This window comes from Pan troglodytes, chromosome X (genome assembly GCF_028858775.2).
Source record: "Pan troglodytes isolate AG18354 chromosome X, NHGRI_mPanTro3-v2.0_pri, whole genome shotgun sequence".
Taxonomy (NCBI): Eukaryota; Metazoa; Chordata; class Mammalia; order Primates; family Hominidae; genus Pan; species Pan troglodytes.
In genome coordinates, this window is record NC_072421.2 from 64308730 (window position 1) to 64380818 (window position 72089).

General features: G+C 38.8%; 1 protein-coding gene across 12 annotated transcripts; it reads right to left on the reverse strand.

The window, feature by feature from the left end:
• Positions 1-9296: 9296 nt before the first annotated feature.
• Positions 9297-52533, reverse strand: EDA2R (ectodysplasin A2 receptor). Of its 12 annotated transcripts, none has more exons than XM_016944110.4 (7): positions 52413-52533; positions 29589-29685; positions 18705-18883; positions 18078-18163; positions 16382-16455; positions 13424-13515; positions 9297-11748 (listed from the first exon to the last, which is right to left on the reverse strand). In XM_016944110.4, the coding sequence occupies exons 2-7, from the start codon at positions 29673-29675 to the stop codon at positions 11646-11648; spliced, it is 621 nt and encodes a 206-aa protein (XP_016799599.1). In that variant the 5' UTR covers positions 29676-29685; positions 52413-52533; the 3' UTR covers positions 9297-11645. The 12 variants fall into 12 exon arrangements, with proteins under 12 accessions (XP_016799599.1, XP_063660812.1, XP_054532256.1 ...); XM_063804742.1 differs by having other exon boundaries at positions 13424-13521; XM_054676281.2 differs by having other exon boundaries at positions 16291-16455.
• Between the last annotated feature and the right edge of the window lie 19556 nt (positions 52534-72089).

Consider the following 72089-nt stretch of genomic DNA (forward strand, 5'->3'; position numbering starts at 1 on the left):
GTTGCCATTGCTTTTGGCATTTTAGTCATTAAGTCTTTGCCAATGCCTATGTCCCGAATGGTATTGCTTAGATTTTCTTCTAGGGTTTTTATGGTTTTAGGTCTTACATTTAAGTCTTTAATCCATCTTGAGTTAATTTTTGTATAAGGTGTAAGGAAGGGGTCCACTTTCAGTTTTTTGCATTTGGCTAGCCAGTTTTTTCAACATCATTTATTAAATAGGGAATCCTTTCCCCATTGCTTGTTTTTGTCAGGTTTGTCAAAGATCAGATGGCTGTAGATGTGTGGCAGTATTTCTGAGGCCTCTGTTGTGTTCCATTGGTCTATATATGTGTTTTGGTAGCAGTATCATGCTGTTTTGGTTACTGTAGCCTTGTAGTATTGTTTGAAGTCAGGTAGTGTGATGCCTCCAGCTTTGTTATTTGTGCTTAGGATTGTCTTAGCTATACATGCCCTTTTTTGGTCCCATATGAAATTTAAAGTATTTTTTTCTATTTCTGTGAAGAGAGTCAATGGTAGCTTGATGGGGATAGCCTTGAATCTATAAATTATTTTGGTCAGTATGGCTATTTTCATGATATTGATTCTTCCTATCCATGAGCATGGAATGTTTTTCCACTTGTTTTTGTCCTCTCATATTTCCTTGAGCAGTGGCTTGTAGTTCTCCTTAAAGAGGTCCTTCGCATACCTTGTAAGTTGGATTCCTAGGTATTTTATTCTCTTTGTAGCAATTGTGAATGGGAGTTCACTCATGATTTGGCTTTCTGTTTGTCTAGAAATGCTGGTGATTTTTACACGTTGATTTTGTATCCTGAGACTTCGCTGAAGTTGCTTATCAGCTTAAGATTTTAGACTGAGATGATGGGGTTTTTAAAATATACAATCATGTCATCTGCAAGCAGAGACAATTTGACTTCCTTTCTTCCTATTTGAATGCCCTTTATTTCTTTCTGTTTCCTGATTTCCCTTGCCAGAACTTCCAAAACTATGTTGAATAGGAATGTTGAGAGAGGGCATCCTTCTCTTGTGCCAGTTTTCAAAGGGAATGCTTCCAGCTTTTGCCCATTCTGTATGATAGTGGCTGTGGTTTTTTATAAATATTTTTATTAGTTTGAAATACGTTCCATCAATACCTAGTTTACTGAGAGTCTTTAGCATGAAAGAGTGTTGAATTGTATCAAAGGCCTTTTTTTGCCTCTATTGAGATAATCATGTGGTTTTTGTCATTGGTTCTGTAACGTGATGGATTATGTTTATTGATTTGCGTATGCTGTACAAGCCTTGCATCCCAGGGATGAAGCCAACTTGATTGTGGTGCATAAGCTTCTTGATATGCTGCTGGATTTGGTTGGCCAGTATTTTATTGAGGATTTTTGCATTGATGTTCATCAGGGATATTGGCCTGAAATTTTCTTTGTTTTGTCTCTGCCTGGATTTGGTATCAGAATGATGCTGTCCTCATAAAATGAGTTAGGAAGGATTCCCCCTTTTTTTTTTCTATTGTTTGGAATCGTTTCAGAAGGATTGTTACAAGCTCCTCTTTGTACCTCTGGTAGAATTTGGCTGTGAATCCGTCTGGCCCTGGGCTTTATTTTGGTTGGTAGGCTATTAATTACTGCCTCAATTTCAGAGCTTGTTATTGGTCTATTTAGGGATTCGACTTCTTCCTGGTTTAGACTTCGGAGAGTGTATGTGTTTATGTGTTTATCCATTTATTCTAGATTTTCTAGTTTATTTGCACAGAGGTGTTTACAGTATTCTCTGATGGTAGTTTGTATTTCTGTGGGATAAGTGGTGATATCACCTTTATCATTTTTTATTGTGTCTATTTGATTCTTCTCTCTTTTCTTCTTTATTAATCTGGCTAGAGGTCTATCTATTTTGCTAATCTTTTAAAAAAAAAAAAACAGCTCCCGGATTCATTGATTTTTTGAAGAGTTTTTTCATGTTCCTGTCTCCTTCATTTCTGCTCTGATCTTAGCGTTTTACTTCCAACTGTGTGGTCAATTTTAAAATAAGTGCAGTCTGGTGCTGAGAAGAATGTATATTCTGTTGATTTGGGATGGAGAGTTCTGGAGAACTCTATTAGGTCCAGTTGGTCCAGAGCTGAGTTCAAGTCCTGAATATACTTGTTAATTTTCTGTCTTATCGATTTGTCTAATATTGACATGTGTTGTTAAGGTCTTCCACTATTATTGGTGAGTGTCTAAGTCTCTTTAAAGGTCTCTAAGGACTTGCTTTATAAATCTGGTTGCTGCTGTATTGGGTACATATATATTTAGGATAGTTAGCTCTTCTTGTTGCATTAATCCCTTTACCATTGTGCAATGCCTTTTTTTGTGTGTGTTTTCTGACCTGTAGAAGTGTTCCCTATTCACTGCATGCACGCCAACATCTAATTTTTGATTTTTTGATTGTGGACTTGCATGAATAAGTTGTTATCACATTGTGGTTTTGATTTGCATTTTCCTGATCATTAGTCATGTTTAGCTTTTTTATGCTTTTTGGACAATTATATATCTTCTTTTAAGAATTGTCTGCTCATGTCCTTAACACACTTTTTGATGGGATTGTTTGTTTGTTTCTGGATGATTTGTTTGAATTCCTTGTGGATTCTGGATATCAGTCCTTTGTTAGATGTATAGATTGTGAAGATTTTCTGCCACTCTGCTCACTGTTTCTTTTGCCATGCACAACTGTTTAATTTAATTAAATTCCAGCCATTTATCTTTGTTTTTTGTTGTTGTTGTTGTTTTTCTTTTTTTGGGGGAGGAGGGTTTTGGTCATAAAATCCTTGCCCAAGCCAATGTTTAGAGGGTTTTTTCCAGTGTTATCTTCTAAACTTTTTACAGTTTCAAGTATTCAACTTAAGTCCTTATTTCATCTTGAGTTGATTTTTATGTAACGTGAGAGGTGATGACCCAGTTTCATTCTCCTACATGTGGCTTGCCAATTATCCCAGCATATTTGTTGAAAAGGGTGTCCTTTCCCCAGATTATGTTTTTGTTTGCTTGTCAAAGTTCAGTTGGCTGTATTTGGGTTTATTTCTGAGTTCTCTATTCTGTTCCATTGGTCTATGTGCCTGTTTTTATACCAGTACCATGCTGTTTTTTTTGACTATAGCCTTATTGTATAGTTTAAAATCAGGGCATGTAATGCCTCCAGATTTGTTCTTTTTGCTTAGTCTTTCTTTGGCTATGCTATCTCTCTTTTGGTTCCATATGAATTTTAGAAATTTTTTTGAATTCTGTGAAGAACGATGGTTGTATTTTGATGAAAGTTACATTGAATTTGTAGCTTCCTTTTGGCAGTATGGTCATTTTCACAATATCGAGTATACCGATCCATGAGAATGGGATGTTTCTATTTGTTTGTGTCATCTATGATTTATTTCAGCAGTGTTGTGTAGTTTTCCTTGCAGAGGTATTTTGTCTCCATGGTTGTGTATATCCTAAGTATTTAAATTTTTTTTGCAGCTATTGTAAAAAGGGTTGAATTCTTGATTTGAGTCTCAGCCTGGTCGCTGTTGGTGTATAGAGAAGAGCTACTGATTTGTCTACCTTTGTTTTATATTGGGAAACTTTGCTGTATTCTTTTATCAGTTCTAGGAGCATTCTGGAGGAATCTTTAGAGTTTTAAAAGTAAAGAATCATATTTTCAGCAAACATTGACAGTGTTAGTTTCTTTTTACTGGCATGGATGCCCTTTATTTCTTTTGGTTTTCTGATTTTTCTGGCCAGGAGTTCCAGTGCTATGTTGAAGAGGAGTGGTGAGAGTAGGCATCCTTGTTTTGTTCCAGTTCTCAGAGGGAAGGCTTTCAACTTTTCCCCATTCAGTATTATGTTGGCTGTGGGTTTGTCATAGATGGCTATTATTACCTTGAGGTATGTTCCTTGTAAGCCAATTTTGATGAGACTTTTAATCATAAAGGGAAGCTGGACTTTATCAAATCCTTTTTCTGCATCTGTTGAGATGTCCATGTGATTTTTGTTTTTAATTCTGTTTATGTGGTGTATCACATTTATTGACTAGCGTACGTTAAACCATTCCTGCATCCTTGGTATGAAACCCACTTGATCATGGTTGATTATCTTTTTTATTTGTTGTTGGATTTAGTTAGCTAGTATTTTGTTAAGGATTTTAGCATCTATGTTTATCAGGGATATTGGTCTGTAATTTTCTTTTTTGATTATGTCCTTTCTTGGTTTTGGTATTAGGGAGATGCTAGTTTCATAGAATGATTTCATGAGGGTTCCCTCTTTCTCTATATTGTGGAATACTGTCAGTAGGATTGGTACCAATTTTTCTTTAAATGTCTGGTAGAATTCTACTGTGGATCTGTCTGGTCCTGGACTTCTTTTGTTGATAATTTTTAAATTGCCATTTCAATCTTACATCTAGTTAGCAGTCTGTTCAGGGTATCTAATTCTTCCTGATTTAAGCTAGGAGAGTTGTATCTTTCCAGGTATTTATCTATCTCTTCTAGGTTTTCTATTTATATATGCATAAAGGTGTTCATAGTAGCCTTGAATGATATTTTGTATTTCTGGGATGTCAGTTGTATTATCTCCCATTTTATATCTTATTGAGCTTATTTGGATTTTCTTTCTTCATTTCTTGGATATTCTTGCTAATGGTCTATCAATTTTATCTTCTCAAAAAAACCAGCTTTTTGTTTCAATTTTCTTGTGTATTGTGTTTTTTGTTTGTTTATTTAATTTTATTTAGTTCTGATCTTATCTTGGTTACTTTTTTCTTCTGTTGGGTTTGGATTTGGTTTGTTCTTGTTCTGTAGTTCTTTGAGGTCTGGCCTTAGGTTTTCTGTTTGTGCTCTCTCAGACTTTTTGATGTAAGCCTGTAGGACTATAAACTTTCTTCTTAGCACCACCTTTGGCATATCCCAGAGGTTTTGATAGGTTGTGTCACTACTGTAGTTAATTTAGAAGAATTTTCTAATTTCCATCTTAATTTTATTCTTGACCCAATGCTCACGCAGGAACAGGTTATTTAATTTCCACATATTTGCATGGTTTTGAAGGTTCATTTTGGAGTTGATTTCCGGATTTATTTTACTGTGGTCTTAGAGAATGCTTGATATAATTTCAATTTTCTTAAATTTATTGAGGCTCACTTTGTGGCCTATTATATGGTCTATCTTGGAGAAAGTTCCATGCGTTGTTTAATAGAATATGTATTCTGTGGTTGTTGGATGAAATGCTCTGTATATATTTGTTAATTCCATTTGTTCTAAGATGTAGTTTAAATCCATTGTTTCTTTGTTGACTTACTCTCTTGATGACCTGTCTAGTGCTGTCAGTGGAGTACTAAATTCCCCCACTCTTATTGTGTTGTTGTCTATCTCATTTCTTACGTCTATTAGTAATTGTTTTATAAATTTGTGATCTCCAGTGTTATTTGCATATATGTTTAGAATTGTGATATTTTCCTATTTGATGAGGGCTTTTATCATTTTATAATGTTCCTTTTTGTCTTTTTAACTGCTTTTGCTTTAAAGTTTGTTTCGTATGATATAAGAATAGCTACTCCTGCTTGCTTTTGGAAGTAGATAGTTGGTTAGTGAATTCTTATCCACTCTGAAATCCTGTACCTTTTAAGTAGAGCATTTAAGCTATTTACATTTAATGTTAGTACTGAGATATGAGGTACCATTCTATTCATCAGGCTATTTGTTGCCTCTATACTTTGGTTTTTTGTTTGTTTGTTTTGGTTTTTTAAATTGTATTTTTGTTTTATAGGTCCTGTTAAATTCATACTTTAAAAAAGTTATGTTTTGATGTGTTTCCAGGATTTGCTTCAATATTTACAGCTGTTTTTAGCAGTTCTTGTAGTGCTGGCTTGGTAGTGGCAAATTCTCTCAGCATTTGTTTGTCTGAAAAAGTCTGTATCTGTCCTTCATTTATGAATCTTATTTTCACAGGATACAAAATTATTGGCAGATAATTGTTTTGCTTTAGGAGGCTGAAGATAGGGCCTTAATCCTTTTTAGCTAGTAGGGTTTCTGCTGAGAAATATACTGTTAATCTGATAGCTTTTCCTTTACAGGTTACCTGGTGTTTTTGTCTCACAGCTCTTAAGATTCTTACCTTCTTCTTAACTTTAGATTACCTGATGACAGTGTGTCTAGTTGATGATCTTTTGGTGATGAATTTCCCAGGTGTTATTTGTGCTTCTTGTATTTGGATGTCTAGGTCTCTAGCAAGGCTGGGGAAGTTTTCCTCAATTATTCCTCCAAATAAGCTTTTCAAACTTTTAGATTTCTCTTCTTCCTCAGAAATGCCAATTATTCTTAGATTTAGTCATTTCACATAATCCCAGACTTCTTAGAGGCTTTGTTCATATTTTCTTATATATTTTTTGTCTTTGTTGGATTGGGTTAATTCAAAGACCTTGTCTTGGAGCTCTGAATTTCGTTTTTCTACTTGTTTGATTCTATTGCTGAGACTTTCTTAAGCATTTTGCATTTTTATAAGTGCAATAACTGATTTTATATAACTGATTTTATAATAACTGATTTTATAATAACTGATGATATTTTGACACTAGTATGTGATTTTGGAAACTCCTAGGGAGACTGTCTGATGTAGTTTTCCAAGCCGAACACTATGGCGGACTCAAGGGGATAAACATCCTCTTTTTTGAGGCCTGTCTTAAGGAGGCATCTGTGGTGTAGTGGACAGTGCTGGGCCTCAGAGTCACAGTCTTGTGCTGAAATTCAGCATATCACTTGCTGCTGTATATTCACAGAAAAATTATTAAACCTTTGTGAACTTTAGTTTCTTCTTTTGTTAAATAAAGATTGTAAAGGATACCTACCACCTAGGAATATCATGAGTATTAAATAAGACAAAGTATGGAAGTAAAAAAGCACACCAGCAATAATCATTAAATATTAGTTTTTCATCCACCTTCTATTTCACTGCACTACTCCTTAGAAAGGAGGTCTTAAGGAAGGTAATTTGCTCTCACTAGAAACCACAAGGAAGAAAGGCTTTGTAGAAGATAGCCATGTGACTGAACAGCTGCCCTCAGTGGGGATCCATTTTATCTGGACAGGCAGCAGGTGAACCCCTAACACTCATGTGTACACAATTTCTGAGGACTTAAAAGCCTAACTGCTGGGTACATAGAAACTTGCCAATCACACTGTGAGCATAAAATGCAGTAGCATCATACCAGCCCAGAAATATGCAAGTGATTTTAGTCTCTAATGAAAAGGTTATTAACAATCACCTAAGAATCTTGTCTGACAGTTTGATGACTTGTTTGCTGCTTTGATCCATCTATTCACAGAGATCTGGTTCCCCATGTCCTTCTGGGGTATACAGTGGGGGCTCACTGCCCTTTGACTGACACAGGCACACACTGAAATCAACTCCAAAACAAAGTGTTGCCTAAATGCTAATCCTTCCTATGCCTTTATCATCATCCATAAATCAGAGGATTCTGTTTCCCCCACTGTACCACCATTCATAATTTTATCAAGTGAGAATGCAAGGCCCAGTTAGGATTTAAAAAATGCCTTTTCTCAAATAGAGGCATGAAAAATACACAAGTCCTGGCCTCTTACCTCCTGGTAATTCCAGTCACTTCTCCCCCATTCTGTAGTGGTTCCCTCAATAAGCCCTTCTACAGCCTGTGATAGTTATTTCCCAATATATCTTTTCCTATGCACACCCCTAAGCCTTAGTGGTTTCCTCCGTCCTTTCTCCTTTGGTATGAGTGATACCTCCTAAATCGTCCTCCTCTAAGTTCTGCCTAGATGCTTTCTCTCCCTCTTTTCTCTAGGCTACATAGGGTCTAGAGAGACTAAAAAGAAGAGAACGGAAAAGGACTCAAGTTCTGTCTCTATCTTTTGCTCTGAACTGAGCAATTAAGTTGTGAGTGTGTGTGTGTGTGTGCGTGTGTGAGAGAGAGAGAGAGAGATTGGTTATGGAATCAGCCCTAGTAATGAACATTTTTAAGAAAGTAAATTAGTAAACCAATAGCAGTCTACTCAGAGATCAGAGATCAGTAATCATAGAATATTTTTAAAACAGCTTTATTGAGGAATATTCTACATATTATAAAATTCATTCATAATTTCATGTATACAAGTCAATGATTTTTATTAACTTTATTGAGTGGGGCAGACATCAGCATAACTAAATCTTAGAACATCTTTATCCTTTAAATAAGATCCATCATGCCTATTAACATTTAATTGTTTTTCTCATGCCCATTCCAAGGCAACCATTAATCTACATTCTGTCTTGATTAGCATACTTTTTATGGACATTTTATATAGATGGAATCATACAATATGTGGTCTCTTGTATCTGACTTATTTTACTTGACATGATTTAAGGTTCATCTACAATGTATTATGTGTCAGAAGTTCAATATTTTTTATTACTGAATAGTATTCTATTATATGTATATAACACAACTTTTTATCTATTCATCAGTTGATGGACATTTGGGTTGTTTCCACTTTTCAGATATTATAAATAATGTTTCTATATTTGTATACAAGTATTGTGTGTACATATGTTTTTAATTATATTGAGTATATATCTAGGAGTGATATTACTGGATCATACTCAAGCTTTAGCTTTTAGAGAAACTGCCAGACTGTTTTGAAAAGAGGCTATACCATTTTATAATTCTACCAGCAATATATGAGGCTTCTCATTTCTCCACATCCTTGCCAACATGTATTGTTGTCAAGATTATAGAATATTAAAGATGGAAGGAAACTTGATTTTCCTATCTCTTAAATTAAATTATAGTAAAGTATAGCATTCAAAATTAAATAGTTTCTCTTTAGGTGGTCTCTTTAACCTGGTAAGATTATCAACACAAATACAGACCTTGAAATGGCAAGGCAGTACTCTTAACAGGTCTAGCTAGAATATGCTTGTATTTTAAGACATTACGATCAAAATGAAAACACACACACACACTGAAATTCCTAAAGATTTTGCAGACCTCAGAAGATGTGCAGTGCACGGTTCCCTTAGGACCATGGAACCCTGTTTGATAAGTATTAGTTTAGAACACAACAGTTTCTAGTAGATCCTTATCTCAGAGGAGAATATAAATGGCATAAACAATTTTAGAAAAAGAAAGAGAGCTTGAACTATAACCCAGATCTCCTGTGTGACAAGTCAGTGAATCCCATCACTACTGATGCCATGTCCAATGATCAGAAACACATTTTCTTGCTGTGCTCACTGAGAAAAGACACATGAGCAAAATGATTCACCAGGTTCTCAGAAAGTAGAGGAATAAACAAGGTTTTTGGATATATTTCTGTTTATTGGCCAATATGAAATGTTTGCAGAGCATCATAAACAAACATAGCCCTGCCAGTACCTACACATGCATATGGCTCAAGAGTTAACAAAATCTCTATAAATAACCCATTTATGAGAAAAAAATAATTAAAATGTACCAATATTCAATGTAAAACACTGAAGACCTAGCTAGTAGGGTGGGGTTGGTAGAGAGGAGTGGGACAGGAGGGATTATGATCTCAATGTGACAGGGCTGTATGTTGTAGAGGGGTATGCTGTAGTGCTGAATCCTTTCCTAACCTGGATCTGAGAATCTTGGAGGAAAAAATTATTTTCCCAGACTCCCTCCTGTCAAAATCCAAGTCAAGGTATATGGAGAGAAAAACAGTAATCCAAAAAAAAAAAAATTCATTCTCAGGAAATACCTCCCCTTCCTTACAAACAAAAACTACATTTTTTTTTTTGCTAGTTCATTTAGAGACAACTTAACTGCTGTTTAGGCTCAATGTATGTTGAAAATGTTTTTATCAAGTGTACTTTGTTCTTCCACTGACCAATAACCCCTTTGTAGAAAGACACATAAAAGCACAGTGCTCAAAGAAATATGCCTCAGCATTGTAAAGTAAAACTGTAAAAAGAACTCTCCTGAAGCAAATACTCAACTATGATATTTGCCATGGCCAAACAGAAATTATAAGGACGAACATCCTTCACTTCACCTTTACCCGAAATACTTTAAAATGCAAAGCCAATTGCCACCTCCAATTGCTGAACCTCAAAAAGTTGGAATTAAGGTGATTCTGGGTATGGCTTGGGCTGTCCACATAGCATTCATGCCATGAGCAAGCACACTGAAGAAGTCTTACTCTTTCACTTTATCATATTTTTGTTATTATTATTATTATTACTGTGTTACCATCATTATCTTTCCTCTAGAGCAGCAGTGTCAAATGTGGGCTTGAACCACTGCCAGCCACATGGCAACCTTTGAACACCTGCAGCCTGCTGAAGCCAAATCATCCCCTGTCTGGATATTATTTCTTCTACCAGAAGGTCTAAACATGATCAGTGAAAGCCAGTGAGATAAGAATAACATGTTGCAGAAAAACAAAAACAAAAACAAAACAAAACAAAAACAGGAAATCTAAAGGCCAAGGCCTAAAACCTTGGTTACCACATATTTGCTAATACCTGTGTGGGGCCAGGCTGCTTGCTTGGTACAGGCTTGTATTTCAATTGCTTCTAATCCTCAGTCCAGTACAATGGGACCTTTTTGCTTTTTCCCAAGTCCTTTGAGTAATCTGATCAATTGGTTGCCCCAGGGGCCCTTAATCAGTGTTTGTAGACGGATGAACCCAAAAGATGTATTTAATAAAATTCTAAAAGCAAAAATCTTGCTGTAGACAGCACTCCTTTGCCAGAGCTAGAACCTGGTGATGAAGTGCACATTCTGCCTAATGTACTTAATAAACCACTTAATAGTTGTGGGACAGGAACTAGCTGTACAAGTTTCAGACAGATTCTTGGAGAATAAAGAATACAACCTCCAAGGAACTTGTTTTTCTCTGAGCATGAGATGTATAGGTGGGAGCTAAAGGCAAAAAGACAATTGAGAAAGAATCAAAGGGGAACGGTGGTGAGAGAGCTGGGATTGAATTGACATTTCAATAGAAAGAGGCATACTCAGATGTCCCTACATGGATTGAGGGCTGTCTTTGAGGGACTGCTGTGGGGTAGTTTGGGGAACTCAGGCCCCAGAAGGAAGATTACTTTGGCTCAGAAATGTTCTGTAAGGTTCCAAAATGGCGAACTTCAGCCCTTCTCCCTGCTGAGGGTGGTGAGAACCTCAAATACAGGGTGAGGCCCCAGGGATCTAGAGGGAAAGTGTTTGCCCTGCCTCATGCTGCAATGCAGCAGTCTGAGACATGAACTTGGGAATTATGGCACAAGGCCTCCCCCAAGATAGATATTAATGTGTGTGTGTGTGTTTGTGTGTCTATGTATATGTGTGTGTATGTGTGTGTGTGTTGAGGAGGGAGGCAGTGTGGAGGAGCTAAAAGGGGAGAAGGGTTTGATTTTGTCCCTAAAGTGCTAGGTAGATGTGCCAACACAATTTTGAGAGGCTTACCTGACCAAAAATGCAGACATGAAAACCCTACCCCATTCACTGTCCTCTCTCCTCTTCTCTATAATCAAGTTGAGCTAGGAACATGTCTGGTAGTCCCATGAATGTGGAATCTGGCTCCCCAGACTACAACAGGGAAGCAAGAAATGCTCCAGATCAGTCCTGGTGAAATGGAGAATCAATCCTCTGGTGGGATGGGATAGGATATGCCCCATCTGTAGGGTATTAGCTCTTGTGGACATCACATTTCAGGCCCCTGCTGCTGTTGTGGTATAGGAACAGAGTCCAGAGAGAACAACTGGGCAAGGCTGCCAGGAGCCCAAGAGACCTAAGGAGAGAGCAAACCAAGTTAGAAACATGTGGGGAAATCTCACTAGCACCCTTCTTTCTCTACCCCTCCAAATATCATAGGTTAAGCCAATGGTTGAGGATGTAATAGCAGAAAGACATTACCTAGATAGGGATATGACAATTCTACCCTATTCTACATTGGTGAAACCATTTATCCTGAAGATAGGTTTAGTTCTAAGCTCCACATACTTTAGAAGAACCTAAAGTGGTATTCTCCAGAGAGGTGGTGTTGTCTTCAAGTCTCTGCAGGGCTATCTTAAAGCAGAGGAAACTGATGAGGTCTGTCTGGCACGAGGAACAGAGCCAGGATGGATAGGCGGGTACTATAAGGAAAGCTCTTTCTTACATTGAGCTCAAACCCACCAGTCACAATTGTGTATACTGTAATATACATTGAGAAGTAGTCAGCCCTCTGCCACCTAAACTATGTGAGCAAGGACTACACAAACTCTTAGTGGGGATATTATAAAATGGACCCAAACCTTGGAAGAAGAACTGGACTAGATAACCTTGAAGGTACCTAAGTTGATTGATTTGACATCAGTTATAACTTTCAAATTTGATATCAGTTATGACTTTCAAATATACATTTGTTCACGTTTTCTTAGGTTGGATGCAGGGAGCAGGGAAGTCATTGGGAGAACTGAAAATGTATTAACTGAAGAAATACAGAAGTGGGCACTGCAAGATATTTGGTTAGTTGAAAACTGGGAATCTACCTACTCTCCTACCTCATGCTACATAAGCTTTGAGAAAGTAACATTGGCTATCAAATGGTTGCAATGGTGGAGTTGGACCAACTCTAAAATGTAGCCCCCAAACCTGGGTTCTTGCCCAGTTCTAGCCCACTAATTTGCCCTGTGACTTTGAGAAACTAACTTTCCCTCTCTGTGTCTCAGTTCCTGCCTCTGTAAAATGTAAAATGAAGTGACATACACACAAGGTTTGTATAGTTATTAGGGAATGAAGGTTGATTTGAAATGTAGGGTTTCCAGATGACAAGGCTTGTATATCTTTTTCTACTGTGCTATGCTGCTTGCACACATAAAGGGAGATACCTGAATATGACCATTAGATAGTGGGGCCCTGAGAGAGCTTACGAAAGACCAGAATGGAGAGACTGGTATCATGACAACCTTGCCAGTTCCCTGACAATTGTAGACCCAGAAGTGTGATATCTGTCTGGCTTAAAAGTTTAGCATCACCACTGTTGCCCCTCCACCCAAAGTGTTCCTAGCTTGCTGCTGTTCCTCCACTCCTAGTGAACAATACTATTCCAAAAGAGAATTCCTTGAGGTTAGTCCTCAATTTCTGTTTTGCTTTTTTTGTTTTTTTCTGATCCACCTTTCCAGCTCACCTCATTAAAGTTAAGGGCTGGGAACTTCAAAGGGCACATTGAGCTCCAGCCTGTCTCCAGTGCTTTCGACTGTGTTTCCCCCCAAGGTCTCAGCTCCAGTATAGGAGGCAGAGCTGGAAAACTTTTGCAGGTCCAGCTCTGTGCATTCGATGGGGCTGTGGACCCAGTGGGAGTGGCTCTCTGAGGCGCAGGAGGCCATGGTAAAGGACTCCTGTGTGGGGAAGCCACTAGTCGAGCTGCAGTCGTCCTCGAGGATAGGGTTAAGTGGCTGGGTCTGAAAGATGCTCTCACTCACTTGGGACTCAGCACTGGTCTCCTTGCTGGGTGGCACGGGGAAGAGAGATTCCTCCTTTGCTGTTTTATCAGCCTCAAACTGCAGCAAACCTCCTGCAACTCGAAGCAGAAAGCCACTGGGTTACCCAAAAGCAGGGGCTCTTCTCAGCTGGGCACTGGGTACTGAGTACAAGACAGGTAAAGGTCTGGGAGCTGATTCTTTCCTTCCTCTCCCTGGGGTCTAGAGCACCTAGCACCAGGCTGAGGTGACACAGTTGAGAAACATACTTACATTCGGGTATCGGATTGAGGCTACCTGGTACTGGATCAGGGAAAATAATCAATTTCTCTAGAGAAAAAGAAACCTTTGTGGGAAACAGGATTTTGATACCATCTCCCTTGCCATAATCTTCATGGCCTGGTCTTATGTCTATGTACATTAAGTTACATGGCAAACTAGACTCTGCAGATGGAATTAAAGTTATGGATTTCAAAATAAGGAGAGAATCCTGGATTACTCTATGGGTCCAATGTAATCCTGTGTCCCTAAAAGCAGAAGAGGAAGGCAGAGGAGACAGAGAGTATCAGAGAGATGTGCCATGAGAAGAACTCAACTCATCATTGCTAGTTTTGAAAATAGAAGGGGGCCATGAGCCAAAGAATGTAAGTGGTCCTAGAGGCTAGGAATGACCTTCAGCTTACAGCCAGCAAGGAAATGGGACCTAAGTCCTTTAACTGCATAGACCTGAATTCTGCCACTTTTGTGCATGATCAAGCAGATTCTCTCCCAGAGACTCCAGAAAGAAACACAGCCCTGCCAATATCTTAATTTTGGCATTGTGACACTCTAAGCAGAGACAAAATTGAGCCTGCTGAACTTCTGAGCTATGGAAACTGTGTGATAATAAGCTACTAAATGGGTGGCAATTTGTTATGGCCATGATAGAAAAGTAATACCCCCTTTATGCATGGATCTGGTTCAACATCAGATCACAAACTGAGAACCTATGGGATTTGTGTTTGTCCTCTTTGCTTTGGTTGTGATTTTGCTCTTTATTCAAATTCATTGACTATGGTTAACACAACTTCATTAAAAAAAATCCAGATTTCTGAATTCTCTTGAAAATGTAGAAGATCTTGCAACATTAAATATTTCCATATGGTTACAAACAGCTGGATCCAAGTAGTGGGATTCCCCTTTAGATAAGGGATGTGCTCTGTAGTTTGCCACAGTTGCACTTTTCTCTCTTGCAACCTTACACTGGATCTAATTCGCACATACATCTCACCCCAGTATGTGTGTAAGTCAGTGTCTCCTGAAAAACAGTTTTCCAAAGTAAGAAAATGTCTAGCCTTCCTACCCCTTATAAAAACAGTGAGGAAACTGCCTGCCCTCATATTCCAAGCAGGTTACCACATTATTATCTTCAGGATAGAAGGAGAGCAGAAAAGGGTTACCCATCTCTCTTCTTCTGAGGCAACTCTCTGATATTTTCTCATTTTCATCTTCTGGACCCTGGAGTCCAAATGCTTCATTGCTCATGTTTCATGTCCATGCACCCAGGGCCTAAGCAACAACTCTTATCTGGGACACTGGCCTCCAAAGTCAGAGACAGGAAGGTCTACCTTGAGTCACAGTGTCCCAGGAGCTAGCAAGAAGTAGACTTTGAGAAAAATCATAAAGGAACAACAGTGTTCCCCGTGTATCCTGCAGCCCATGAAATGCTATATTCATCTCCAATTAAGCCAGGGCACAACCAAACATACCTCTTGGGCTTTTCAAGATCATCTGCTAGGCCCCAGAGCCAAACTGACCCAAGGCAAATTTACATTAGCAGGATCTTCCCACACAAATACTGCAGCTTTGCACACAGTATCCAGTGGGCTGAAAAGGAGTCCTGAGCACTCTTTTATCTAGTAAGCTTTATCTTCCCCCTTATAAATCAACTTCATTTCTCTGATCTGAGTTCCTGTTTCAGTGTCCCTGCCTAACTCTCAGTTCCCTTAATGGCAGTACCAAGTACTGAACCTTGGTACTCTTGGCTGGAGTTCTAACTCTTTGCCTGGTCCTGATCAGCCACATTCCCACCTCCCCCATCTTTGTCCTCAGTGAGCTGGCTTTTCTGTCCCACATTCTTGTCTAGTAGCTGAAGTTGTGCTTAATAGAGATCACAATGTTACTGTGACTTTAAATATGATTTTCCATCTGGAATTTTGCATGGCTGTCTGATATGGACTGGGCTAGACCTCTTGGACATCAGTATTATCTGAGGGAGAAAGTCTAGGTTTGCCAACTACTCTGGACATAGGGCTTTCAGTTATCCCCATTTGTGAAGTTATTATACTGATAGCAGTGGCCTTAGACCTCAACCACTTTTATTACAGTCGTATCTCAGATATAGCCAAGCCTTCCTCAATTCATGGCATGCTCTAGAATTTATACCTACTAGTATAGATATAAAGAATTGGAAAAGAACCCAGAAATCAACAAATCCAATCCTATCTCTTATCTTAAAGATTAGGAAGAAAGAGGTCCGAAGAGGCTAGATGACTTGTCTAAGGTTACATGGTGATTTAGAGGTAGATATAGAACCTAGGTCTCCCGATTCCTTTCCTGAGGGGTTTCCCACCGTGCCACATTCCTTTAAAAACCCCTGAAACATAATGAACCAGGTCTTCTAAACTCTCAGGGTTGGCTTCAGTAATCTCTTAAGTCCCATACTTTCTATTGCAGCCCCAGATAGTTCCCCAGGCCAACAGAAGACTATTCATGGGGTTTTCAAGCATGGTAGAAAAGGCCCATTGTCTCTCAACCCCAGAACATCCCTCTCTTCTGCCAATAAGAGCCTTGTTCCTGATTCATGTGAAACATGAAACAGCCACCCTTACCACGCTGGCAATGTCTGTTGAAGAACTGCTTGCAGTAGAGGAAGAAGAGCCCCAGGAAGGCCAGGGTAAACACCACTAGCAGGCTGCTCACCAGTGCAACAAGTGTGGCCTCCTGAGGGGGCACTATGGGTGCATCTGCCTCCACTAAGCTCAACTGGAAGGCACCTGTGAGACAAAAAAATGGGGGAGGTCAGTTAGCGTGGGCAGTAAACAGTCACCCTGACCCTGGACCTGGACTTCCTCAGGCTGTCACCCTTCTCCCTAGGGCCTTCCCCAATTAGGGTGGCTATGCTGGTTTTACTTCTTTCTAGAGCAGGCAAAATTATAAAGAACAAGGCAAAATAATTTGTATATAGTGCTGGTATGTAGAAATTAGTACAATTAATCGAAGATGCACATATCCTGTGATCTTTCTGTGCCACATCTAATTATATAATCCAGATCAATGGAAACAAGCTAAAAAATTCATCAGTAGAGCACAAGATAAACAAATCATGATATAATCCTAAAATCTTACATTATTATACAGCACTTAAAGGCCTTTATGGATCAATATAAATAATCTAGAGGGGAAAAAGAAAGTTGGAGAAACAGAACATATAGCTTGATATCATTTCTATAAAACATTATACAATACATAACAATAGCATATATTGGTTATGAATATGCACATATATCACAAAAGAACGCAAGTATTAAAACATTAGTGGAGAGTATGGCAGAGGCATAGTGCTCACCAATTATCCACATACTCCCATGTATTTCCCTTATACCCTTGCAGTAAGGCCATCAGAGTACTTCTGGCCAATGAACTGTGAGTTGAAATAACATGTGTCACTTCCAGACTGAGGCAGTTAAGAACCAGTATGTCTCCTCCATCTCTTCCCCTGTGTCATTGACCTGGAAGACATATGGTCTAGAAGGCACAGTCAAATGATGTAGGAAGGCCTTTGCATAGTAAAAAAAAAATAAACTTTTATTGTAAAAAGTCACTGAGATTTTGCAGTTTGTTTGTTACTTTAGCATAGCCTACCAACAGAATACATACAATTTCAGGATAGTGGTTGTACCTGAGGAGGTAGGGAGGTAATAGGACTCTGAGAGAATCTAGAAGAGAATTCCATTATATCTGTGGAATCTTTATTCTTTTAAAACATCTGAAGCAAATATGCAAAATGCTATGATTTATTAACTTTGGATAGATGCTGGGTGATTGCATTTTAATTTTATGTTTTTCTGCACTTAAAAATATTTCTACATGTTTGAAAGCTTTCATGATTTAAAAAATATGTCAATAATTTTAAAATAGGAAGTAAGTAAATAGATGGTAGACAAAAAAGATAGACGATTAGATAAATGGATAGTGGTATAGGCATAGATTGGACCCTAGTTCTTCATTCAGCCTCTTACAAGTCCTCAGCCCTAGGGGCTCCTATATACTTCATATAATAATAATATCTCATAGGTTTACAAATATTATAATTTGTGAAGTTCTTCCTAACATCCTTTTTCTCATTAGACCTAGATACCCATCACACAAGGTATGAAGAAAAATGATTATCATGACTCACCCTTTTTTCAGAAGTAGGAAATGAGGTTCAATGAGATTGAATGATTTGCATAGAGTTGCAAAGATAATATGTTGTAAAACCAGAATTCTAATCTGATTCCCTTGCCACTCTACTCTACATGAAAAGGTATGAGGGGATATGGGTAGTCTTTACTACCCTATCTTGCTGCCACCCAATGGGATGAGGAGAAAGGGAAGAAGAGAACTGGGTACACACATTGAACCTCCGAGGTGGGGGTCTGCTTCGTGCACGGGATGCACTCTTGGTCCTGCAGGCCTCCAATGCGTGTCTTCCGGTAGAACCTGTGTTCAGAGCAATTAGGAATGGCAGGGTGATCAAACAAGCAATGCACTTGGACCAGTTCTTCCTGGGAAAGCAGCTCCTAAGAATCTTGCCAACCTGAAAGTAAGTGCCCACCCCTCATTCTGAGTTATCTGCCTCTGTGTCTTTTTCTGACTCAGAGACCCAGACACTCTACTTCTTCCCCCATTCATGACACCATGTAGCCAAAAGGAGACCTAATTCCACAAGAGAGGGGTGCACTGCTTTGATACCAAGTACATCATAACTTCTTTTAAGTCTACAGTGAGATTTACCTTGAACTTTGGTCTTCAGCTGAGAGTGATAATGGAAAAGCGGTCAAGTACTCATCTGTGACTGACAATGTGCTAAGCACTTTATAGAGGTATCTTGGGAAGACACCACTTCTCTCTTCTGGGAGCTTAAACTGAATATTATGTTTATAAGAAGAATGTTTCGACTAAGTTCTGAGAGGTGAGGATGGGAGAAACCTCCAACAGCTAGAAAAGCCCAGACAAGCTTGGTCTCATAAAGCAAGCTCACCTGGGCAAACAGTCCCCACAGACAGCATTAGAGGTAGCTGTGCAGTTGACCTTCTGAACACGATTGATGACAGCACAGGTGATGCAACTCTGACATCTGTGGTGGCCCCAGCTGCTTTTGTACCTGCGAGGAGGGCAGGCTGTGCAGTAGGCATCTCCACCCTCTCCATAACCACAATCCTGTAGACAGATGGGAGTTGTTAATATTGCTTTATAGGAGCTTGGAGATGGGATCACCTGTGGGACAAGTGGACATGTACAGGGTAGTATTTTGCAACTTGCAACCCCATTACTAAGTCATAAAACCAATTCACTAGCTTCCAGCCAGCACTGAAAGATAAAATAGAATGAAATAGAATAATAGTATCAAATATAAGAGTACATAGAATGAAGTAAAGCTAAGTATTTGTATCAGTCAGCATAGGCTATGCTGCAGTATGGCAAAAGTCAAACCCTAAATCTCAGTGTCTTAAAAGAATAAAAGTTTATTTCTCACTCATCACATTTGCCTACCAGGGGGTTCCTGAGGACTCTGCTGTACATCATCCTCAATGGGGTACCTGAGGTTACAGAAGCTTTATTTTTCTGCTTTTATGATTGAAACATTGTGAACTGCATACAAGCTCTTAAAGTTTTCCCCAAGAAATGACCCATATTGCTTTACTCACATGTCCTTGGCCATACACATCACATGATCATTAATAACTACAACGGGTACAAGAAAATGCAATTCTACAATGTGACAGAATGTGGGGAGCTGAAATATTTGACAAATAGTCATAAGCACTACCCACATAAGTACTGTTTTATAAAAGTTTTACAGATAAAATGCATGAAAGTATATATTGGGTTGTGATAAAAAGTTATTTCTTACTCTAGGTCATGGTAAAAAATGTTTGAATGCCAATGGTATAGATGAGAGGCAAACACTCTAGCTGGCTCTTGTCTCAGCTCTGGTACTAACTTTGGCCATATTCCTTCCCCCTGACCCCCAGTTTCTGGGCATCAGAAGTCCCAACACTGAGGAAATTGAAATAAATGCTCTCTAGAGATTCTTAGATCTGACAGCCTAACTTCAACAGGAACAAGGCTCCTGCCTGATACCAGTCACAGCTCTTTCTCAAAGAAACAATTCTAGTTGTGAAAGCATATTAATTGTATGCTAGTTGTAGCAGAAGCTGGCTGGTTGTTCACTTAACCTACTCTTTATTTCTCCTGGGAACACCATTAGCCAAAATTCCTTAACCCCACTGCAATGAAGTGGGGGCATGTGCATCATTTCTAGCCAATGAAATATGGATACTAATATTGTTTGCCATTCCCAGGCTTGACTCAAAAACATGTCCTGTGTGATACTTAAATTTTCTTCATACATTCATTTTCCAGTGCATGCTGACACCCCTGGAAACCTTGGAATAAATATATTAAGAATGATAGAGGAAGCCAGATAAAATGGAGGAGTAGGCAGCTTCAAGCTCTTATGCCCCCACAGAAACATAGAAAAACAAGCAGGAACTGTCATAATCAGTGTTGTCAGAACTCTGGAAAACATTCAAAGGCTTACATCAACCATGTAAATGTTAAATCAAGAAAAAGGTCACTTGAAAATAATAGGAAAGTTTTCTGCTATTTTTACTTGTACTTGCTACATCCCTCACCCCAGAGCAGTGGCAGTCCTAAAGTAGTGGAAGTCTTAAAGTAGCCTCAGCCTGTATTCCTAGTGTGAGACCTCTGTACCTGATTCCAGAGTGAGCTAAGCAAAACTTATTGACAAATTACTGTGTATGTCTGTCCTAACCTATTTGAGGGCTATTTGAAGGACTGATACAAGGTATTTATGTATGTTCCACTCGATTGAGAATGCAGATTGGAAAAGTGATGGGCACTGTTTCAAAATGCTGCAAGGCAAACTAACAAACCACAATACCTAGGGCAATGATTATGGATTAAGACATAAAACAGACTGTCTGAATCTGGGAGCAAAAGCTGGGGGAGGTTCCTTTAGAAATAAGTACATTCAAAAGTATCCACATGGAGGAATTTAGAAAGGTGTGTGCATACAAGACACATGCTCAGAAAATACTAGTGGAGACCTAAAGCTTACATGTCAGGCTGATCCCTAAGCTAAGTGCACATCTGGCTAACTGTTTAAGTAGTTCCCAAGCACAAAGCCAATCTAAAAATGTGAGAGTAATGTGTGACTATTTTTTTCTTTTGGTTGTTGTTGTCATTTTTTAACTTTTAGCATTCAATGAAATTGCTGTCCAAACATTAGCTGAACATGAGCTAAATTAACATAGGTTTCAATGGCGATACATGACAAAAAATAGTCTCTACAAAAATAGTTTGGAAAAACACCTAAACAAATGGAGTGCTAGCCTAGGCAACATGGCAAAGCCTTGTTGCCAAAAATACAAAAATTAGTTGGGAATGGTGGCATGCACCTGTGGTCCCAGCTACTCAGGTGGCTGAGATGGGAGGATCGCTAGAGCCCGGGAAGTGGAGGCTGAAGTCAGCAATAACCATGACACTACACTCCAGTTGGGGTGACAGAGCAATACCCAGTCCCAAACAAAATAATAATAATAACAATAATGATAATAATAACAACAACAGATGGACTACTATAGCCTTCAACAACACAAATCTAGAAAACTAACAAACAAAACCAAAACCAAAAGTAAAACAGGAAGAGGGGAAATCTGACTACCAGAGTTACTTCATTACAATACAAAACTGCCCAGTTTTTAACAACAAAAAAATAAATCACACAGTGTAAAAAGAAAGAGGCAAGTGTGTCCCATTCAAAGGAACAAGAAAAAGAAAGAATTGAGACTATTCTTGAGGAAGCCCAGACATTGCACTTAGTAGACAAAGACTAAAAGAACTGTCTTAAATTTGCTCAAAGACACACATGGACAAAGAACTAAAAGAAATCAGGAAACAAATGTATAAACAAAGTGAGAATATTGGTTAAGAAAAATTGTAAAACGGAACCAAACATGAATACTGGAGCTAAAAAGTAAGATAAATGAAATGAAAACTTCACTAGAGAATTTGAGTAGGTAAAAGAAAGAATGAGCAAACCTGAATGTAGGACAATTTAAATTATCAAGTCTGAGGAGAAGAAAGTAAACAGAACATAAGGAACTTGTGGAACATCATGCAGGTGACCAATATATGCATTATGGGATTCACAGAAAAAATAGGGAGATGGGGGACGAGAATGAATGTTTCAAGAAATAATGGCTTAAAACTTCTCAAATTTGATGAAAGACATAAATTAACCCATCCAAGATGCTCAAGAAACTCCAAGCAGAGTAAACATAAAGAGACCTATGCTGAGATACACTATCAACAAAATGTTTATAGCTGAAAACAAAGAGAAAATATTGAAAATCAAGAGTGAAATTACTTGTCAAGTAAAGGTATTCTCGATAAGATTCAAAGCATATTTCTCATCACAAAGTGCAGAGACTTAAAGTCAGTGAGATGACATATAAGTGCCTAAACAAATAAACTCTTAACCAAGAACTCTATATACAGAAAAAAGTTCTTCAAAAATAAAGGAATAATTAAAACATCCCTAGACAAACAACAGCTGATTGATATCACTAGACCTGACTACAAGAAGAGAGTCCTTCAGGCTGAAATGAACAGACAATGGAGAGTAACCCAAAGCCATGCAAAGAGTAAATATCTCTGGTAAAGGTGATTGCATGAAAAAATAAGATTCCACTTACATGAAATATCTAAAATAGCAAAATTTGTAGAGACAGAGAGTAGAGGCTATCAGGCATTTTGGGGAGGGGGAAATTGGGAGTTATTGCTTAAGGCATACGGAGACTGTATTTGGGGTAATAAAAAGTCTTAGAAATAAAGGGGTGACGGTTGCATAACATTGTGAATGTGATTAATGCTGCTGAATTATACACTTACAATGTCTAATACAGCAAATTTGAGATTACATATTTTACCACAATCTTAAAAATCATAATGCAGTATACCAAAAACCATGAATTGTAAACCTAAATGGGTGAATTGACTGGTATGTGAACTGTATTTTAATAAGGCTGCTTAAAAAACACAGAGCTCCCATAAGCCTGGCTTCCTGAATGGCTGAGAAGAATCTTCCTACTCCCCAACATGGATTGGAGTCACATTCAGGAATAAACCCTTAACCTCTTATGTCACCAAACTTTAGTATTTGTTACAGCAGTTAATATTACCTGAACTAACATTTAAGTTATACTTTCCCAGGAGTTGGAAAAAGTGAGCATCAGGCAGGCTCGAAATACTCCTTCCATTCTGCCCCTGTGTTTGCCCACTCAGGCTTTACTCAATGCCTTGCAGCCTCACTCACAATGATCCCATCTACCAATGGGATCTGACATGGGCAGTAGTCATTTTACTCATGCTCTAAGTTTCTTGAAAAGTTAAAGGGTTTCTTGGAATCTCTGCTACCTTATGTGCACCACTGGAATGGTGATAGCTTCCATATCTGCTTAAAACAGTGAGCTGGGGGTCAAATTATTAGGAAATATAATGTAGTGATGAAAATCCCTGATCCAAGGTAATGAAGACCTATCTTTAACTCCCACTTTTACTACTGACCAGTGATGTGACCTTGGGCAAGTCATTGGGCCTGAATTTTCTTGTCAATCCAATTGGAAATAATGCTATCCAACTTATAGATTTGTTAAGATTACATGAGCTGACCAAATGAACAAAAGGAATATCCCAAAGCAATGGAGAATAGCTGGCTTTTTAAATAGGTTATGTTGGATAACCGAATGACAATGTGAAAAATGATAAAATTTGATACATTCCTCACACTATACACCAAAATAGATCAGAAATTTATAGATAAAAATTAAAACCAAAAAGTACCAAAACAAAATATAAATAAATTCCTCTTTAATCTGGGAGTGGAGAAATTTTCTCTAACTGCAACACAAAATCCAGAAGCAGTAAAGGAAAGATAGATATAATTACATAAAAATTTTAAAAAGTTTCAGGGTAAAAGATTCATAAGCAAAATTAGAAGACAAATAATGAACTAGTAAAAAGATGTACACCATATCACAGAATAAAGATTTATATTCCTAAAACACAGAACTAGTATAAATTAATGACAACCACCTTATGAGAAACTAAACGTATATTCACAGAAAAAGAAACACAAACAGCTCTTATTTAGATAAAGGATGTCTCTTAACCAGATACACAAACACACATACACACACACACACACACACACACAGATACATATATAGCTCTGTGTGTGGGTTGTGTGTAGTGCTTGTCACCATGCCTAGAACATAGTAATCTTTCAATGAACAGATGAACATTAGGTATTGTTCTTCTGGAAAGCAAGTTTTTATTCTATCTATAGCACTGGAATCAGAAGATATGTGCCTGACTCCTCACTTACTCACTTGCTAGAGAAGGGAATGACAAAAGCAAGCTAGCATTTATTGAAAGTTAACCAATAAGTTGAGTGATTGATTGATTGATTAATTGGTTAGCACTCCCTTTTATTTTATTGGTTAACTCAGAAAACATTTTTGAAGCAACTACAATGCATGAGGATGCTATTCTGAATATTGTGACTAAATAATTGAATCAATCAGACAAAAATCCACACACTCATGAATTTATATACTTGTTTATTCATCATAAAACCTTATAAGGGTGCATTATAATCCATGTTTCACAAATAAGCAAAATTGAGGCACAAATTGTTGGCCTGAGAAGCCTCTTCCCCATGGGCCTGTGATTCCCCACACACAACTAGAGACAATAGGCTGCAGGGGGCACTTGAGATTCCACCATAAGTAACCAGCTCAAATGCTTCTTTGTCCTGTGGGTCTGAGATTATTTTCCCCCACATAGGAACAGGTGGCTGGGGTATACTGGCAAGTGGTATCCTACTAATAACAAGTGGTCGAGCATGGGAAATGTTCTTTGACTCTACAACTCAGACACTTCTTTATGCCGACCTAAATGGACCAAGTGACCTGGCCCAGGAAATCGTCTATACCTGAGGCAGCACAAGATAAACCCCGCAGACCAAAAATCACACTACAAAGGTTCTGGAAATTAAATAGCCTTTAGAACTGCAGCTCACAAACGTAGGCCAACACCTGTATGCTAAACATAAACAGATGACTGCCTGCTAAAGTAAAAGTTTAAATAGGACCCTGAGTCTCCTGACATAATTGACAAAATGTCCAGAACACAACGAAAAACCACCCATGATAATAAGAATAAGGAAAATCACAACATGAATGAGAAAAGTCAATTAACTGACAGCAACTCTTAGATAAAGCAGATGTTGGAATGATTGAACAAGGATTCTAAAGCACCCATAATAAAAATGTTTTAAAAAACAATTTAAAATTCTCTTAAAAATAGAAAATCTCATCAAAGAAACAGAAGTTTTTTTTAAATAAACAGATGGTAATTATTAAAAATAAAATGACAGAAATTTTAAAAATTCACTGGATGGGCTTAGTAGTAGAGAAGAGACAGATGATAGAATCAGTGAACTTGAGGACAGAACAACAGAATTTATGCAATATGAACAACAGGGAGAAAATGACAAAATAAAATGAACAAAGCCTCAAGAACCTATGAGACTATAACAAAATATAGAAAAATCATATTGTCAGAATCTTATGAAAAGAAAATTTTTTAAATGTTTATCTAAAAATATTTTCAAACAAATTGGGAGAAAACTTCACAAATTTGGTAAAAGACCTACAAGTTAAAGAGGATGAACAGATCCCAAACAGAAAAAAATCCAAAGTAATGCACACCAATACACATCATAATAAAACTTCTGAAAACTAAAAAAAATATATTGAAAATAGCCAAGAATAAATGGCATTACCTATAGAAAAACACCAATTCAAATGATACGACAGTGGGTTTCTGTCAGAAGCCATGGAGGCCAAGAAGGAAGTATTACATTTTTCAAGTACTGAAATAAAAAAACTGTCAACTGCAAATTTATATTCAGTGAAAGTATCCCCAGAAATGAAGGGACATAAAAACATTCTCAGGCAAAGGAAAACTAACAGAATGAGTTGCTAGTAGGTCTACCCTTAAATAATTCTAAAGAGAGTTCATAAAACACAAATGAAATGATTTAAGAAAGAGTGGAAGTGATAAAAGAAGAAATCTTGGAGCATCAGGAAGGAAGGAACACTGGGAAAGAAAAAAATATGGTTGTATAAAATGTACTATCTTTCTCTTCATACATTTTATAAATCATAGTAGATGACTAAAACAAATTTAACAAAAAATATATCTGATATTCGTGACAATGATATTTAAAAGTGGGGAAAGTAAAGGAATCTAAATGGAACAGATATTTCAATACTTCACTTGAAATGGCAAAATGTTGATACCAGCTGACACTGAAAAAGTAACGTGTTAGTTTTTCATGTAATACTCAGAACCACCTCTAAAAAAATGATACAAAGAGACACACTCAAAAACACTACAAATAAATCATGATGGAATCCTAAATAAAATGTTCATGGAACCCACAGGAAGGCAAGAAAAGACAAATAGAGGGACAAAAAAAAAAACAGAGAAAACAAACACAAAAAGAATAAAATGTTAGGTTTAAATCCTAAAATATCAAAGATTATTTAAACATAAATGTTCTAAGTAAGCCAATTAAAAGACAGGGATTGGCATAGTGAAATAAAACCAAAGACTATCAAATTGTACTCAATAAAAATTAAATAAATGAATCATTTTTAATAAATTAAGGAGCAAATTATGATTAAAAATTTATTGAGAATTCTCCTTCATAATTAGGAGGCAAAGGAAGTTCTTTCAAATCATTAAGGTGCAAAAATTCTTTTGCTATTAACCACTTTTATAGCCAGAAAACATTGATATTCTTGATTTTGCCATGGTAGCGCAATGCTGATCCAAAATTTTGATGCTGATAGTGTTACAATAATAATTATTTGTTTTAGTTAAAATACTAACTTATACAACATAAAAGGGTATTTACCTTAAAACTATAATCAAGAATGGTTTATACTGGGAATGCAAGATATTTAAATTTTAGGAATTTATTAATACATGTCATCAAATTAATACATCAAAGGGAAAATATATTTACAAATCAACAGATGATACTAAAATGAAACAAAATTTAAAAGCATTTCTGGTTTTTAAATACAAATATACTTACATTTTAAACGATTTTTAAAATACTCTGTTATCTACTATATGTCTGTCTACTTAGGTTCCTTATGTGAGTAGACAAAGAACAATAGATAATGAATAGAAAGAATAGAAAGAGAAACAATCAGAAACAGATCACAAAATTGGAAAGGCAAATGGGCAAATAAACACAGTAAAGTTGGTACATTTCCCCTATCAAATAGAAAAAAAGTAAAACCAAAATTCTCATAAAGTCCTCATAAATTAGTAATTACTGTTAAAAGGAAGGCATAAAATTAATAGATCATGAAAATATCTATTATTCATTTGCGTTTAGGCTTCTGGGACATGGGAGTTTGTTGTGGGAAGTCAGGGACCCCGAACAGAGGGCCACAACAGGAATTCTATGCACTGTTGAAAATAAATGTAATGGTAATAGAAATTAGTATAAACAAAATTCAGAAGTGTTATCTGCTGATATATTTCAAGAGTCTTAAAATCGTACGCATTATTTAGCTTGGCAATTATACATCAAGAAAAATGTCCTGAGGAAACGGTGTTAATTTTCTGCAATGATTTATTTACAGTGATGTTTATAATTCATGAGTAAAATTTAAAAGTAAATAAAAGTTACTTTAAAAAAGGCTATCAGATGCTTCTAGCTGCTTATTCAAACAATTGCCCCTCTTATTCCTTACTATAAAAACACTGATTTCATTCTAGGTGGCATGAAGACTAGCCTCCAGAACGGATTCTTGATTGGTCTTAATCACACAATCCCATTCTCATTGGCCAGATACTTATTTCCCAGTCTCTATTCCAGCTAAAGATAGCTACATCACCCAGTTCTGGACCATAAGATATAAGGAAAAATCTGTTGGACAGCTTCTGGGAAAAGACTTCTTCCCTATAAAAGGCAAGCTATTTTGACCTTGCCCCTGATTCCTGACTTTGACTATTGTATGGAGATATGATGCTTTGAGTTTTGCAATCATGAGGCCACAATGAGAACAAAACAGCAAGATGTCCAATATGAAGGATGAAAAGAGGCTGAGTCCTTGATAACATTGCTGATCTGCCCAACAAGCAAAAAGGCTGCCTGTCTCCAGACTTCATTACATAAATAAATATACTTATGGTTCATGTCATGGTTAAATTTTATGTTACTTTCAACTTACTACATCCTAATTGATTCTGAGGTGAAATAATTTTCCCAGAGCAAAGATGGGACTCATGCCCATGTGTATCTGGCTCTAAAGCTTATATGTATTACACATATATAAGCTTTACTATCTATTTTAATGTCCAGCATGACCTAACCTCTGGCGATCTTTCCTTGGTACTGGGATCCTTTATCAACCATGTGGGTACCCCACTGTGGGACATAATGCCATGTGTAAAAACTTAGAATTAGTGCTTGTATCTCTTGATATCCCTGCGCCTTATTCTCTTCATTTTTTAAAATACAAAGGTAGGAATAAAGTGGGCTAGATAATTATTATGTTGTTTTCCAGCCACAGATTCCTATAACTTTCCAACCCAAAACCCTCCAAAGAGCTCCTAATGCACTTAGAGAAAGATGAAAATTTCTCATAGACCTCAAGCTGCTATCTGGTCTGGTCTATACTTCTCTCTCTGACCTCTTTGTGTACTACCCTCCCTCTCATTCACCATACACCCATTGCACTACCTTCCTCCTTTTCCTTCAAAATGCCTAGTTCATTTTCACCTTGGGACTCTGCACTAGTATCCTCTCCCCAGAGGCTGTCTCCTTAGGGAGACCTTTCCTTGTTTCATAATCTGAAGTAGCCACCCAGTCACCCTAATTTGATTCTTCTCATATCTTCATATCAAGATTCTTCATTTATCTCTGTATGTGTCTCAATTATTATTTTTTCACTAATAATAGAAGGTAAGGTCCATGAAGGCAAATATTTTTGTTTGTTCTGCCATATCCATGGTGTCTACAACCATGCCTGCCACTCTGCAAGTGTTGAATAAGCAACTGCTGAATAAACAAAAATTGCATAAAATAGGGTGTGAATATGCAGAAACCATCTGCTAGCTGCTTGCTTCTGGCCTCTGTAGCCCCAGCTGCAGCCAAAATTTAATACCACCCCCAAGTTCAGGGACCTACAAGGGACCTGAGGAAAGAACAATTAAGCAGATCCAGGCTTGAAACAAGTAAGTTACATAAAGTCTCTGCCTTGCTGGTCATTTTATTCTGATCCTTATCTTTAATTGGGATTTTAGACCCTCCGTGGTTCCCTATCCCTATATTCTCCATTGCACAGCTTCCTCAGTAGCGCAGACCCTCTAGAACAGAGGTCTTCTTGGCTCTTCTCTCTTTCTCATTCCTAAGACCTGATATCTGGCTCTTGAACACCATGTGGTTGGGCCTTGCTTTAGCTGACAGATTACCCTAATGCTGAACAGTCCTCATGGGTCTCTGCATTACACATCTATTCTTGAAATACTCTGTTATCTCATGGAAACTTCCCTTGACCTTGATCCTGCTAGGCTGACTTCATGCTGGAATCATGACTGCTATTGCATACTCTGTGGATCCCAGGTTTTACCCGCTGAACTGGATCAGTCATAAGTAGGGCTGACTCCCCTAATCTTGGCCTCTTTCAGTTGCCGGGCTGGTTCCTAAGATGCAACAGAAATAAGTGTACTGAATAGGAGAACTTACCTTGGATAGCTCCTGTCCAGGACCACACCGTTGGCAGGTGACACACCGTCCCCATTGGTCCCAGTACTCATTTTCTTGGCAATCCATGGTGGGAAGGCTGTGGGTACAGAACACAAGAACTAGCAAGCTAGTGGGAAGGGACTATAAGTAGTGGCTTCCATGCCACTTGGCTTCTGGGTCCCCTTAATCTATTCTCTAGATCTGAGATAGTAGGGACGAGGAAGCCAACACAAAAGAGTTAATGCTTATGTAGCTCTGACCATGTGCCATGAGTTCTTGTAAATGCTTTGCATGTAGTAACTCATTCCATTCTCAAGACAATCATATTAAGAATTATTGTTAGCAACATTTTACAGATGAAGAAACTGAGGCAAAGAGACCAAGCAATTTGCTCAAATTCACAGTCAGTGGCTATACCAGGAGCTGAATTTGTAAAGAGAGTAATAAGACAAGGAGTTGGCTTCTGCCCAGGGGGTAAAGAATAATCACAATCCCTCATGTGTGAACAGATCATAACAATTTAGAAAGTACTTTCACATCTATTATTATTTGATCTACACAACATCCATGTGAGGTAAGCAGTATAGGGATTGTCATCTTTATTTTATAACTGAAAAAGCTGAAACATGGTTTCTCTTTGCCAACAGTGGCCTCAGTACCTCTGAGGACCAATACCTGCCATAGCTTCTGTCTTAGGCAGAATGGGAGGGGAGAATAACCCAGCATGTAGACATATTTTGGTGCACAAAGGTGCACAGATAGGGAAACATTACTCAGATAATAATTCTTGGAATACAGATGCATATAGCAGTAGAGCTAGCATTGAACTGAGATTAGGAGATATGGATTCTAATCCTGGCTATAGGATAGCAAATAATCCTGTTGCTCAGGACGAAGAGGTTTCCCAGTACATGGAACTTTCAGTGCTAAAACTGGAACAGTTCTGGGCAAAGTGGGATGGCTGTTCACCAAGCCTGGCTCTTACGCTTTCGATCTACAATCTGGGATGGATCACTTTATCTTTTCTGGCCTCAGTTACTTAATCTAAGCAAAAGGGATAGAATGTTCTTCACCTATTGTATATAGCTCTTGGGAGGGTTAAAGGAGCTAAGGTCCATCAAACCATTCTAAAGAGCTATACAAAATAAGACAGAGTTAAGTATGCAGAAAGGTTGTCTTCTACAAAGAGGAATTTTAATGAAGGGGCTAAAGTAATTCATAAATGGGGCTTATCCTACTCAAAGGGAAAGGTAGCATGAGGTTCTTTACTTACTCATGACTTCATACTAGGGTGAATTTCAAGTGGTTTCTAAAAGTGCCAAAGTCCTAAATGTGTACTCTTAGTCAGAAGAGACGAGAGTGTACATGTGTACCTTGAGAGGCCACCACTCCTCCACTCAAAGTTCCCCAAAAGCGACAGATTAAGTCATTCTAAATGGCATTCCATAAGTGCACCTTTTTTTCATCATCAACTGGGCCATTCTTTCCCATTCCTTCATTCAAAGGAAAGTGGGCTACAAGATCCATGCTTGCATAAGATAAACATACTGTCTTCTGTGCTGATTTGATTGCTGGCCCATGGTGTTGGCCTCAGTAGGCATGCTTCCCTCCCCTTGCCATGCACTCTTCTCCTTGAGAACAAAAAACTTCAGTATTCTCATAGCCTTCATGACCAGGAAGTTAAGCACCACAGTAACAGGGCCAGGAAACTGCTCTGGACAACTTTCTCATATCCCTTTTTGCCCACAAAACAGAAAAACATTGGCAGGAACCAAGAAGTAGCCCTCTTTTTGAGCTAAGTTCCCAACATAGGCGTTTAAAATCTCCATGACAACTGCTGCTGGCATTTGAGGGTCTGAGACATCCTATTTCATTTGGTTTCTAGAGCTCCACCCACCTAATAAACATCATGTGTCCTAAACCCCAACATGTCTCTCTAACCATGGCTTTGAAACCTCTGTCTAGGCAAGGCAGGCTTGGTGCCAAATTGAGCAAAGGGACTTTCTCTCCCCTCTTTTTTCCCTCCCTCCCTCCCTTCCTTCCTTCCTTCTTTCCTTCCTTCCTTTCCTCCTTTCTTTCTCTCTCTCTCTCCTTCCTTCCTTCCTTGATGGAGTTTTGCTCTTGTTGCAGTGCAATGGTACAGTCTTGGCTCACTGCAACCTCTGCCTCCTGGGTTCAAGCGATTTTCCTGCCTCAGCCTACCGAGTAGCTGGGATTACAGGCACATGCCACCATGCCCAGCAAATTTTTATATTTTTAGTAGAGACAGGGTTTCATCATATTGGTCAGGCTGGTCTCGAACTCCTGACCTCAGGTGATCCACCCGCCTCGGCCTCCCAAAGTGCTGGGATTAAAGGCGTGAGGCACCGTGCCCAGCCTTCCCTCTTTTTTTCTCATACTATTTATTCAAAGCATACAAATTAAATTATCTTTCATTCAACGCTTAACAAATTGACTTTATTAAAGAGAACAAAATTATAGATTCTGGACTCTTTTGAAGAGGTCAGGGCGTATGTGTAAAACTACCTAATAAGGGTTAAATGTCATTACCTAGGGAGAAAGTCAGACCTTATATGAATTTTTCCCTGTAATCAACAGTTTCCTGTAGCATATGTAACCACCTTTTAAAAGAAAAAATAAGAAAGAATAATTATGTTTTCAGAAAATTAGAGTTACTCTGAGGTATTCCATACTGCAGCTAGACACTCTTCCAAAGTATCACAAAAGATGTGGCTGAATCCTCTAAACTTCTGGCTAAGTTGGCAATTTATACAGACCTATAAAGTTCCCAAGAGTAGAGACCACTGCATGCCCAGTGCCTAGCCCTGCACCTGGCACAGAGTGTGTACCTCAACAGTGCTTACTATTTGTTAGCTTATCAACATGCTACATTCCCTGGACTATGGTTAACTATGCATATTAATCTAGCAACATAGATCATTTCTCTTTAAGATAATGACTTTCCAAACAATAGTAGTAACCTCACATCAAAAAAAGAGCAAAGCTCTTAGTTAGGGACATGTAGACTTGAGTTTTAATTTTAATTCTGCATCCTCAAAGAAATGGTTTTACCTTTGTCCGCATCAGTTTTTTCATCTGCAAAATGGAGTTTTAAATAATATACTGCACAGTAATTTAGAAAATTAAATGCAATAATACATATTAAGGGACCAAGTATAGGGCTTGATACATATGAGACGTTTGGTAATTAGCAGGTTCCCTTTCTTCTTTCCTCTTCAGAAGAGTGAGGTTTATAGTAAAAGGAGTGCACATTTGTCATTTTTGGGATGTGTGGGGAAGAAAAAGGAAAGGCACCCAAGCTTCTTCATTGACCATTTCAGCTGGGGCATGAAGGCCATTTTTAAGATGGATGCCACTATAGCAGTTTCCTCCTCATTAATCGCAACCACCAGTGACCTGATGCTTAAGGAAAAGATTCTCCACGATACCCTCAGTGCCTAAGCCACCTTGGCTAAAAGAAACATTGTTCTAAGTGTTTGCTGGATTTTTTTTATCAAGGCATTTCTGTATAGGATTAACTTGGTCGACAAACGTTTGGAAACTTTTCCGAGACAATTGCCTTTGAAATGGAAGTGAAAAAGAAATAAAATTAGATTTGCAAATAAGTGAGGATGTTATTATGGACTTTATGAAATAGCACATGATTTTCCACAGAACAGTCCCTCTCACCTCCACAACCTAAGGTTATGGCTGCTCAAGAACATTTTTTTCACCCCAACTCTGACATGGGGTTGTGTTCTCTTCACATTACTGAGGGTTGGGGAGAGGAAGGGAAGTGGCAGATGCCTCTTGTCTCAATCCCATGGAGTATAACACATGATGAGGTTCTGATTCTGCTAAAGCGCATCACCCACTCAGTTGTACTGTTTGTCAGCTACACCCTGAAATACTTCCTCCAACTTCCCAACTTGCCCAGAGAATATCTGATCTGTGTAACTCAGAAGTTACACAGATGAGGTAATGTGGAAGTGCTCTAAAAATTCATGTGGGTAACATGCTGGGATTTTTTGTCTGTTTCTGATTGCAGTACAACATATACATAGTAAGGAGCATAAAGATTAAGTAAATTAATAAATTTTTACTGTATACATGCCCATGTAAACACCACCCAGATAAATACACAGAACTTTTCTATTACCCCAGCAGGCTCCCTCACGCCCCTTCCCAGTCAATATCGACTCCTCCCCAGGTAATTACAGCACTGGCTTCTATCACTACAATTAGTTATACCTGTCCTTGAAATTCACATAAATTTGAATCATACAAGATGTGCTCTTCTGTTTCTGGTTTCTCTTGATAACTATAATGTCTGTGATAGTTATCCATTATGTTTTGTGTAGCAACATTTGTTAATTACTATTGTTGTGTAGTATCCTATTGTATGGATATACCACAATTTATATATTTTTCTTGGCAAACATTGGGCTGCTTTTAATTTGAGGCCATTATAAATTGAGTTGCTATACTATGGTCAATGGATTTTTTAAAGAGTGCCGAGAAAATTCAATGAGAAAAAAAATATTTTCAAAGAAGGGTGTTGGGGAAACTGGATATCCACATGCAAAAGAATCAAATCGGACCCCTACTTCATATCATATACAAAATTAACTCACAATAGACTAGATCCCCAAATGTAAGAGTTAAAACTATAAAACTCTTATAAAAGTTTTCTTATAAGAAAACATAATAATTCTGTAATTAATGTTTTTCTTATAAGAAAATATAGGTGTAAATTTTTGTGACACTGGATTAGGAAGTAGTTTCTTAGATATAACAACAAAAGCACAAGCAACAAGAGAGAAAAACAGAACAATGACATGTCAACAAAATTTAAAAATTAAAAAAGTTTGTGCTTCAAAGGACACCATCAAGAAAGTGAAAAGACAATCCACATAATAGGACACAAAAATTTTCATATCACATATCTGATAAGAGACTTGTATCTAAATATATAGAAAACTCTTGCAACTCAAAAATAAAAAAAGATAGATAATTTAAAAATGAGTAGAGAATTTGAATAGATATCACTCTAAGACTTACAAATGGCCCATAAACACGTGAAAAGATGGTCGGTGTTATCAGCAACAAAGGGAATGCAAATGAAAACCACAATAAAACAGCACTTTATATCCACTACCAAAAAAAAAAAAAAAATAGCCGGCCAGGCACGGTGGCTCACGCCTGTAATCCCAGCACTTTGGGAGGCCGAGGCAGGTGGATCACCTGAGGTCAAGAGTTCAAGACTAGCCTGGCCAATATGGTGAAACCCTGAATCTACTAAAAATACAAAAATTAGCCGGGGATGGTGGCAGGCACCTGTAATCCCAGCTACTTGGGAGGCTGAGGCAGGAGAATTGCTTGAACCCGGGAGGCAGAGGTTGCAGTGAGCCGAGATCGTGCCATTGCACTCCAGCCTGGGGGAGAAGGATGTGGAGAAACTGGAACCCTTGTGTATTGCTGGCGAGAATACAAAATGATGCAGCCCCTTTGGAAATTAATTTTGCAGTTCCTCAAAATGTTAAACATCATGTTACAACATGACCCAGCAATTTCACTCCTAAGTGTAAATACCCAAAAGAATTGAAAACATGTGTTCATACAAAAACCTGTAAACAAATGTTCCTAGCAGCATTATTTATAATAGCCAAAAAGTGGGGAAAATCCACATGTTCATCAACTGATAAATGGTAAACAAAATGTGGTTTAGCCATACAATGAAAATTATTCAGTCAGAGAAAAGAATGATGTGCTTAACATGTGCAATAACATGAATGAACGTTGAAAACATTATGCTAAATAAAAGAAGCTAGACACAAAAGGACAAATGTTGTATGATTCTATTTACATGAAATGTCCAGAATAGGCAATCAATCATAAACTAGCTTTAGTGGATATCAGGGCCTGGGGAGAAAGGGAAATGGGAAGTGACTGCTGAATAGGTATGTTTCTTTCTAGGGTCATGAAAATGCCCTGGAATTAGACAGTGGTGATGGTCGTGTGACTTTGTGAATATGCTAAAACTAGTGAATTATACACTTTAAAAAGGTAAATCTTACAGTATGTGAATTATATCTCATTTTAAAAGATGGTTCTTTAGCTTTATTTAATACTTTGAATTTATTATTCCAATAGGATATTGCTTAAGTTAGCCCCCCCAAAAATGTTAAAGCTGCTATGAATATTTTTACACAGGCCTCCAAATACAATTTGATTCATCCAACTTCTCACCCAAACTTATCCAAGTATGTGTTGTATATACCTTGATTGTGTTTACAAGGGCCAACAAGTGGCAATATGACTAGAATTATTCCCTTATTTTGCCTGTCTGTCATGTGGCTGCTCTTCCCACCCATCTCCCTGTCCTGATTCCTCAAAAAATAATGTAGACGATTAAGAATGCAAGCAGACAGGGAAGAGGAGAAACAATACAGCTGACATCAATAGTAATCCCCAAATTAGCTCATCATGCCCTGAATAATTGATGTTGGCCAAGTTTCTGCTGGATGTGAGGTACCCAGGCTGCTGGGGGTGCAGCTGCTCCTTGCTGCAGCTTGTGGCTGCTGCTCTTCTCAACTTGCACACATGCCTGTGGGGTGAAACATGCTCTCTCTATGTAGTATGGGTAGGCAGGAAAGAAGGACAAGTCTAAATTAAGAACTCAGTACTTCAGGATATTTGCTTTGCCTGGACAGTGCAGGAGGTGTGGGATTAAAAACGATGAAGAAGACAGCAGATGGTCTCCATGCCTTGCCCATTCCTCTACTGCGAGCCCATCTATCCGCCCACATGCACAAGACAGAATCAAAGAAGTTGCTCAACGTAGCCTTGAGAACACTGCTTTCTTGAAAATCAAGCTTCTAAACTGTACAGTGCCATCATTTCCAGATGACTGGCCTGTAATTCAAATGTTGCTTTACCTTTTGGTGTTGGCACTCAGCCTTTCCCTTTTCTGAACTGACCCAAGGCCACTTCTATCCAAGGTTTATCTTGTCTATAACCTCCTTCCAAACTATCAAACATCATATCTTCCTTCTGCCCCACTATTTGTAAAGTTTGCATTTCCTGTTTTAGCTCAGCATAGTGAATGGTCCTAGTCCCAGCTCTGCCATCAGGCGAATATCCCTTCCCAATGCTGGAATCAAGTTCTCCATTCATACCACGAGGGAGTTTGTTTGGCTAATCTCTTAGACCGGTGGTTCTCAGTCTTGGTTGCACCTTGGGAGTGCCAAAAAATAGTGACACCTGGGTCCCTCCCCTAAGATTCTGTTGTAGTTAGTCAAAAATGTGGCATGAGCACGCTACATTTTACAGTTCACCAAATGATTCTCATGTGCAGTCAATGTTGAAAATCACAGTTTTAAGGGCTCTTTTCTTTTAGTTCTGACCTTGTCTGTTTCACCTGAAAATAAAATGCAGTCAGAAAAAAAGGTTTTTCTGTATCTCTCCCCCATATTCAGAGAGAATCTGTTGAGGGAGAAACCCAAGGTCTATCCATTTTTTTCTAGGGAGAATAGAAAATAAAGATAAAGGGGATAAAACATGTTAGATTATGTCATTTCCAGCCTCAAAAGCCATTGATGGCTCCCTCTTTCACTCATAATATCACATAAGTCCTACATAGTTTTGGATATAACTTCAAAAATGAATGGGTATGTAAAAACATAAAATATACACAGTGATGTATGGCATATAATAAAGAGCTCATATTTAAAAAAATTAAGTTCTTATAATGGCCAATAGAGACCTTAGATGATATGCCTACCTCAATTTCCCCCATTATTTATTGACCTTAAGTTCTACTACTCTTTTCCTTATTGTCTTCACTCCACCCATGCTGGCCTCCTTGTTGAACTTCAAACTAACCAGAAATGCCTTCATCTTAAGGCCTTCACATCTGTTGTTCCCTCAAGCAGGAATGTTCTTCCCCAGATACCTGCATGGCTACTTCCCTCATCTTCTTCAGTTCTTTGTTCATATACAGTCTTCTTAGTCAGGCTTCCCTGACCACTCTCTCAAATTTTCACCTTCTTTCCAGAATTCCTATCCCCGTTTCCAGTTTTATTCTTTTCCATAGCACATATGACCTTATGACATATCATAAATCTTATGTACTTTATTGCTTTTTCTTCCCCAGTTAGAATGTAAATGCTATGAGGCCATGGTACATATTGTGTTTGCTACTTCTTCATCAGTGCTTACAATAGTGCCTGGCACACAGTAGGCATTAAACAAATATTTGTTGAATGATAAAATGGTGAAAATCTACAGAATACTGGGAATACTCTCCTGTCTGAGTAAAAGGTTTCATAGTTTATAAAGGATTTTACATCGATTAGCTCAACAGATCACCATCACATCCCTAGGAGGAAGCTAGGGATTGTTATCAAAAATTAATAAATTTGGTCAGGTGCAGTGGCTCCCACCTGGAATACCAGCCCTTTCAGAGGCCTAGATGGGTAGATCACATGAGGTCAGGAGTTCAAGACCAGCCTGGCCAACATGATGAAACCTCAATTCTACTAAAAATACAAAATTGAGCTAGGTGTGGTTGCATGCACCTGTAATTCCATCTACTTGGGAGACTGAGGTACAAGAATTGCTTGAACCCAGGAGGCTGAGTTTGCTGTAAACCAAGATTGTGCCACTGCACTCCAGCCTGGGCAACAGAGCGAGACTCTGTCTCAAATAAATAAATGAATAAATACATTAAAGAAGAAGATCACATGATGAGGAAGGAACAGACAGATCTGAGACCTTGCTCAAGATCTCAGTAAAGAAGTAGAGCTGGGGGATCATCATGGCAGACGGGAGGCAGGACTAGATTGCAATTCCAACTCAGATGGACAGAGCAGTGTGAGGAGGTTTGCATCGTGCATTTTAGCTCCAGGACGACTGCAAGAACAAACCAGGGATCTCGAGAGGACCTACAGACACTCTTAGGAAGTGGACTGCTCCTGCAGGACCCAGGAGACACTCCAAATACTTTGAGCACTCCAACAGCAGAAGTGGGAAAGGGAGATCCTCCATTCCTTAACACACACCCACACTGAGGAAACACTTAACACACTGGGGAAACACACTGGGGAAAGTCTAATTTGCAGGAGAAGTTTCTGACTTTACCTGCAGCTGAGTCAATTTAGAGGGCTGAGCAAAATACAGGGGTAGAGGAAGCAGCGGGAAAAGCCCCGGGAGTTTGCTGGGTCCCCAAGCAGGCCTGGAACCACAGGGAACCTTCAGAAGGGTCGCCAGAGGCACAGGGGAAAATGCCACGGGGAAAAGGAAGTCTCCAGCTGAACTTTGTAACAATTTGAACCAGAAGAGAAGCATCCTGGCCAGAACTTGGGGTAGGGCATGAATCTGGTGTGGAGACTCTAAAGGAGTGGGAAGAACCAAAGCCCTTTTCTTTCACAGATGGGAGGTGGGTAACCTGGGGCAGGTTCTCAAGCCCTACTCACCCATTGCCTGGAAACAGACTTGGGACTGTTATGGGAGCACAGTGGGAGTGAGACTGGCCCTTTGGATTGCATGGGAGCTGGGTGAGGCCTGTGACTGCCAGCTTTGACCCACTTCCCTGACCACCTGCATGACTCAGCAGAAGCAGCCATAATCCTCCTAGGTACACAACTCCATGGATCTGGGAACCTCACCCCCACCCACACAGCAGCCACAGCAAGACCTGTCCAAGGAGAGACTGAGCTCAGACATGCTTAGCCCTACCCCCACCTGATGGGCCTTCCCTACCCACCATGGTAGCTGAAGACAAAGGGCATATACTCTTGGGAGTTCTAGGGCCCCGTGTACTACTGGTTCCTCTCCATACTACCAAAGCTGATGCTCTCTGAAAAGCACCACCTCCTGGCAGGAGGCCAACCACCACAAAAATAGAACATTAAACCACCAAAGCTAAGAACTGTCACAGAGACCATTTCATCCCTTGACACCTCCACTGGAACAGGTGCTGGTATCTACAGCTGATAGACCAATAGATGGTTCACATCACAGGACTCTGTGCAGACAACCCCCAGTACCAGCCCAAAGCCGGATAGACTTGGTGGGTGGCTAGACTCAGAAGAGATATAAAAATCACTGCTGCTTGGCTCACAGGAAGCCACATCCATAGGTAAAGGGGGAGAGTACTACATCAAGGGAACACCCCATGGGACAAAAGAATCTGAACAACAGCCTTCAGCCCTAGACCTTCCCACTGACAGAGCCTACGCAAATGAGAAAGAACCAAAAAAACAACTCTGGTAATATGAAAAAACAAGGCTCTTTAACACCCCCCAAAAAATCACACTAGCTCACCAGCAATGGATCCAAACCAAGATAAAATCTCTGATTTACCTGAAGAAGAATTCAGGAGGTTAGTTATTAAGCGAATCAGGGAGGCAACAGAGAAAGGTGAAGCCCAATGCAAGGAAATCTAAAAAATGATACAAGAAGTGAAGGGAGAAATATTCAAGGAAATATATAGCATAAAGAAAAAACAATAAAAACTTCAGGAAACAATGGACAAACTTTTAGAAATGCAAAATGCAAAGGAAAACCCATCAGATTAACAGCAAATTTCTCAGCAGAAACCCTACAAGCTGGTAGAAATTTGGGCCCTATATTCAGCCTCCTAAAAATATACAACTATCAGCCAGGAATTTTGTATCCACTGAAAGTAAGCATCATATATGAAGGAAAGATACAGTCTTCTTGAGACAAACAAATGCTGAGAGAATTCACCACTACTAAACCACCACTACAAGAACTGCTAAAAGGAGCTCTAAATCTTGAAACAAATTCTGGAAACACATAAAAATAGAACCTCTTTAAAGCATAAATCACACAGGACCTATCAAACAAAAACAAAATTTAAAAATAACAAAAAAGCAAGATACACAGGCAACAAATAGCACAATGAATGCAATGGTACCTCATATCTCAATACTAACATTGAATGTAAATGGCCTAAATGCTCCACTTAAGAAATACAGAACTGCAGAAAGGATAAAAACTCACCAACAAATTATCTGCTGCCTTCAGGACAATCACCTAACACATAAGGACTCACATAACCTTAAAGAAAAGGGATGGAAAAAGGCATTTCATGCAAATGGACACCAAAAGTGAGCAGAGGTAGCTATTCTTATATCAGACAAAACAAACTTTAAAGCAACAACACTTAAAAGAGACAAAGAGGGACATTATATCATCATACAAGTCCTTGTCCAACAGGAAAATATCACAATCCTAAACATATATGCAAATAATACCAGAGCTCCCAAATTTATAAAACAATTACTAACAGACCTAAGAAGTGAGACAGACAGCAACACAATAATAGTGGCGAACTTCAATATTCTACTGACAGCAGAGATAGACAGCAACACAATAATAGTGGTGGAGTTCAATACTCTACTGACAGCACTAGACAGGTCATCAAGAGACAAAGTCAACAAAGAAACAATAGATCTAACCTATACCGTGGAATAAATGGAATTAACAGATATATACAGAACATTTCATCCAACAACCGCAGAATACACATTCTATTCAACAGTGCATGGAACTTTCTCCAAGATAGGCCGTATGATAGGGCTCAAAACGAGCCTCCATAAATTTAAGAAAACTGAAATTATATCAAGCACTCTGTCAGACCAAAATGGAATAAAACTGGAAATCAACTCAAAAAGGAACCTTCAAAACCATGCAAATACATGGAAATTATATAACCTGCTCCTGAATGATCACTGGGTCAAATACAAAATCAAGATGGAAATTAAAAAAATTCTTAGAACTGAATGACAATAACAGCACAAACTATCAAAAGGACACAGCAAAGGTGGTGCTAAGAGAAAAGTTCATAGCCTTAAACGCCTATATGGAAATGACTAAAAGAGCACAAACTGACATTCTAAGGTTGTGCCTCAAGGAACTAGAGAAACAAGAACAAACCAAACCCAAACCCAGCAGAAGAAAGGAAATAACCAAGATCAGAGCAGAACTAAATGAAATTGAAACAACAACAACAAAAAAAACACACGAAAGATAAATAAAACAAAAAGCTGGTTCTTTGAAAAGACAAATAAAATTGATAGACCATTAGCAAGATTAACCAAGAAAAGAAGTGAGAAAATCCAAATAACCTCATTAAGAAACAAAATGGGAGACATTAGGACTGACACCACTGAAATACAAAAGGTCATTTCAGGCTACTATGAACATCATTACACACATAAAGTAGAAAACCTAGAAGAGATGGATAAATTCCTGGAAAAATACACCCCCCCCAGCTTAAATCAGGAAGAATTATATATCCTGAACAGACCAATAACAGGCAGAGATACTGAAATGGTAATTAAAACAATAACAACAACAACAAAAAAATCCAGGTTCAGATGGATTCACAACTGATTTCTAGAAGACATTCAAAGAACAATTGGTACCAATCCTTTTGGCACTATTCCACAAGATAGAGAAAGAGGGAAGCCACCCTAATTCATTCTATGAAGCCAGCATCACCCTAATACCTAAACCAGGAAAGGACATAACCAAAACAGAAAACTACAGACTAATATCCCTGATGAACATAGATACTAAAATCCTAACACAATACTAGCTAACTGAATTCAACAACATATCAAAAAGATAATCCACCATGATCAAGTGGGTTTCATACCAGGGACGCAGGGATGGTTTAACATACACAAGGCAATAAATGTGATATACCCCATAAACAGAATTTAAAACAAAAATCACATGATCATCTCATTAGATGAAGAAAAAGCATTCAACAAAGTCTAGCATCCCTTTATGATTAAAACTCTCAACAAAACCAGCATACAACAGACATACCTCAATGTAATGAAAGCCATCTATGACAAACCCATAGCCAACATAATACTGAATGGGGAAAAGTTAAAAGCATTCCCTCTGAGGACTGGAATAAGACAAGCATGCCCACTCTCACCACTCCTCTTCAACATAGTACTGGAAGTCCTCGCCAGAGCAACCAGACAAGAGAAAGAAAGGGCATCCAAACTGGTAAAGAGGAAGTCAAACTGTCACTATTTGCTGACCTTGGAAACCCTAAAGACTCCCTCAGAAAGCTCCTAGAACTGATAAAATAACTCAACGAAGTTTCCAGATACAAGATTAAAGTACAGAATTCAGTAGCTCTCCTATACACCAACAGTGACAAAGTGGAGAATCAAATCAACAACTCAACCCCTTTTACAACAGCTGCAAAAAATAATTAAATACTTAGGAATATATCTAACCATGGACGCAAAAAACCTCTACAAGGAAAACTACACAACAGTGCTGAAAGAAATCATAGATGATACAAACAAATGGAAACATCCCATGCTCATGGATGGGTAGAAACAATATTGTGAAAATGACCATACTGCCAAAAGCAATCTAGAAATTCAACGCAATTCACATCAAAATACCACCATCATTCTTCACAGAATTACAAAAAAAAAAATCTAAAACTCATGTGGAACCAAAAAAGAGCCCACATAACCAAAACAAGACTATGCAAAAAGAACAAATCTGGAGGCACCACACTACCTGATTTCAAACTATACTATAAGGCCATAGTCACCAAAACAGCATGGTACTGGTATATAAATAGGCACATAGACCAACGGAACAAAATCAAAAACCCAGAAGTAACCCCAAATACTTGCAGCCAACTGATCTTTGACAAAGCAAACAAAAACATAAAGTGGGAAAAGGACACCATTTTCAACAAATAGTGCTGGGATAATTAGCAAGCCACATGTAGGAGAACGAAACTGGAATGTCATCTCTCACATTACACACAAATCAATTCAAGATAGATTAAGGACTTAAATCTAAGACCTGAATCTATAAAAGTTCTAGAAGATAACATTGAAAAAACCCTTCGAGACATTGGCTTAGGCAATGATTTCATGACCAAGAACCCAAAAGCCAATGCAATAAAAACAAAGATAAATAGCCGGGACCTAATTAAACTAAAGAGCTTTTGCATGGCAAAAGAATCAGTCAGCAGAGTAAACAGACAACCCACAGGGTGGGAGAAAATCTGCACAATATATACATCTGACAAAGGACTAATATCCACAATCCACAATGAACTCAAAAAAATCAGGTAGAAAAATCAAACAATCCCATCAAAACGTGGGCTAAGGACATAAATAGACAATTTTCAAAAAAGATATACAAATGGCCAACAAACATACGAAAAAATGCTCAACATCTCTAATGATTGGGGAAATGCAAATCAAAACCACAATTTAATACCTCCTCACTCTTGCAAAAATGGCCATAATCCAAAAATAAATAAAAACAGTAGATGTTGGTGTGGATGTCGTGAACAGGCAACACTTCTACACTGCTGGTGGAAATGTAAACTAGTACAGCCGCTATGGAAAACAGTGTGGATATTCCTTAAAGAACTAAAGAGAATCATATATATATATATATATATATATATATACACACACACACACAAACACACGTATATATATATACACACACGTATATGTATGCATATATACATATATACACACACACATGTACATGTGTGTATACACGTACATATATACACGTATGTGTGTATACATACCTATATACACGTTTGTGTGTATGTACACATACACACACGTTTGTGTGTATGTACACATATACACACACGTGTGTATGTATATATATACATATATATTGATGAGATTCGAGACTATTATTTTTAGTGAAGTAACTCATGAATGGAAAACCAAACACTGTATGTTCCCACTGATATGTGGGAGCTAAGCTATGAGGATGCAAAGGCATAAGAATGATACAATGGACTTTGGGGACTTGGAGGGAAGGCAGTGAAGGGGGGCGAGGGATAAAATACTACAAATAGTGTGCAGTGTATACTGCTCAGGTGATGGATGCACCAAAATCTCACAAAACACCACTAAATAACATATCCATGCAACCAAATACCACCTGTATCCCAATAACCTATGGAATTTTTTTTAATTAATAGATTAAAAAATACTGAGGCTCAGAGGGAAAGTATACAACTATCTTTATTTGGCTAGCAAAAAGCAAGACAGAACCCAAAGGTCATTTAGAAGCTATGAGTCTGGCACACTTTTCAAGGCAGTATTGAACTCTAAAATAGGGAATGGAGGTCCTCCCAGCCTTCACTGAAATTTTTTCTTCAGTGATATTTCAGGATGGGCAAAAAAGCATTTTATTAATGTTAACCTGAGTGCATTTTAAATAATGGTTTGATAGGGTTACTGCCCAAGCTTTAGGAGACAAGGGCCAGGTCAAAGGTGGTTACAATAGGAACAGAGAGGAATGATGGTGGGAGATACAAACCTTACAAAGTGAGGACAAACAGAATGACCAGAGTCAGAGATTCTGAGAGTTTCTGCCTGGGAAACCAGAAGAATCCAAGTGCCATGAGAAGCGTGAAAGGAGCGCAGCTTGGTAAAAGAAAAGAAAATGCACTGTTTTTCAATTATTTTCAGTATAGAGAAGTTGAAGGGGACAGACGAACATTTCAGTGGTCATGCCCAACAAGCATATACAATATGTAAAATATAAGTTGAAGTTGGAGATGTGTCAAATGCATAAAAACACCAGAATAACAGTTCTTGCTTATGGCTGCACATCAGAATCATATGGAGCACTGAAAAAGAAATCCTACGGTCTAGATTAATTAAATAAAAACCTCTGGGGTTGGATAACCACTGGCCTAAGTAAATCATGGCAGAAGTTAAATCATGGGTAAAGAAGAATGGCTGGATGCAGTGGCTCCTGCCGGTAATCCCAGCACTTTGGGAGGTCGAGGCAGGTGGATCACTTGAGGTCAGGACTTCAAGACCAGTCTGGCCAACATGGCGAAAAACTGTATCTACTAAAAGTACAAAAATTAGCCAGGTGTGGTGGTGCATGCCTGTAGTCCCAGCTACTCGGGAGGCTGAGGCAGGAGAATCGCTTGAACCCTGGAGGCAGAGGTTGCAGTGAGCCGAGATTGTGCCACTGTACTGCAGCCTGGGTGACAGATTCTCAAACAAAGAAGAAGAAGAAGAAGGAGGAGGAGGAGGGTGAGGAGGAGGAGGAGGAGGAGAAGGGAAGAAGTAAGAAAGAAGGAAGAAGGAAGGAAGAAGAAAGAGGAAGAAGAACCAAACATTGAGGGTCACTCATACTTGAAGCTGGAAGAGGAGGAATACATGACAGCAACGAAGAAGGGGAAGCCAGAGAAGAAAAAAAAAAAGAACCTTGATAGAGTAGAATAGGACAAAGCTTTAAGAAGTAAGGGATGAGTAATGTGTCAGCTATTGATACTGGGACGTGGAGGAGGCCAGGACTGAGGATGTGTCATTTTTATTTTATTTCATGGGCATGTGATAAAAGTAAATTATCTTTTTGTGTTTAAGTATACTAAAATCTGTGCCTGGAATAGACATAATGTAGAGACCACAGGTGGGTACTACAGTTTTTAATGGGCTACTTTCAACATTTCCAAAGTGGCTGAATAATTTTAACTGTTAGTGATAGCAACATCTGGCCCAGCAATGTCAGGAATGGTATATCAACAGAGGAGAATGAACCTGCGCAAAATTAAAGAAGTCTCATCTATTCTCCTTTGTCTTTTATTCTAGCGCACAGAGCAAGAGGTAAAGCCCCAGCTGGGGAAGAAAAAGAAAAAAAAATCCTTACTAAAAGCTGTTGTCATTGTACAGACAAAATTTATAACCAACTGAACTGGGCTACTTCCACTTGGCCGAAAGTAAATGCTAACCATATGAGTCAATTGTTTTGCCTTCAAAACATGCGTATGTGCACAAAGACAACAAACAAAGCACAAACCTCAAAAGACAAATACAACTTAGCAGACTGTAAATTAAAAATATAAATATTTGGTTAGTGTTTGGAAACTGCTGAAAAATAATTGTTAAACGAATGGGGAAAAGAGACTGTGTAGCCAAGAATACAAAGATACCATTATAAAAGAAATAGGATGAAATTAAGAACAGCAAACTCTAGGCTGATTTTGAGGGAAAACGTTCTTCTACTGACTGCTAAAATACTCTTCCCAAGTGGGAGCAAAAGCACAGAAACTACCCTGGATTATGTTCAAGGGTAAAATGAGATAATGTATGTGAGAGTGCTGTGGAAACTCCAGATTGTGCTACGCATGTGAGGAGTTGCTATGATTGTTGTTACTATCCCACCCAGAGCTGGGGAACAAAGGGTATTGGAGACAAGCCCCAAGCCAGACCGGCACTCAGCTAACACCCGAAACCTCTTGCTTTGCTCTGCTGTTATCCTAGCCAAAGTGAGTCACTGGTCATGTACCAATCACCACAAGATTCCATAAAATTATGGTATCATAAAAAAATTAGTTACTCAACCAGCAGTACTGGAAGGGGAGATAAGCTGACTTCCCAAGAAGGCTTTTGGCTGAGTTGTCCCAGTTGGGTATTGAATTCATGGTATGATTTATTTGCAGGGTTGGGACTGGATAAAACTCAGTCAAGTACTCCAATTTCTGATTTCTATTAAGTTTGTTGGTCTTGCCCCACACTCCCTCCACCCTGTCCCATTTACCAAGCAATCTGGAATAGCTGTATCTGAAGATGTCAACAAGAACAGTCTCTTTTTTTTCCCATGGCAATCAAGTACTCCATCCCATCCTCATAGGCCTGGGAATAAAATATCCTAAAGGAGCAGAGATACAAACCAGTGGGCATTTACAAGCCCAGCCCAGGTCCACATCCTTAACAAAGGACTGGAAGAATAGAATGAGAACTATAGAATGAGGCATGTCTGTACAAAATGAAATGCTGCTGCCAAAATATTTCTTCATTTTTTCTTTAGATGTCCAAGAAAAGGGAGAAAGGTATAGTACTTTGTGAGGTTGTGGAGGGAAGGTGAGACTGATAACAAGAAGCCTATGACCTCATATGTAAATGCACATTCTTTGAGACCATTTTTAGACTCTGACAATCTTAGAGTCAAAGGGAGGTTTAAAATTAATGTTAGTCCCAGTGGCCTTTTGCCCAGTAAAGAAATACCATCCAGCTCTACTTGAAGTCCTTTAGTAACAGGCACCTCAGTACTCATAAGACAGCACATTCCATCATTTTTTTTTTCCTCCTCTTTGGCAACCAGTTAAAACTTCAAACTATCAGATAATTGAAAACATATAGTCATGGGATCCTAAAAGTATTATTCAGGACAACTTAACCCCATTCCCTGATGATCTAAGATGAGGAAACTAATGCTCAGAAAAGGGATAGAATTTTCCCAAAGTCACACAGTGGTCAATGGTAGAGCTAAAAGTAGAATTCAAGTCTGCATATTCAGGGCCCAGTGGCTTCTCTGCTTCCCATATACGAAGAAAGGAGTTGGCCCAGCTTTAGGACCAATTACTCAGTGACTATACTACCAAGGCTCCAGCTTCTTTTTCCTAACTCCCACAGCCCAATAATGGCTCATTTTATCCTCAACAGAAACAATTCCAAAGGGTGGGCTGGGTCATGGAGAGGTGGATCGTAGAAGGGAAGAAGTGATGCCCACTCTTTTTGGCTTAACCACAATGGTGACTAACAATCTCCTGGAAGTAGGACATCTCAGTGTCTGATTCCACCATATATTACATGGAAAATCCTTTATTTTTGAGAATAGCATGATGTCTTTTGGTGGTGTTTGGAAGATATAATAACTGTTGTCATCCCAAGATAGGGAGAATTAATTTCTGGTCACTCAGCAACCACTTGATGAGTACTTTCTATGCTAGGCATTCTATTAGAACTTAGTGGCAAGAGAAAAAAACAGAGGTGAATAAACCATATTCTCCAAATTTAGGAGATTGCAGTCTGGTGGGGAACATAGAAAATATATACAGTAAACTCTAATCCAAGACAAAGTATAGCCATCCTCATATCTATGTTCACAAAATAATAGTAGTCGTATTTTACATACTGATGGTGAAACTTACCCATATCTTTCCTGTTAAGCTCCCAAGAAGAGAATACACGGGTGGAGCTAGTTTCTAGAAAGAAAGCAGTGAAAAGCAGCTTCTGCTTCAATATGAAGCTTCAGCACTGAGGAATGGCTCCAAAAGATGACTCACTCTCTGCAGGAAGCATTCAAGTGGAGCAGGTCAAGAAGACATCTAAAGAAAGGAATTCTCTCAAAGAGGGAATAACTGGTATAAGGTAATTGGAGGATCCCTCTTTCTTTTGACTCATTCTTTAGTGCCAGAGTTGGCGTAATTGCCCAGCTATCTATCACCTTAAACCCTAACAGCTGTGGAAAATGAAAAGCCATACTGAACTTGGAGTAAGAAAAATGTGTCTTGCAGTTCTGGCACAGATGCTTACTAACTAAATGATCTCTAGCAAGTTTCATTTTCTCTAGGCCTGTTTGGCCACCTGTATAATATATATAAATAAATCTGCAATTCCCTCATTTGGGGATAAGGAATCAGTGGGATGATGGATTTGAAAGTATTTAGCACATAGTGGAAAAAATGATTTATATTCTTTAATTTTTTTTTGAGATAGGGTCTCACTTTGTTGCCCAGGCTGGAGTGTAGTGGCATGATCATAGCTCACTGCAGCCTCAAACTCCTGGGCTCAGGAGATTCTCCTGCCTCAGCCTCCCAAGTAGCGGGGACTACAAGTGCCCAGCACTCAGTGCCCAGCTATTTAAAAAAATTTATATAGACAGGGTCTCTCCATGTTTCCCAGGCTAATCTTGAACTCCTGGGCTCAAGCCCTCCTCTCGCCTATGCCTCCTAAAGTGCTGGGATTACAGGAATGAGCCACCCTTCCTGACCAGAAAAAAATAATTTAAAAAATAATAAATTACAAGGAATTTTGTCACATTTACCCATCCTGTTCCTTTTGCAGTATTCCTCATCACTATGAAGACATACTCATACCCCAATTTATATACTTCAAAACCACAGAGTCATATTTGACTTGATACCATGCCAGATAAGAAATGATACAATTATCTGAGCTGTTTGACCTGGGAGCAGAAGATGCAGGGGGATCTGATCTCTGGTCTTCAGATCTCTGAAAAACTGTCATGGAAGAAAAAGAACAGACTGCTCTAGGTGGCCTCAGGGAGAATGACTAGGATATCCAGGTACAAGCTTTAGGAAAACTAAGTTCAGCTTAGCAAAAGGAAGAACTTTTAACAGTCCAAGGCTTTCCCTGAAGACAGTGGGCTCTCTCAGAAAGCAGTAAGGAACCTCCCTCTAGAAGTGTTCAAACAGAAACTGGCAAGGATGTTTTAATGTGGAATCCATTAGGGTAAAGGAAAATTACAATTCATGAAATTCTACTTGTCAGGCACTGTGCTAGACCCTTGGCAGGAAATATATCTTTTAATCCTCCCAATAACACCATGATGTGAGTACTGTTATCCCTCTTTTTCAGGTTAGAAAGCTGAGGCTCAAAGAATTTGACTACTTCTCATTGGGCTTACTACTGGCATGGTGGGTGGGAGGAACAATTATTTGTTGCATCTGTTTGGCATTAAATGCAGTAGTACCTCAGACTGTGTGTAAAACACACACACACACCCCACATACTTCTAAATGTCTTGTGGAAATACTGATCCTAGTTGGGAATGTCAAGCACATAATATGCTTAGGATCACAAACAGCAGATAAATAGCAGACCCAGGACTTGAAAATAGCTGTGTCTAGCTCAGAAGGTACATACTCTTTCTATTGCGTTATCCACAGAAGTGAGATGGGAATGCACAACCTTGTAAGGTCTAAGCTAACCCGAAAAGATTCTGATTTTCTCATTCTTCCTTTTTCAATTCCATATAATGTATCAACTACAAAGTTCTGTAGATTCAACTTTTGTGATGGCTTGTTAAATTCATCACCTCCTTTCTATTCCTACAGCCATGACCTCAGTTCCAGGGCCTTGTTCCCTCTCTGCCCCTAGTTTATCCCCCTCTTGTGTTTTCCTATTCCAATCCAGCTGACTAACCTTTTACCAGATTACTCTTCCTAAAGCAGAGGATCTGAAGTTTTTTTTAAGCTCAAAAACTTTCAATGGCTTTCCATTGTCTGCTAAATCAAATCAAAACTCTAGCATCCACTGTCTTTTGCAGTTTACCACCAATCTGCCTTGGCAAGTTTAACTTCCATTTTTCCGCTAATCGTACTCCAAAATCCAGCTCAGCTGGTGTTCTTTTCATATGCCCTGAGCTTCCCTGCCTTAAAGCAGTTGTTCCTATTTTCTCTGCTTAAACTGTCTTCTCTATCTCCACCTGTTGAAATCTTATCTGTGTGCCACAGTCTATCTTAAATAATAATAGTTAATATTTATTGAGTGTTTATTTTGGGCCAGCCACTGTGCTAAGTGTGTGCAAGTATTTTATATGGATTATCTCATCTAATCCTCACAACAGCCCCATGAGGTGGGTGCTATTATTATCCACTTTAGCCTGAAGTTAACAGAAACTCAGAAAGGGAGAAGTAATTTTATTTGTCCAGGGTAACACAAGTTAAATGGTGAGCATGGGATCTGAACTCAAATAGTCTAGCTCTGGAGCCCTGAAAGGCATTACAATTTCAAAAAAAGAATAAAAAAAAACCTTTTTCTGATTTCGTATGGTTCAACTTGATACAATCCTTACTTGGCAGCCTCTAAGCATTTTTATTTAACTTTTAAAACCTCTCTTGTGTTATATTAATATTTATCCGTGTTTTTATATCCAGGATGAGATTGTCAGGCCCCAGTGGGCACAGCCTAGGTCTCAGACAGACATCTCACTGTCTCACACATGGTGGCACAGACTAGGTGCTCAGTGAGTCTGCGGAGTTGAAGGTATGTTGGGGTGAAGAAAAGAACAGAGGAGTTATCTAGGGAAGATGTTCCAAACTCTCCTGCCCCAGCCACCCAGCATGACATTGGCCAACGCTGCCAACACCTGTCTAAGTCAGACCCTGAAGTCTCTGTTTTCCTAGCCTGGTCTCTGGCGGGTCCCTTCTTGTCCCCCAGTTCTTGCAGCTTGCTGGGTCTTGGCCAGTGTTTGGGGTGAGGCAGGATCAAAATAACACTGCCCGGGGCTCAGCTTCCAGGAATGAGAGATCAAGTGAAACCAAGCTCGGCGGGTGAGGGGGTGGATTGAAAGCCCCCATACAGAGCCAGCATGCTCTTTACACAAGCCCTGACTTGCCCTCAAGCCACGCGGGTTAGCAGTTCTGCTTTCCTCAGGATGCTCCACAAGTCTGATCCACTGTCCCCACCTTCACTAACACCCAGCCTCCTTCTCTTCTTTATCTCCCAACCCTAGATGCTCAAGGTTGTTGGACACGTCCAGGCATGTTCTCAGAGGCAATGCAGGTCCAGTAAGAGCCTACAGGAACTGGCTCGCCAAGATCCTAGAGATGTCAGCCCAGATCCCTGGTACCTCAGAAAGCGCTCTCCGGACACAAATGGATGGACTGACAGCCAGCCACAGGGCGCCTTCCCAATTGTTCTGATTTTGCGGTACCCTAGCAGGATCATCCTGACCTGATTCTGTACTTCTGCACCTAGATGCCGCAGGTCCCAGCCGCCTTGCCACACCAGGGGGTGTTCCCACACTCACCCGGTAACGGACGAGTAGATGGCTCTTGCTCCCAAATGGGACTCCGGTACAAATCCCCCTCAGCGCAGAGCACACATCTCACCCAGCCCCCTCCCGTCACCCCCCGCCCTTCACCCCGCGCCCCTCAGCCCCCGCCCCTCAGACCCGCCCATCAGCCCCGCCCCTCAGCCCCCAGCCTGCATACACACTCACAGTATATGAAATTCCTTGTAATCAAAGTTCCGCTTGACTCATTTCACATCCACGTGTAGCAACAACAGCCCAAACCCTCCTTTCACGGTAAGCTTACCTCTTCCGCCCCCGTGAAGTTCCTAGAGCAGCTATTGGACTGTTTGAGTGCCTAGGCGTGGCTACGAAAAGAAACTGCCTTTGAGAGGCACAATGTGAGGCTGAAGAACAGTGACCCAGCCACTGGTATGGCAGGAGCTGCAAATCTCCTGGGACTGAAGCGGGGGCCAGAGAGTAGAGGGCCAGGGAGTGGGGTCCAGAGAAAGCATCAAGTTGTCTCTTTCACAGCTGAATGCAGCTCAGCTCATCAAAGTTTATTCATGACTTAGCAGGCTTGGAGTTTGACAGGGAAAATTATTGTTGGAAAACCAAAATTTTCAGACACATGGAGAAGCCGCTTTCCAGCTCTGCGTCTGCCTCAAAAAAATACTCCTCCATTCAGAAGGGTAGATAGGATTGTGACAGGAGGAAGAGAGCAGACATGAAGCAGGGAAAAGACCACTCAAAATAAAGGAAAACTGGATTCGGCACTCAGCTTTGATCATCCATCTTCTCTGGGCCCCTGAGTGTCTGTACAAGGAGGGGGTTGAGCTACGTAGTCTCTAAGGGCACTTCAAACAATGACACTTTGGGAGTTTATTAATCCATGATCTCAGAGGCAGCGGTGGATAAATCCCGAAACGTTACTAGTCCCTGACCTTGAAGAGTTTGCAGAGCTGGGAAGATAAAGTAGACCGGACAGAGACAGACAATTAAGGGCCAAACTATGAGGTGCAGACTGGAAGGGTTTGGGGGCCAGTAGGAAGAAGGAGTAAAAAAGAGTCTGACAAGGAAAGCAAATGCTTTTCAATAGATTAGGAGGTTTTAAAAGAGGTCAAAGAGGAAATAGCCTAATGGGTAGAGGAAAAGAAAAGCTTGAGCCAAGGTATGGGGGAGAGGACCAAGAAATGTGCCATTATCAGTCTCTGAGGGACCCCTCCTGTACTGGGCAGAGGCTATATGCCAGCTCAGGGTGGGGTCTCAGTAAAGCAGCTGAAAAGCCTTTGGTGGGAAAGGGCTGAATAGGCCCTAAGCTGAAGTAGAGAAAGTCCTCAATGAATTTCATATCTGTCCCCTAGCTAGAGTTAAAACCAGAATAGGCTACTGTGGGCTCAGGCCTAGTAGAAGGGAAAACTGCCAGAATTGGAATCCTAGGTCTGCCCCTTACTAGCTTTGTGACCTAAGGCAAGTTACTTAACCACTCTGTGGCTCAGGATTCTCTTCTGTAAAATGGGGAAAATAACAATCCCTTACTCATAGGATTGTTTCAGGTATTATATGAGTTAATATACAAAATAGTGTTTATATGCATAAGGAGCTTAGAATGATTTCTGGGACATAGTGGTATAGAAGTGTTTATTAAATATAAATAAATACATGAATGCAATTTAGGGACCTCTGAAATCATCTGTGAGATTCAAATGAAAATAGCTACCCTGGGTACCTCCTAATTCTATTCTGTCCTTTCCTAGAAAACAGGACCTCTTCTTTTTCTCCATCCTTTCCTACCCAGAGAGGCTGAATTACAGACAGTTTTGAAACTTTAGTGTAAAGAACCCTAGCTTGGAATTTAGATGTCTTGACAAAACTAAGTGTAACGTCATGTAAATCTCTTCCTCTCTCTTAGTTTTCCTTTCTGCATCTGTACCCTGAAGAGACTGTTGGACTGGATGACCTTGAAACGCTAGAGCCGTGCTTCTCTCACATTAATGTGCACACAAATCACCTAAGGATCTTGTTAAAACACAGATTCTGAGTTAGCAGCTGTGGTGTGGGACTAAGACTCTGATTTTCTAACTGCTTCCAGGTGATATTGATGGTGCTGGGCCACAGACCATAGTTTTAGTAGCAAAGGTCTAGAAGGTGGACAAGAATAACATTTACTGAGCATCTATAAATCATGCATATGCGTCCCTTTATACCTTACAACCATTCTATGAGGTTGAGGTTACCATCCTCACTTTGTAGATGAAGAGGCTCCTTGTACTCTGTGATTCTGCCTGGAAGTACAGGAGGAAACTTGAGATAGAGGTACCAGGGATATGTCAGAGTCCACAAGCTATTGTGGAAAGTGATTATAAGCAGCAAATATGAAACCACTGTCCTCCACCATAACTTGTCCAATAATACTATAACAGTTAGCTGGCCCTCACTAAGCACTTGCCAGGCACTGCTCAAATTTTTTTCATGAATTAATTCATTTTATCTTCATAATCTATGAAGCCACAATCATTAGAATTATCCTCCCCTCTCCTTTTGCTCACACCTCACATTCAACCCATCAGCACATCCTATCAGCTCTGCCTCCTGCCTCAGAGATAAACTCTGAATTTCACCAACTTCTTAGCACCTTCACTGCAACCACTCTGGTGCAAGCCACGATTACTTTTCACCTGAATTATTGCCATATACTCCAATAGCTCTCCTTGCTCTCATGCTTACCCCACTCCAGTCAATTCTCAGCAGAGCAACCAGAATGATCCTTTTAAAAGTACATCAGTCTAAGTCTGTCCAAGCAATTCTACTGGTTGGCTTCTTATTCAGCAGAAAACCCAAAATCCTTAACTATGGTCTATAATAGTCTACAATCTATCCCACGCCATCCCATCCTCACTAACCTGCCCCTCTATCTCTGATCTCACCTCTTACCACTCGCCTTGACCACCATACCCAACCCCAACTGGCGGCCTTGATATTTCTTCCAACACTCAAAGCACGCTCAAGACTCTGGTCTTTGCACTTGCTGCTCCTTCAGCCTAGCCAATTCTTCCCCCAGATATCAGCATGGCTCCTTTTCTCACTTCCTCCATATCCCTGCTTAAATGTCACTTTATCAAAGTGGACTTTCTTGAATACCCTAGCTAGTACAAGCTAATGGGATTGCCTAGGCCTTTTGAAATCCACTGGGTAGGTGAGCTTTTTCTCAACATAGCCCCAGGACCTCCGGTGCAGTGTGGTGGTGAGTAGGGTTAAGGCTCTCAACTCTGCTCTCTATTGGGGAGCCACTCTAGCTCCATGTGCTTGTGCAGCAGAACTAAGTTTGGATCAGCTAATTTCTTGGGGGCTTTCCACAGCCCCTCCTTTTATGATAAACAGGAGTCACTTCGTGAACCCAAACTGAGAACTATCAGTACAGAGTTTCTCTACCTACACTCTACTGCTGGAACCAGCCTAACCTGACAGCAGGATAGGCAGGACCAGCCTCCACTCTGCTTATCTCTGGGACCAGACAGATTCTGGGGCTCAGTGAGATTCAGGGCTCTCTGATGCCACCCCTCAGCTCTCTCTCAGAAGTTACTTAGGGTCACTCAGGGGAATACTGGCCTTGGCTGTGTCTCAGAGAATCCTGGGTAGCCTCTAATTCTAGTGTCCAACAATGGCAGGACCACCTTTCATGAAGGAGCTTCATGGTTATCCAGGCAGAATGGGGCCCTTATAGCTCCTCTCAAGACTGGGACCAGGGGGCAGGAAAAGAGGCTGAAAGACTAAGGGGATGCTGAGGCCTGTGGGGCAACCCCTGTAAACTCAAACATTGCTAAGGATGTCCCTGAACACAATATCAGCTTCTTGTTCTCTTTAGCCTGTGAGATGTGTGTAGATAAACTTGGCCATAAATGTTTGCTGCAGTGGTGTATACAGGCTTAGGTCTTCTGAATTAGAAAGCTGGGGTATAAGAGTTACTTCTAGCCATGGGAATTTCCAAACTTCAGCTAGATTCTAGCACAGTCCAATAGTGTTATCTCTCATTTTAAATAATCTTCTATTCCACTTGCCCAAGATGGCTTTAAAACTCACTCTTCTTAAGTCAAGTGCTCAACACAGCTCCCAAACCCCTAGCAGATGACTTCACCTCCAGTTTCACCGAGAATGTAAAAGGGCACGAAACTTGAAGTCTAAACAACTTCTGACATCTCCACATTCAAGTTCATCCTGTTTCTTACCTCAGAGTTTCCTCCTGTCCCTCCTGTCTCCATCTGTGTTTACTCCTGTCTATTCCATTTTGCTTTATTTGTATCTTCATGGTCTTTCTTCCTCTGGCTCTTTCTCCTAAATTGTCTTTCCATTCTGAACTAAGATTAATTCTTTTCATATCCTCACCTCCACCTCTTCATTTCCAAACTCACTACATTTTGCTCTTCTCAAGGTCACCCATGATTTCCATACTATCAAACCCATGGATTCTTCTGTTTTCTTATTTGAATTATCTAAAACATCCAACATTGTCTGGATTCTTTTCTTTCTGACTCTCTTCCCTTGACTTTCATGGAACTAATGTCTTCTAGTTTCACTTATTTCTCTACAGCATTTTATGGATTCTCATTCTCCCCTTGCCCCTCAAGTGCAGGGATTTTACAGAGTTCCTCCCACCCTCCATTGGCCCTCTGGCCTGATTCTAACTTCTCTCACTGGAGTGTGAACCTATGTGGCAGGGACCTTATATACCATTTCACAAATTTCCACATGCAAAACCGTACCTAGAGTATTTTAAGTGCTCAATACATTTTTACATATTATATATATCAATATATCTGTTGAATAAATAAATGGGTGGGCCCAAGGAGAAAAATGTTCACATTTGAATGTATCCTTCTATAATGAGCTCCCAGGCCTCAGGTGTGCCACAATAAAAATAAGATGGCTAAAAAGGAATTGAAACCCACACCCAAAATAATGATAATAGCCAACACTTGATCAATGCTTGATGAACTCTATATGTCAGGCCCTATGCCAAATGTTCTGTATGCAATAGCTCATTTAATCATCACAATAATCCTATGAGGCAAAAACCATGACATCACTCCTATTTTATAGATAACAAAATTGAGGCACAGAAACGATAGGTAACTTATCTATGCCATCTATCAGTGCCACAACCAATAAGTGGCAATTGACCCAGGATTCTCAAGAATAGCTGATGACTTAATTATTCACTGTCACACTCAAATGTACAATCCTTGCTTTCCCTTCCAATCAGAGGCTCCTTCCATCCTCTCTGAAGAGCTATTCTAAACCTCTACCTTTAGAAGTAAAGGTTAAGTTCCTACTTTAGCACTGAATTCTTAGCCCAGAAACATTGACTCTTTTCTTCTTCATCAAGAAAACAGATTCTATTAGGCATTTAGTGCCTATAACTTCTTCCTTAATTCCTATAAGGTTCTCTCTGTCTTCATTCATCTTGGCCTTTCCTCTTGAAGAAGAGAGAATGCCTCCCCTGATATCTATGAATCTTTCTCCATCAATTACCCCCACTCTCTATGGCATCATTATTTACCTGCCTTCTGTGCCTACCCCTTTAACTCATAAACATATTTGAATTCCTCCCACTACAAAATAAAATCAACCCTTCTACCACATTTCCTCTTTCTCAAACAACAACCTCGTCTCATTTTTTTCTTAGCCAAATTTCTGGATAGAGTTTTCTCTAATAACTGTTTCCATGACTTTAATTTCCATTAGCTCCCCAACCTACTATATTCTGGCTTCTAGCCCCATTTGTTCTCCCTAAAGCTACAGGGGACCACTTAACTGCCAAATTTTAGGAAACATTTTCTCTCATCTTTTTTTTTCTTTTTTTTATTATACTTTAAGTTTCAGGGTACATGTGCACAACATGCAGGTTTGTTACATATGTATACATGTGCCATGTTCGTGTGCTGCACCCATTAACTCATCATTTACATTAGGTGTATCTCCTAATGCTATCCCTCCCTCCTTCCCCCACCCCACAACAGGCCCCGGGTGTGATGTTCCCCTTCCTGTGACCAAGTGTTCTCATTGTTCAATTCCCACCTATGAGTGAGAACACGTGGTGTTTGGTTTTTTGTCCTTCCGATAGTTTGCTAAGAATGATGGTTTCCAGCTTCATCCATGTCCCTACAAAGGACATGAACTCATCCTTTTTTATGGCTGCATAGTATTCCATGGTGTATATGTGCCACATTTTCTTAATCCAGTCTATCATTGTTGGACATTTGGGTTGGTTCCAAGCCTTTGCTACTGTGAATAGTGCTGCAATAAACATACGTGTGCATGTGTCTTTATAGCAGCATGATTTATGCACCTTTGGGTGTATACGCAGTAATGGGATGGCTGGGTCAAATGGTATTTCTGGTACTAGATCCCTGAGGAATAGCCACACTGACTTTCACAATGGTGGAACTAGTTTACAGTCCCACCAACACTGTAAAAGTGTCCCCATTTCTCCACATCCTCTCCAGCACCTGTTGTTTCCTAACTTTTTAGTGATCACCCTTCTAACTGGTGTGAGATGGTATCTCATTGTGGTTTTGATTTGCATTTCTCTGATGGCCAGTGATGATTAGCATTTTTTCATGCCTCTGTTGGCTGCATAAATGTCTTCTTTTCAGAAATGTCTATTCATATCCTTCACCCATTGTTGATGGGGTTGTCTGATTTTTCTTGTAAATTTGTTTGAGTTCATTGTAGATTCTGGATATTAGGCCTTTGTCAGATGAGTAGATTGCAAAAATTTTCTCCCATTCTGTAGGTTGCCTGTTCACTCTGATGGAAGTTTCTTTTGCTGTGCAGAAGCTCTTTAGTTTAATTATATCCCATTTGTCAAATTTGGCTTTTGTTGCCATTGCTTTTGGTGTTTTAGACATGAAGTCCTTGTCCATGCCTATGTCCTGAATGGTATTGCCTAGGTTTTCTTCTAGGGTTTTTATGGTTTTAAGTTTAACATTTAAATCTTTAATCCGTCTTGAATTAATTTTTGTATAAGGTGTAAGGAAGAGGTCCAGTTTCAGCTTTCCACATATGGCTAGCCAGTTTTCCCAGCACCATTTATTAAACAGGGAATCCTTTCCCCATTTCTTGTTTTTATCAGGTTTGTCAAAGATCACATAATTATAGATGTGTCGTATTATTTCTGAGGGCTCTGTTCTATTCCATTGGTCTATATCTCTGTTTTGGTACCAGTACCATGCTGCTTTGGTTACTGTAGCCTTGTAGTATAGTTTGAAGTCAGTTAGCATGATGCCTGCAGCTTTCTTCTTTGGCTTAGGATTGACTTGGCAATGTGGGCTCTTTTTTGGTTCCATATGAACTTTAAAGTAGTTTTTTCCAATTCTGTGAAGAAAGTCATTGGTAGCTTGATGGGGATGGCATTGAATCTATAAATTACCTTGGGCAGTATGGCCATTTTCATGATATTGATTCTTTCTATCCATGAGCATGGAATGTTCTTCCATTTGTTTGTATCCTCTTTTATTTCGTTGAGCAGTGGTTTGTAGTTCTCCTTGAAGAGGTCCTTCACATCCCTTGTGAGTTGGATTCCTAGGTATTTTATTCTCTTTGAAGCAATTGTGAATGGGAGTTCACTCATGATTTGGCTCTCTGTTTGTCTGTTATTGGTGTATAAGAATGCTTGTGATTTTTGTACATTGATTTTGTATCCTGAGACTTTGCTGAAGTTGCTTATCAGCTTAAGGAGATTTTGGGCTGAGACAATGGGGTTTTCTAGATATACAATCATGTCATCTGCAAACAGGGACAATTTGACTTCCTCTTTTCCTAATTGAATACCCTTTATTTCCTTCTCCTGCCTAATTGCCCTGGCCAGAACTTCCAACACTATGTTGAATAGGAGTGGTGAGAGAGGGTATCCCTGTCTTGTGCTGATTTTCAAAGGGAATGCTTCCAGTTTTTGCCTATTCAGTACGATATTGGCTGTGGGTTTGTTATAAATAGCTCTTATTATTTTGAGATACGTCCCATCAATACCTAATTCATTGAGAGTTTTTAGCATGAAGGGCTGTTGAATTTTGTCAAAGGCCTTTTCTGCATCTATTGAGATAATCATGTGGCTTTTGTCGTTGGTTCTATTTATATGCTGGATTATGTTTATTGATTTGCATATGTTGAAGCAGCCTTGCATCCCAGGGATGAAGCCCACTTGACCATGGTGGATAAGCTTTTTGATGTGTTGTTGGATTTGGTTTGCCAGTATTTTATTGAGGATTTTTGCATCAATGTTCATCAAGGAAATTGGTCTAAAATTCTCTTTTTTGGTTTTGTCTCTGACAGGCTTTGGTATCAGGATGATGCTGGCCTCATAAAGTGAGTTAGGGAGGATTCCCTCCTTTTCTATTCATTGGAATAGTTTCAGAAGGAATGGTACCAGCTCTTCTTTGTACCTCTGGTAGAATTCGGCTGTAAATCCATCTGGTCCTGGACTTTTTTTGGTTGGTAAGCTATCAGTTATTGCCTCAATTAAGAACCTGTTATTGGTCTATTCAGAGATTCAACTTCTTCCTTGTTTAGTGTTGGGAGGGTGTATGTGTTGAGGAATTTATGCATTTCTTCTAGATTTTCTAGTTTATTTGCGTACAGGTATTTATAGTATGCTCTGATGGTAGTTTGTATTTCTGTGGGATCAGTGGTGATCTCCCTTTTATCACTTTTTATTGCATCTGTTTGATTCTTCTCTCTTTTCTTCTTTTTTAGTCCCGCTAGCGGTCTATTAATTTTGTTGATCTTTTCAAAAAACCAGCTCCTGGATTCATTGGTTTCTTTGAAGCTTTTTTTGTGTCTCTATCTCCTTCAGTTCTGCTCTGATCTTAGTTATTTCTTGCCTTCTGCTAGCTTTTGAATGTGTTTCCTCTTGCTTCTCTAGTTCTTTTAATTGTGATGTTAGGGTGTCAATTTTAGATCTTTTCTGCTTTCTCTTGTGGGCACTTAGTGGTATAAATTTCCCTCTACAAACTGCTTTAAATGTGTCCCAGAGATTCTGGTATGTTGTGTCTTTGTTCTTGTTGGTTTCAAAGAACATCTTTATTTCTGCCTTCATTTCGTTATGTACCCAGTAGTCATTCAGGAGCAGGTTGTTCAGTTTCCATGGAGTTGAGCGCCTTTGAGTGTGTTTCCTAATCCTGAGTTCTAGTTTGATTGCACTGTGGTCTGAGAGACAGTTGGTTATAATTTCTGTTCTTTTACATTTGCTGAGGAGTGCTTTACTTCCAACTATGCCGTCAATTTTGGAATAAGTGCGGTGTGGTGCTGAGAAGAATGTATATTCTGTTGATTTGGGTTGCAGAATTCTGTAGATGTCTATGAGGTCCACTTGGTGCAGAGCTGAGTTCAATTCCTGGATATCCTTGTTAACTTTCTGTCTCGTTGGTCTGTCTATTGTTTAAATTTGGGTGTTAAAGTCTCCCATTATTATTGTGTAGGAGTCTAAGTCTCTTTGTAGGTCTCTAAGGACTTGCTTTATGAATCTGGGTGCTCCTGTATTGGGTGCATATATATTTAAGATAGTTAGCTCTTCTTGTTGAATTTATCCCTTTACCATTGTGTAATGGCCTTCTTTGTCTCTTCTGATCTTTGTTGGTTTAAAGTCTGTTTTATCAGAGACTAGGAATATAACCCCTGCCTTTTTTTGTTTTCCATTTGCTTGGTAGATCTTCCTCCATCCCTTTATTTTATGCCTATGTGTGTCTCTGCAGGTGAGATGGGTTTCCTGAATACAGCACACTGAGGGGTCTTGACTCTTTATCCAATTTGCCAGTCTGTGTCTTTTAATTGGAGGATTTAGCCCATTTGTATTTAAGGTTTATATTGTTATGTGTGAATTTGATCCTGTCATTATGATGTTAGCTGGTTATTTTGCTCGTTAGTTGATGCAGTTTCTTCCTTGCCTCAATGGTCTTTACAATTTGGCATGTTTTTGCAGTGGCTGGTACCAGTTGTTCCTTTCCATGTTTAGTGCTTCCTTCAGGAGCTCTTTTAGGGCAGGCCTGGTGGTGACAAAATCTCTTAGCATTTGGTTGTCTGTAAAGGATTTTATTTCTCCTTCACTTATGAAGCATAGTTTGGCTGGATATGAAATTCTGGATTGAAAATTCTTTTCTTTAAGAATGTTGAATATTGGCCCCCACTCTCTTCTGGCTTATAGAGTTTCTGCTGAGAGATCAGATGTTAGCCTGATGGGCTTCCCCTTGTGGGTAACCCAACCTTTCTCTCTGGCTGCCCTTAAAATTTTTTCCTTCATTTCAACTGTGGTGAATCTGACAACTATGTGTCTTGGAGTTGCTCTTCTCGAGCAGTATCTTTGTGGCATTCTCTGTATTTCCTGAATTTGAATGTTGGCCTGCCTTGCTAGATTGGGGAAGTTCTCCTGGATAATATCCTGCAGAGTGTTTTCCAACTTGGTTCCATTCTCCCCATCACTTTCAGGTACACCAATCAGATGTAGATTTGGTCTTTTCACATAGTCCCATATTTCTTGGAGGCTTTGTTCATTTCCTTTTTCTCTAAACTTCTCTTCTCACTTCATTTCATTCATTTGATCTTCCATCACTGATACCCTTTCTTCCAGTTTATCGAATTGGCTACTGAGGCTTGTGCATTCATCATGTAGTTCTTGTGCCATTGTTTTAAGCTCCATCAGGTCCTTTAAGGACTTCTCTGCATTGGTTATTGTAGTTAGCCATTTGCCTAATCTTTTTTCCAGGTTTTTAACTTCTTTGCGATGGGGTTGAACTTCCTCCTTTAGCTCGGAGAAGTTTCATCCTCTGAAGCCTTCTTCTCTCAACTTGTCAAAGTCATTCTCCATCCAGCTTTGTTCCGTTGCTGGTGAGGAGCTGCGTTCCTTTGGAGGAGGAGAGGGGCTCTGAGTTTTAGAATGTTCAGCTTTTCTGCTCTGTTTTTTCCCCATCTTTGTGGTTTTATCTACCTTTGGTCTTTGATGATGGTAACGTACAGATGGGGTTTTGGTGTGGATGTCCTTTCTGTTTGTTAGTTTTCCTTCTAACAGTCAGGACCCTCAGCTGCAAGTCTGTGGAGTTTGCCAGAAGTCCACTCCAGACCCTGTTTTCCTGGGAATCAGCAGCAGAGGCTGCGGAACAGCAGATATTGGTGAACAGCAAATGTTGCTGCCTGATCGTTCCTCTGGAAGTTTTGTCTCAGAGTGGTACCTGTCCGTTTGGGGTGTCAGTCTGCCCCTGCTGGGGGGTGCCTCCCAGTTAGGCTAATTGGGGGTCAGGGACCCACTTCACGAGGCAGTCTGTCCATTCTCAGATCTCAAGCTGCGTTCTGGGAGAACAACTAGTGTCTTCGAATCTCAGTTGGAAATGCAGAAATCATCCATCTTCTTGTCGCTCATGCCAGGAGCTGTAGACTGGAGCTGTTCCTATTCGGCCATGTTGGAACCGCCCCACTTGCTTTTTTCACTCGTCTTCTTACTTGATTTATCCACAGCTTTTTCCAGTAGTGGTCACTCTTTTCTTGGAAAACACTATTTCTAATGTTGAAAAAAAAATCCTGTCCCCTAGCTTCCTTCTATTTTTCTTTTTCTTTTCATTTATTTATTTATTTTTATTTTTTAAATTAATATTTTTCCATAAGTTATTGGGGTACAGGTGGTATTTGGTTACATGAGTACTTTCCTTATCATTACTTCCCCTTATTGTCTGCTCTCACCTTACTCAAATCACTTCAAATGTAGTTCTGACTCAGACAAGTAGCCAAACCCTCTATGCCTACTCTATACCTTAGCAGGCCTATGCTCGGAAGCTCAGCACACACTGACCAGAAGGCTCTGCAATAATGACTATTCTACACATGTATTTGTTAATAATATTACTTTAAAGTAATGTGGGATATAACCCTTTCAAGTCCTGTATACATGTACCTCATTCAATCTTTATAATCACAGGAAAGTGGAATTACTCTTATTGTAGCAATTTACTAATTGGAAAGGGCAGAATTGCTGTCTGTTGGATGTGCACTATATACAGGCACTATACTAGGTAATTTATGTAAGGTATTTCACTAACCCTTCCAGAGCAGCTCCATAATTAGCTCCATTTTTAAAAGTGAAACAAGTAAACATATAAAACATTAAGTGGGAGTGACAGCAGCAACATTGTTGGATAGAACTTTTCAGCACTCATCCTCTTGTAGAAACATCAGTTTGAAAAACAATCCATAGCCTGAGCAACAAAGCGAGACCCCAATCTCTACAAAAAAAAAAAAAGTAATTAGCCTATTGTCATGGTATGAGCCTGTGGTATCAGCTACTTGAAAGGCTGAGGTGGGAGGATTGCTTGAGCCCAGGAGTTTAAAGCTGCAGTGAGCTATAGATGATGCCACTGCATTCCAACCTGGGTGATCAGAGCAAAACTCTCTTAAAAACCAAAACAAACAAGCAACACAAACAATGACAATTACAAAAAATAAAACTATCCATGAACAAAAATATGTTCGCAAGAGTAAAGGAATACAGGTGAGAGATTATAGCACCTGGACATAGCACAGAAATAAGAAAAGACACATCAAAGAGGGAAGGAAAGAAAGTTTTACGTTATCCATATTATCCCTCCCCCATGTCTCGGCAAAAACCATGACGTTGCTCCTATTTTATACATGAGAAAATTGAGGCACATAAATGATAGGTAAATTATCCATACTAATATATCTGGCCTAGTTACCAGGCTCACCACAGCTATAGGCCAGTCCCTATATATTGAGGTTCCAGGCCCCTCCCAGACTCTGGAGAAGCCCCAGCACCAGGCTAGTCCCCACAGCATTAGACTCCATGCTGGCATCCACAGACCCAGCCTCCAGGCCTGCTAGAGTGTCAGAACAAAACTGACAGACCCCAGCTCCAGTTTGGCTTACATGGCACTAGGCATGAGGCCAGCATGCACACACCAAGGCTCTATGCTAGTACTCATGGCCCCACACTCCAGTGGACCCCGAGACCAGACCTGCTTCAATAGGCCCCAGCACCAGGCCAGCCTATGGCCTTAGGCTGCAGAATTACCCCCCACAGCCCCAGGATCCAGGCTTAGCCCACAGACTCATCCTTCAGGCCCAGACACATACTAGGCTTGCTCCCACAGATCCAGCATCCAGGCCAACCCCTATAGACCTAGCTTCCAGGCCACCAACTGCAGACTTAGAATCTAGTATGCCACCTGCAGACCCAGGATCGAGGCCTGCTACAGTGAACCCAGGCTCCAGGCCCTTTGCTGTGGATAAATGATAACAGGAAAACAATACTTCAAAAAAAATGAAACATTTGACAAAGAGATAGAAAGCATAAAAGGGAACCAAATAGAAATTCTGGAGCACAATGACTGAACTAAAAATTTCTAGAGAAAGCTGGAAATAACAGGCTCAATAACACAGAAAAATAAAGCAGTGACCACAAGACAGATTATTTGAAATTGCCCACTCAAAAGCAACAGTAACAAAAATAAAAGAAAAAGGTGATGAAAGCATGTGGGACTTATGGGATACCATCAAGGAAACCAGTATGCAGTTAGCACTCCATATATGCAAGCTCAGCATCCAGATTATCAACTAACCACAGATCAAAAATATGTTTTAAAACCCAATAACAATAAAATAATACAAATTTTAAAATACAGTATAACAAGTATTTACATAGAATTTACATAATATTACATATTATGCTTACATCTAGAGATGATTTAAAGTATACATGAATAGATATGTGAAGGTTATATGCAAATAGTACACAATTTTATGTAAGATGTATATTCTAAGTCTCATGGTAACTACATAAAAAGCGAATATTAGATACACAGATGATAAAGAGAAAACAAAACATACTGGTAAAAGTCATCAAATCACAAAGACAGACAGCAAGAGAGGAACAGATGAACAAAAGAATTACAAAAGAGACAGAAAACACAATGGCAGTGGTAAGTTCTTAGTATCAAAAATTACTTAAAATGAAAATAGATTCAATTTTCCAATAAAAAGGAATAAAGTGACTAAATAGAAAAACAAGATCCAACTTATGTTTTCTACAAGAGTCACAGTTCAGCTTGAAGGATGCAGATAGGCTAAAAGTGACGGTATGGAAAAACATACTTCATACAATGGGTAATCACAAAGAGCAGGGATATGTCTACTAATATCAAACAAAATATAGATTTTAAGTCCAAACTGTGACAAAAGACAAAAAAGCATTATATAATGATAAAGGGGACAATTCATCAAGAAGGCATAGCAATTAATTGTAAATACATATGCAACCAGCATGACAGCAACTAAATATATAAAGCAAATATTAACAGAGCTGAAGGAAGACTATTTTGCATTTCTGCAAAAATGCAAATGCAAAAATAGTAGCAAATGCAAAATACAGTAGAGAACTTCAAACCACATGTTCAACAATGGATAGATCATCTGGACAGAAAATCAATAAGAAAACAGTGGATTTGAACAACTGGCTCAACACACATGTACAGAACATTCCATCCAACAGCAGCAGAATACACATTCTATTCAGCACACACAGAACACTCTCCAGAATAGACCATGTGTCCAGCCACAAACAATTCTTAATAAAACATTTAAGAAGATTAAATCACATCAAGTATTTTTTTTTCTGAACACAATGGAATAAGACTAAATAAACATCAACAAGATGAAAATGAGAAAATTCACTAATAAGTTGAAATTAAACCACTAACTTCTGAACAATCAGTGGGTCCAAAAAAGGAAAATAAAAGTCTTAAGAAAAATGAAAATGGAAACAAAACATAACAAAACATTTATGCAGCAGAAAAGTAATTTTAAGAAGGGCATTTATAGCAATGTAAGCCAACAATAGGGAATAAGAAAGATCTCAAATAATCAACCTAACCTGAGACTTCAAGGAACTAGAGAAAGAAGAAAAAATGAAGCTCAACTTCAGCAGAATAAAGAAAATAACACAGAACACAGCAGAAATAAATAAGATAGATACAAGGAAAAGCAATAGAAAAGATTAATGTAACTAAGAGTTGCTTTTTTGAAAAAGATAAACTAAATTGACAAACCTTTAGCTAGATTGAGATAAGAGAGAATAAACAAGCAAAATTACAAATTAAAGACACGACATTAAAACTAACGCCATGGAAATAAAAATGGCCATAAAAGATTACTATGAAAAACTATATGCCAAGAAACTGGATAAACTTGAAAAAAATGGTTAAATTCCTACAAACATACAGCCTATCAAGACTAAACCATTGAGAAATATGAAATCTGAACAAATCAAAAATGGATAAAAATATTGAATTAGTAATCCAAAACCTCCCAAGAATGAAAAGCTCAGAACTTGATAGCTTCACTGGTTAACTCCATCAAACATTTAAAGAAGAATTAAGGTCAATCCTTCTCAAATTCTTCCAAAAATAAAATAGGAGGGGAGACTAGCAAACTCATTTTACAAGGTAGGCATCAACCTCATTCCAAAGCCAGACAAACACTCATATATATAAACCAAATATTATTATAGCCAAAGAGAGAGATAACCATAATGCAATGAAAGCTGAGACTTCAACACTCCACTTTCAGCACTGGACAGTTCTTCCAGACAGAATATCAAAAAAGAAACATGGGACTTAATCTGCACTATTGACCAAATGGACCTAAGAGATATTTACAGATCATTTTATCAAACACCTGCAGAATATACTTTTTTTCCCTTAGCACATGGATCATTCTCAAATATAGACCATCTGTTAGGTCACAAAACAAGTCTTAAAATATACAAAAACATTGAAAAAATATTAAGCATATTCTCTGACCATAATGGAAAAAATGTAGGATTTGTAACAAGATAGATTTTGGAAATTATATGAATAAATGGGAATTAACAAGTTCCTGAATGACCCATGTGCCAATGAAGAAATTAAGAAGAAATTTGAATAATTTCTTAAAAAAATGATAATGGAAATATGACATACCTATGGAATACAACAAACTGTGTAATAAAATAGAAGTTTATGATTATAAATGCCTACACTAAAAAAGAAAGAAAACTTCAAATAAATAAACTTAAAGATGCATCTTTAAAAAATTAAAATAGCAAAAGCACATAAAGCCAAAAATTAGTAGAAGAAAATAAGTACTAAAAATCAGAGAATTAATAAATGAAATTGGACTCAAGAAGACAATAAAAAAGATTAATGAAATAAGAAGTGGTTTTTCTAAAAAAAATTTAAACAAAATTGACAAATTTTAGCCACACTAAATAAAAAGAAAGAGAGAGAGCATTTCCAGCTAAATAAAATTAGAGATGAAAAAGGAGACATTACAACTGACACCACAGAAATTCAAAGGATTATTAGTGGCTTTTATGAGCAACTGTATGCCAATAAATTAGAAAATCTGGACAAATTTTTAGACACATGCCAGCTATCAAGATTGAACCATGAAGATATCCAAAACCAAGATAGACCAACAATAAGTAACAAGATTGAAGATGTAATAAAAAGTCTTCTTGGAAGGAAATAATACCAAACCTAGTGAACTTATTCTGAAAACTAGAAGAGGTAAGAATGCTTCCACATTTATTCTATGAGGCCAGTATTAGCCTGATGCCAAAAACAGACAAAGACATATCAAAAAAAGAAAACCACAGGCCACTATCACTGATGCATATTGATGGAAAAACCCTCAACCAAATATTAGCAAACTGAATTCAATAGCACATTACAAAGTTCATTCAGCATGACCAAGTAGGATTTATCCCTGGAATGCAATAATAGCTCAACATATGCAAATCAATGTAATATATTATATCAACAGAATGAAAGGCAAAAAACATTATCATTCCAATTGATGGTGAAAAAACATTTGATAAAATTCAAATGACTTCCTGATAAAAACCTTCAAAAAACTGGAGATCAAAGTAATATACCTAAACATTATAACACACAAATGGGAAAGACCAACAGCTAGTATCATACCGAATGGGAACAAAATGAAAGCCTTTTCTCTAAGATCTAGAACACAAAAAGGATGTCCACTGTAACCACTGTTATTTAACATAGTACTAGAAGTCTTAGCTAGAGCTATCAAACAAGAGTAAGATATGAACGGCATCCAAATTGAAAAGTAATAAGTCAAATTATCCTTTTTTGGAGATGATGTGATATTATATTTGGAAAAAACATACAGACTCCAAAAGAAAACTATTAGAACTGATAAACAAATTCAGCAAAGTTACAGGATACAAAATCAACGTATAGAAATAAGTAGCATGTTTATATGCCAACAGTGAACGTTGTAGAAAAGCAATTAAAAAGTCATCTCATTTATAATAGTTATGAATAAAAAGTACTTAGGAAAAAACTTAACCAAAGTAGTAAAATATATTAGCGATGAAAATTATAAAACACTGATAAAATAAATTGAAGAGGACCAAAAGATGGAAAGATATCCATGTTCATAAATTAGAAGAATCAATATTGTTAAAATGTCCATACTACCCAAGGCAATCTACAGATTTAACCCAACACTATCAAAATATCAAGAACATTCTTCACAGAAATAGAGAAAATAATCCTAAAATTTATATGGAACCATAAAAGATGCACTATATCCAAATCTATCACAAGCATAAAGAACAAAACTGGAGAAATCAAATTAACTGACTAAGTTATACTACAGAGCAATAGTAACCAAAAAAGCACGGTACTGGAATAAAAATAGACACATAGACCAATGAAACAGAATAGAAAACCCAGAAATAAATCTATACACCTACAATTAACTCATTTTCAGGAAAGATTTTAAGAGCATACATTAGAATAAGGACAATCTCTTCAACAAATGGTGCTGGGAAAACTGGATATCCATATGCAGAAGAATGAAACTAGACCCCTATCTCTAGACATATACAAATCAAAATGAATGAAAGACTTAAAGCTAAGACCCCAAACTATGAACCTACTACAAAAAACTTTTGGGAAACTCTCCAGGACATGGAAGTGGACAAAAACCTTTTGAGCAATATCCCACAGACACAGGCAACAAAAGAAAAATAGAAAAATGAGATCATATCAACGTAAGAAGCTTCTGCACAGCAAAGGCAACAATCAACACAGTGAAGAGACAATCCACAGAATGAGAGAAAAATATTTGCAAACTACCCATTTAACAAGAGATCAACAACCAGAATATATAAGGAGCTCAAACAGCTCTATAAGAAAAAAATATAATAATATTATTTTAAAATGGGCAAAAGATCTGAATAGACATTACTCAAAAAAGACATACAAATGGCAAAGAGGTATATGAAAAGGTGCTCAACATTACTGATCATCAGGGAAACTCAAATCAAAAGTAAAATGAGATATCATTTCACCAAATGCCAGATGTGGTGGCTCACACCTGTAATCCCAGCATTTTGGGAGGCTGAGGGGGGTTGATCATCTGAGGTCAGGAGTTAGAGATCAGCCTGGACAACATGGTGAAACTCCGTCTCTACTAAAAATACAAAAAATTAACTGGACATGGTTGTGGGCGCCTATAATCCCAGCTACTCAGGAGATGGAGGCAGGAGAATTGCTTGAACCCAGGAGGCAGAGGTTGCAGTGAGCTGAGAACACACCATTGCACTCAGACTGGGTGACAAGAGCAAAACTCCGTCTCAAAAAAAAAATGCTTTTATCCAAAAGACAAGCAATAACATATGCTGTCAAGAATGTGAAGCAAAGGAAACCCTCATACACTGTTGGTGGGCATGTACATTAGTAAAACTGGTATGGATAAGAGTTTGGAGGTCCCATAAAAAATTAAAATAGAGTTACCATATGATCCAGCAATCCAGTGCCTAGATAAACACCCTAAAGAAAGGAAATCAGCATACTGAAGACTTATCTGCAGTCCCATGTTTTTTGCAGCATTATTCACAAAGATAAATTCGTAAAGACAATAAGGTACACATACAAAATGGAGTACTATTCAGCCACAACAGATAATGAGATACTGTCATTTGCAACAATTTGGATGGAACTGTAAGGGATTATGTTAAGTGAAACCAGGCAGGCACAGAAAGACAAACATCACTTTTTCTCACTTATCTGTGGGTGCTACAAAATAGAACAATTGAATTCATGGATATAGAGTATAAGAACGGTTTACCAGAAGCTGGCCAGAGTACTTAGGGTTGGGGAAGAGGAGATGATTAACGGGTACCAAAAAAAGTTAAAAAGAATAAATAAGACCCAGTATTTGCTAAAATAACAGGGTGGCTATAGTATAAACATGATTTAATTATACATTTTAAAATAATTTAGAGAGGTGGAGCAAGATGGTGAATTAGAAAGCTTCACATTCCATGCCCACAACAAGGACACCAAGTTAACAACTATCTACACATGGAAAAAAAAAAAAAACACCTTCCTAAGAACCAAAAATCAGGTGAGCATACTACCTAGTTTTAATTTCATGTCACTGAAAGAGGTACTGAAGAAATAGAAAAAATAGTTCTGAATTACATATACCATGCCACCACCAACCCAGGAAGCAGCAGAATGGTGTGGAGAGCATCTCTGGGTGCTGGAAGTGGGAGAACACAGAAATTGTGAGGCATGGAAGTCCGTGCTGTCCTGTTAAACAAGAAAGGTAAACCGGACAAATCTCAGATGATGCCCCCTCATGGAAGGAGCAACAGATGGTTTAAAAAGCAGGGAAATGATGTTAAGTTGTAAAAGTGTTATTAGTTTTCTTTTTGTCTGTTTGTTTGTTTATGCAAATAGTGTTAAGTTGTTATCAGGTTGAAATAATGAGTTACAAGACAGTATTTGCAATCCTCATGGTAACTTCAAACCA

Bases quoted from the DNA above. Each gene is read 5' to 3' on its own strand.
- EDA2R (XM_016944103.4), bottom strand. From the start codon at position 29,675: ATGGATTGCCAAGAAAATGAGTACTGGGACCAATGGGGACGGTGTGTC. The intron at 18,164-18,704 runs GTGAGCTTGCTT...CTCTGAACACAG, and splicing joins TGTGGGGACTGTTTGCCCAG to GTTCTACCGGAAGACACGCA. The intron at 16,456-18,077 runs GTGTGTACCCAG...TTTGTCTCACAG, and splicing joins CCCCACCTCGGAGGTTCAAT to GTGCCTTCCAGTTGAGCTTA.